This window comes from Hordeum vulgare, chromosome 2H (assembly GCF_904849725.1).
Source record: "Hordeum vulgare subsp. vulgare chromosome 2H, MorexV3_pseudomolecules_assembly, whole genome shotgun sequence".
NCBI lineage: Eukaryota > Viridiplantae > Streptophyta > Magnoliopsida > Poales > Poaceae > Hordeum > Hordeum vulgare.
Window position 1 is genome coordinate 455,397 of NC_058519.1, and position 69,510 is coordinate 524,906.

General features: G+C 44.8%; 5 protein-coding genes across 5 annotated transcripts; all 5 read left to right on the forward strand.

Annotated features, from left to right (window-relative positions):
- Positions 1-8,191: 8,191 nt before the first annotated feature.
- LOC123431444 lies at positions 8,192-18,342 on the forward strand. Its single transcript, XM_045115222.1, has 2 exons — positions 8,192-9,170; positions 18,036-18,342. Exon 1 carries the CDS (start codon positions 8,205-8,207, stop codon positions 9,150-9,152), a length of 948 nt encoding a protein of 315 aa, XP_044971157.1. The 5' UTR covers positions 8,192-8,204; the 3' UTR covers positions 9,153-9,170; positions 18,036-18,342.
- A 1,523-nt stretch (positions 18,343-19,865) lies between these two features.
- Positions 19,866-21,129, forward strand: LOC123428995. The gene has a single exon (XM_045113064.1). The coding sequence runs from the start codon at positions 19,866-19,868 to the stop codon at positions 20,592-20,594; it is 729 nt and encodes a 242-aa protein (XP_044968999.1). The 3' UTR covers positions 20,595-21,129.
- A 4,073-nt stretch (positions 21,130-25,202) lies between these two features.
- Positions 25,203-29,497, forward strand: LOC123429800. Its single transcript, XM_045113789.1, has 3 exons — positions 25,203-25,332; positions 25,840-28,949; positions 29,195-29,497. Exons 1-2 carry the CDS (start codon positions 25,203-25,205, stop codon positions 28,929-28,931), a joined length of 3,222 nt encoding a protein of 1,073 aa, XP_044969724.1. The 3' UTR covers positions 28,932-28,949; positions 29,195-29,497.
- Positions 29,498-37,292: 7,795 nt separating this feature from the next.
- On the forward strand, positions 37,293-55,208 carry LOC123429819. The gene is made up of 4 exons (XM_045113805.1): positions 37,293-37,402; positions 37,669-37,775; positions 53,591-55,022; positions 55,126-55,208. Exons 2-4 carry the CDS (start codon positions 37,764-37,766, stop codon positions 55,206-55,208), a joined length of 1,527 nt encoding a protein of 508 aa, XP_044969740.1. The 5' UTR covers positions 37,293-37,402; positions 37,669-37,763.
- Positions 55,209-56,037: 829 nt separating this feature from the next.
- On the forward strand, positions 56,038-56,582 carry LOC123428996. Its single transcript, XM_045113066.1, has one exon. It carries the CDS (start codon positions 56,206-56,208, stop codon positions 56,539-56,541), a length of 336 nt encoding a protein of 111 aa, XP_044969001.1. The 5' UTR covers positions 56,038-56,205; the 3' UTR covers positions 56,542-56,582.
- The last annotated feature ends 12,928 nt before the right edge of the window (positions 56,583-69,510 follow it).

A 69,510-nucleotide genomic window follows, 5' to 3' on the forward strand; every position in this document is an offset into this window, starting at 1 on the left:
TACAAAGTGGATAGAAGCCAAGCCCATCAAGAAACTCGACGCCTCCACAGCCGTGAAGTTTGTCAGAGACATCATCTCCAGATTCGGAGTGCCTCACAGCATAATCACAGACAATGGGACAAACTTCGACTCGGACAGATTCAAAGGTTTCTGCGCGAGTCAAGGTATCCGAGTGGATTTTGCTTCCGTAGCACATCCGCAATCCAATGGACAAGCAGAGCGTGCGAATGGACTTATCCTTCAAGGTTTGAAGCCCCAACTCTTGCGAGAGATAGGACATGCTGCTGGTGCATGGGTAACCGAGTTACCTTCAGTGCTCTGGGGCCTCCGCACCACTCCGAACAGATCAACAGGGCGATCACCGTTTTTCCTCGTCTATGGAGCAGAAGCGATCCTTCCGAGTGACCTGCTTCACAATGCCCCGCGAGTTGAACTCTTCTCCGAAGCCGAAGCAGAACAAGCAAGGCAAGATGGAGTCGATCTTCTAGAGGAGGAGCGCGAGATGGCACTTACTCGCTCAACAATTTATCAGCAAGATCTGCGACGTTTTCATGCATGACATGTCAGGAGCCGCACGTTCCAAGCTGGCGATTTGGTGCTCCGAGTGGATCAGCAAAGACCACACAAGTTGGCTCCGGCCTGGGAAGGTACTTTCATCATTTCAAAGGTGCTGAACAACGGGGCATACAGACTCTACAACATTCAGAAGGAGACCGACGAGCCCCGCGCGTGGAACGGAGACCTCCTCAAGCGTTTTTATACGTGACCGCCGACTGAAGCAATGTAACGAACAAGTTTTGGCGAAATAATATACAGCAGATTCAATTTCTTTTGCAGATTCAGAGTTCTTCCGCGGTTGCAGACTACAGTCACACACAAAAAAAAACTTAGCTGCGATCCCACATCGCCTAAGTACTACCTTCCTCCGAGTGTGCACTTCACGTCGCACTCGGGGACTTAGCTGCGATCCCGCATCGCCTAAGTACTAACTTCCTTCGAGTGTGCACTTCACGTCGCACTCGGGGACTTAGCTGCGATCCCGCATCGCCTAAGTACTAACTTCCTTCGAGTGTGCACTTCACGTCGCACTCGGGGACTTAGCTGCGATCCTGCATCGCCTAAGTATTAACTTCCTCCGAGTGTGTACTATACGTCACACTCGGGGACTTAGCTGCGATCCCGCATCGCCTAAGTATTAACTTCCTCCGAGTGTGTACTTCACGTCACACTCGGGGACTTAGCTGCGATCCTGCATCGCCTAAGTATTAACTTCCTCCGAGTGTGCACTATACGTCACACTCGGGGGCTTAGCTGCGATCACGCATCGCCTAAGTACTAATCTCCTTCGAGTGTGCACTTCACGTCACACTCGGGGACTTAGCTGCGATCCTGCATCGCCTAAGTATTAACTTTCTCCGAGTGTGCGCTATACGTCACACTCGGGGGCTTAGCTGCGATCACGCATCGCCTAAGTACTAATCTCCTTCGAGTGTGCACTTCACGTCACACTCGGGGACTTAGCTGCGATTCCGCATCGCCTAAGTATTAACTTCCTCCGAGTGTGTACTATACGTCACACTCGGGGACTTAGCTGCGATCCTGCATCGCCTAAGTATTAACTTCTTCCGAGTGTGCACTATACGTCGCACTCGGGGACTTAGCTGCGATCCTGCATCGCCTAAGTATTAACTTCCTCCGAGTGTGCACTATACGTCGCACTCGGGGACTTAGTTGTGATCACGAATCCCCTAAGTAATAAATTCCTCCGAGTGTGCACTATACGTTCCACTCGGAGACTTAGTTGTGATCAACAATCATCTAAGTACTAACCTCCTCCGAGTGTGCACTATACGTTACACTCGGGAACTTAGCAGTGATCATGAATCACCTAAGTCTTAATATTCTACGAGTACACATTAAGTGTTCAACTCCAAACAGCATTCAAGCAAAAGATTAAGTGTTTCCATTGCGACTCCAACAGTCTAGAAATAATAATTGACTCGGTGCGGATCAAGCTTACCCGCACCAATTTAAAAGTATGACGGCCAACAGAAGTGGCCAGAGGATATTACAGACAAACACTCGGCATACCGAGGATAACGTTTGATTACGCGTCAGCCGGGCCGGCGTCAGGACTAGAGGACTCCACAAAAGTGTCCAAGTCAATTCCATCAGCGATGCGGGTGGCAATCTCGAGGAACGTCTCCATGAAGTCTTCGAATTGAAGTTTCTTCGTGTTGGCGACCTTCAACGCTTTCAGCTTATCTTCCCGCACCTCCTTGCAATGGACTCGGACCAAAGACAGCGCAACATCAGCACCGCAACGCGCTGCCGATTTCTTCCAAGATTGCACTTGGCTCGGCACCTCCTCCAGTCGGCTCGTTAGGGTCTCCATCTCCTCCCGCGACTCGTCTTCCGGCCAAAGTTCCTTGTTAATTCGGCCGACGACTTCTCTCAGTCGACCGATGAAAGGACCTACTTTGCTTACGCGGATTTTTGCTCGGAGCAGATCCCGATTGGCGTCCTCACCGAGTGGAACTTTGTCCTTAACAGACCGTTCCACAGCCGCCGTTTCAGCTTCAGGGTCTCCGCAAAAGTCTGCCACAAACAAGCAAGCAGGCAATGAAAACTGAGTGTATGGCACACGATACAGCCACTCGACAAAGCATAAGACTTACCAGCCAGACAATTCATCATTTGCGCAGCCCAGTCGGTGACATACTTCTCTTGAGCTATGCACCTTCTGTTCAGGACGCCCATCTGATTATGCAGTTCGGTCCTATGTTTCCTCATCATCTGCGTCTCCGCTGTCAACACCCTGTTTGCCTCCCGAGCTTCTTCCAAGGACTTTTCTCGCGCTTCCAGAGCGTCCTTCATACCAGCCATGGCAAGCATTGCAGCTTCCAGTTCACCAGCATATTGGTTCCTCTCCGCTCTGAGGGCTTCATAAGAAGTTCCCATTTCACAACTTTTCTACACCAAAGAAACAAAGAGCAGTCAGCAAGTTTATCAGTTCACACACTAAGTTTTTCAGACCCCTGCCGACGCAAGCAATCGACAGCGGTCTCGGGGACTACACCCAGTGGGTTCACTAAGAGTGACCCCACTGGCACGCACCTCAAGCAGGTCTGCCCTATTGAGGTGCACGTTTTCACCTACGCCTCCGAGGCTAAAACTACTCGACTTGTGTGTAGTTTACTCTAGGGGACTCTTACCGCAAGAGTGCTCCGACTGCAGTAAATACTCGCACTCGGAAATCTTGTCTACGGACACGACAAACATAAAGACCAAATGTATAAAGACAACTGTCGGTGCAAACACTCGACAGAAGTCTCGGGGACTACACCCACTGGGTTCACTCGGAGTGAACCCATTGCAAACAACAGACAACACCCACTGGGTTACAGAAGAAAAGTAAGTACTTACTAGGTTACTTACTCGGATGTCATCGCGCAGCTCCAAGCTCCGCTGATATAAAGCCGCAGCGGAGTCATAAACCCTCTTGGCCTCTCCGGCCATCAGCTCCGCCTGGACCATGGCCCCCTTGGCCGCTCCCACCTGCTCCTCCGGGACACATCGAATGTTGAGTTCAGCGTTCGACGAACCGGGAATCGTGGGAAGATCCTGGTTCATCCCAAGGTTCGCCCCAGTCGGTTCCTCACCCGTCAGCACCGGTTCAGTCGGCGGAGGCACTTTGTTCGGTGGAGCATCGGCGGCAGGGGCGGCAGCAGGAGGAGCAGCCTCAAGGACAAGCTCTTCGACGGGCTCCACAGTCGGGTCAGCTCTCCCCCCTGACAAGCCGAATAACGCAGTGCTTCAGAAGAAGAAAGAGATGGCGCAGTCTGCACGAATAAAATACCCGACTCTCCCACAACGTACCTGGCTGTGATGAAACGACATTGTCCGTATCCATGGGGTCGTCCCCTTGGCGGGCCGGCGAGGTCGCAGAAGTGGCAACCCTGTCGAGTGAAGACCATTCTACTTGTAAAACAAGAGTTCACTCGGCCAACAGAAAGGGCCGAAAACTAGATTCACTTACGTGGAGGTGACGGGGATGGCCACCCTCATCCGCGGCAGAGCCTTCCGAGGTTTGAATCCACTCGGTTTGGACGCCTTGGTGGACTGGCCTACAGGTTCAGTGGCTGCGTCCCTGGCTCTTTTGGTACCTCGAACACTCGGCGCAGCCGGGGCAGCAGGCGGGGCACTCGACGACACAGGGGGAGCCGAAGGGACGGCAGGCTCTTGCCGATGCTTATTCCGATGCTCTGGCCGTGGAGGTGGCGAGTCTGGCTCTTTATCCTCTTCCTCTTCCTCGCTGTTTTCCTCCTCCGACTCTCCGCTGTCGAAGATGTATTCGTCGCTCTCCACGCTCCCCTCCTGGCTGCCTTCTTCCTCTTCCTCCTCCAGTTTCCCGCTCGAGACAGGGGAGAACCAGTTGGTCCACGCCTGCATGAATTTCAGTCGGAAACGTTAAGCATCACGCGAAGATATAAATGAGCTGCTGAAATCAAGACAGTTCAACGCACTCGGCTGATGCTACTCACCTGATTCGGTGGGGGGTTGTCCGCACCGTAAGGCATCACTCGGCGGGCCCCCTTGGGATTCTCACAGGGACCCGTGATTTGGAGCACCCCTCAGGTCACCTTCTCCTCGAGAATGCCCTCCACGTTGGTCCAAGTGGAGTCCTCGGGTCCTGCGTAGTGCCACATAGCGTGGTGGCGGGCTTGCAGGGGCTGGATTCGCCGACCGATGAAGACTTCCAGCAAGTCAATCCCAGTGAGCCCCCTCCCGACAACATCCGCAAGTGCCTCGACCAAAGGCTGGATGTCTTTCTTCTCCGCTTTCGAGAGAGCGAGTTGCTTGGGCGGAGCAGGACGGTCTAGACTGAATGGAAGCAGCCCAGTCGACGCGTTCGGACAGGCTATGTCCTGGCAGTAGAACCACGTCGACTGCCAGTTCCTAACCGACTCGCTCAACTGCAGAGCAGGGTAACTACTCCGACCCTTCTTCTGAAACCCTAAACCCCCACAGAGCTGGAGGAGATGCGTCTTGTCATCCGACTAACTAAGATGTTTTATGGTTTGAGAACGGACGGAAAAGATGTGTTTGAATAAACCCCAATGGGGAGGACAACCAATAAAGCATTCGCATAAAACGATGAAGGCAGAAAGGTGGGCGATGGCATTCGGAGGAAAGTGATGGAGTTGAGCGCCAAAATGATTCATGATACCTTTGAAGAAAGGATGCGGGGGCAGAGAGAAGCCCTGGTGAACGTGGCTGAGGAGCAAGACGCGCTCCCCCTCTCGTGGCGCCGGCTCATTCTCGTCGTCCGCCGGCAGCCTCCAGGACTTATGCACGAGCTGGCCGTGCTCTACCAGCTCCAGCAGGTCTCCTCCGTCACCGTGGAGGGGAGAAAGTCTCCCTGGATCCATCCCGCTGGCAATGGCCGCTGCCGCCGCCTTGCTCTTCTTCTTCCTTGCCCCATCTTGCTGGTCTGACCACTGGTCATGGCGGCGATGGCGAGCTCTCGAGAGGAAGGGGAAAAGAAGGGCGTATGAGCGCAGGAGATGGCAAGGAAGACGGAGCAAGCAAGAGCAGAGAATTCGGCGAGCGTAACCGAAGGGTCTTGTCGGCCAGAGTTAAATAGAACACCGACTGGGTCGCTGGCGAGCGGGCCCGAAATCTTATCTGCCCAACCAGCGGCGGCAATATCGGCGAGGATCGAGGAGTCAGGCGCTACTCGAGCGCGCTGACGTCGCCCCCGCTAAGCGCACGGAACCCGAAATTTGAGATCCCGGAAAATCCGCTGCTGTCAGTTGACCGGTCGCGTCAAAAGATGCCACGAAAGCACTCGGTTCCCGACAGTCCGTTTCGCAGAACACATTCACTCGGATCATTGGTCAGGAGAGATAGAATGGATAGAGGCAAGCAACGCCCAAACCGAACCTAGTCCAGTCGGATCTGAGCCTCGGGCATTGCTTTGACGTTTCAACCCCAATCCATTCGGGGACTAATGATGGGGTCATAGTCCTAGGGTAGGGTCATAGGCCTGTCCTACAGGTCCTACCCAAGGACTACCCCACGCAAGGGGCAGGACCTTAAGTATGCTCGAGTGTATTAAGGTGCCCCCATCATCCAGTCGGTAACGGGCCCAGAATCATCCAGTCGGAGGCTAAGACTCGGAGTACACCGGGCCTACCGACTGGATACACTCGGTGCGTCGTAACCTCTCTGGAGGAAAACTGCCGTACGTTTCCGGGTGCATTTACTAGCATTTATAACATACGTTACCTGTAACGCATGCATTCAATCGCCACTACTCCACCCTTGAATCAGAACCGTTGTGGAGGGCAGCGCACTCTATATAAGCCGCCCTCCCCCACTGGTAAGAGGGTTAGAAAAACATTGTACACCATATTACACTCGGTAACAAGCTCCGAGAGCACTGAGACGTAGGGCTATTACCTCCACCGCAGAGGGGCCTGAACTCATACAACCTCGCCATAGCTAGGACTCTGCCCATCTCATTCGTACCCTACACATCTACTGTCAGGCTTATACCCACGACACCAACAATAAACTTAACCCTGTTAAAGAACGTTACCTTCACCCTCATTAACCCCTTCCAGAAACGAGAGTCATTAGGGCGAGCTTTGACCTGAGCGAGAGACTTAGAATGTAAATATTTATTTCTCAAATTTTATATCCACATCCCATCGGTCTCAGTAGATAACTTGTATAGCCACTTTCTAAGAAGACATCTATTTTTAACCTCTAAATTCTCAATACCTAAACCCCCTTGGTGTTTTGGTCTACAGATTATATCCCATTTTGCTAGTCTGTATTTCTTCTTAGTCTCATCACATTGCTAGAAGAAACGAGATCGATAAAAATCTAATCTTTTTCGTACTCCCGACGGTACTTCAAAGAAAGATAGAAGAAACATCGGCACGCTTGTCAACTCCGAGTTTATCAGTACCAACCTTCCTCCATATGACATTAGCTTGCCCTTCCACCAGCTTAGTCTCTTCTCGAATCGATATTCAATACATTTCCATTCCTTATTTGTCAATCGTCTATGATGAATTGGAATCCCTAGATAGGTAAATGGTGGCAATTTCCTCATAAAGAAGATACATATCAATGGCAAGGTCATGTACTGGTCCAAATTTTGGATCGAGAGCTGCGGGAAGCGCCTACGTGGAGTGTGCAAAGCTAGCTGCTAATCAATTCTCAAAAAAAACACCAAAGCTAGTTTTTTTTGGAAATGGAGGAACCCAGTCCCCGGCCTTTACATCAATCGATGCATGCAGCCATATTATAAAAAAGGTTCGTAAACAAAATCATAGATCCACAATAGGATCACTGACTGGGAGTTGGATTTATCGACAGAAATAACAGAGCAGATGGCTGCAAACATTAGGGAGGTACATATAAAGAAAGGAAGGATTTGGTGTCGCGGTTTTGCATGGAGACAACTGCAGAACCTTCACAAGCTTCGAGTAATTGAGCCCACATCCCCTTGGCAGACATGTGAAATGAACGAATTTAAAGATATGGTGAAGATGGAGTTCCTCGATCTATTTGGGAATAGTACAATACAACTTTTGCCATGTCTATCAGGGGCAACAAGACTCAGGATCTTGGTTCTAGATGGTTGTATTGGGCTGAAGACTGTTGGCCCAGAAGGACTCCCTGTGTCACTTGAATCATTCAGCTTAGATGTGTGTACAAGAGTGGATCAAAATGAGCAAGCCAAAATATCTCGTATCTCTTTGGCTGGTTGTGGAAGATTGTTGAAGTTCATATTGCGTGGATCACTTAAAAAACTTGAGGAGCTAGATCTATCAGGCACACTGGTAAAAACACTTGACCTCAAAGAAGTGCATGCCCAAAATCTCCAACAAATAATTCTACTGGAATGTTTGCAACTCCATGCCATTATATGGCCAGAAAAGGGTCTACCAACACTTACAGTGCTGCACATTGGTTCCTCGGTCAGCCCTGTTCAAACAACACTACATAAAGTGTATGTTACTATGATTGACATAAGGTTTTTTCGGTCCTTGGTGTTACAAGACAATGCCCGATTCTGTTGGAAGAGCAATAGGTTCCATCTCAATCTTTTTGTCCCTTGTACGACCAATGTTAACGGACAAAGCTATATGAAGGAGAAGATGGGCCCTGGTAATAGTGGGCAAATAATGGCCCCACCTCGACGGATGTCATTAGCCCCCAATACTTACAACACCTACATTGATGCCTCTATTGGCAACATAATTACTGACCATCAATACAGCAATGGAATGCAGTTTCAGCCGTCAGGCTGCCATGTTGAGATTGGTAAGGGAATTAGCAATGCTAAAGTGGAGAGTCAACAAATAATAAGGGCAACCATGTTTGCGATGAATAACGTTGAGTCGTTGCATGTGCATGACAATTCTTCCATCATCATTGTCATCCCTGAATACATGACGTCCATTGATGGTACGGCACTTGGTTGGCGACATCTAAAACAGTGCCATGTGGTGAGATGCCCCAAGTTGCACACAGTCTTCACCCCTAACTATGATAGAATCTACCCCTTTGAAGAAATAGAAACCTTTTGGGCTTCTGATCTCTTGAATGTTCACTGCATTTGGAACAAAGGAAGGACCTTCAGTGGCACCGACAACACTTCATTTGCCAAACTGAAGAGCATACACTTGTACTCTTGCCCGAGGCTCACATTTGTGCTCCCCTTGTTGATGGGTATTCAAGGATCATATTTGTCCAACTTAGGAAGTCTTCACATTGTCAAATGTGGTGATCTAAAGGTGGTGTTTCCTGTTCATCCTGACCTCAAAGAAGATGTACTTGGGTTCCCAAGACTGAAGCACATCCACCTGTATGAGCTCTATAAGCTGCAACATATATGTGGGGTCAAGATGCATGCACCCAAGCTTGAGAGGGTGTGGCTCAGGGGCTGTTGGGGTCTCAGGCGCCTCCCATCAGTTAGCCGAGATAGGGGCCCCATTGTAGACTGCGAGAAGGACTGGTGGGAGAAGCTGGAGTGGGACGGACTGGAGGTCGGCCATCATCCTTCCCTCTTTAAGCCGCGCCATTCATCTCATTACAAGAAGTCTCTTCCTAGAGGCTCAGTTCTATGGTGAATCCACGTAGCCGCTCAGGTATCTATGTAAGCACAAGACTTTCTCCCTTCATTTCTTATTTCATGCATGTATGATATAAAACTAACATTTCCTTTTGTAATAATTGAACATCAAACAATACTGTATATGTATAGTGTAGATGCGTACCAACAAGTTAATAATTCCTTCACTTTCTTTTCTCATTTCTTTCATCCTGTCGTGTGTTGGAAATATGCCCTAGAGGCAATAATAAATTAGTTATTATTATATTTCTTAGTTCATGATAATCGTTTATTATCCATGCTATAATTGTATTGATTGGAAACACAGTACTTGTGTGGATACATAGACAAAACACTGTCCCTAGTAAGCCTCTAGTTGACTAGCTCGTTGATCAAAGATGGTCAAGGTTTCCTGGCCATAGGCAAGTGTTGTCACTTGATAACGGGATCACATCATTAGGAGAATCATGTGATGGACTAGACCCAAACTAATAGACGTAGCATGTTGATCGTGTCATTTTGTTGCTACTGTTTTCTGCGTGTCAAGTATTTGTTCCTATGACCATGAGATCATATAACTCACGGACACCGGAGGAATGCTTTGTGTGTATCAAACGTCGCAACGTAACTGGGTGACCATAAAGATGCTCTACAGGTATCTCCGAAGGTGTTCGTTGAGTTAGTATGGATCGAGACTGGGATTTGTCACTCCGTCTGACGGAGAGGTATCTCGGGGCCCACTCGGTAATACAACATCACACACAAGCCTTGCAAGCAATGTGACTTAGTGTAAGTTGCGGGATCTTGTATTACGGAACGAGTAAAGAGACTTGCCGGTAAACGAGATTGAAATAGGTATGCGGATACTGACGATCGAATCTCGGGCAAGTAACATACCGAAGGACAAAGGGAATGACATACGGGATTATATGAATCCTTGGCACTGAGGTTCAAACGATAAGATCTTCGTAGAATATGTAGGATCCAATATGGGCATCCAGGTCCCGCTATTGGATATTGACCGAGGAGTCTCTCGGGTCATGTCTACATAGTTCTCGAACCCGCAGGGTCTGCACACTTAAGGTTCGACGTTGTTTTATGCGTATTTGAGTTATATGGTTGGTTACCGAATGTTGTTCGGAGTCCCGGATGAGATCACGGACGTCACGAGGGTTTCCGGAATGGTCCGGAAACGAAGATTGATATATAGGATGACCTCATTTGGTTACCGGAAGGTTTTCGTGCATTACCGGAAAAGTTTCGGGCTCATCGGTAGTGTACCGGGAGTGCCGGGAGGGGTGTCGGGGACCATCGGGAGGGGTGTCACGCCCCAAGGGGTCTCATGGGCTATGGGAAGAGATAAACCAGCCCCTAGTGGGCTGGAATAAGTTCCCACTAAGGCCCATAAGGTTTGAGAAGGAAAAAACACAAGGTGGAAAGAGTTTCCAAGTGGGAAGGTGGAATCCTACTCCAAGTAGGATTGGAGTAGGACTCCTCCACCTCCAATTTCGGCCAAACCTTTAGGTTTTGAGGCTGCCTCCTCCCCTCCCTCCCACCTATATATACGGAGGTTTTAGGGCTGATTTGAGACGACTTTTCCACGGCAGCCCGACCACATACCTCCACGGTTTTTCCTCTAGATCGCGTTTCTGCGGAGCTCGGGCGGAGCCCTGCTGAGACAAGATCATCACCAACCTCCGGAGCGCCGTCACGCTGCCGGAGAACTCTTCTACCTCTCCGTCTCTCTTGCTGGATCAAGAAGGCCGAGATCATCGTCGAGCTGTACGTGTGCTGAACGCGGAGGTGCCGTCCGTTCGGTACTAGATCGTGGGACTGATCGCGGGATTGTTCACGGGGCGGATCGAGGGACGTGAGGACGTTCCACTACATCAACCGCGATCTCTAATCGCTTCTGCTGTACGATCTACAAGGGTACGTAGATCGCTCATCCCCTCTCGTAGATGAACATCACCATGATAGGTCTTCGTGCGCGTAGGAAAATTTTTGTTTCCCATGCGACGTTCCCCAACAGTGGCATCATGAGCTAGGTTCATGCGTAGATGTCTTCTCGAGTAGAACACAAAAGGTTTTGTGGGCGGTGATGTGCGTTTTGCTGCCCTCCTTAGTCTTTTCTTGATTCCGCGGTATTGTTGGATTGAAGCGGCTTGGACCGACATTACTCGTACGCTTACGAGAGACTGGTTTCATCGTTACGAGTAACCCCCTTTGCTCAAAGATGACTGGCAAGTGACGGTTTCTCCAACTTTAGTTGAATCGGATTTGACCAAGGAGGTCCTTGGATGAGGTTAAATAGCAACTCATATATCTCCGTTGTGGTGTTTGCGTAAGTAAGATGCGATCCTACTAGATACCCCCGGTCACCACGTAAAACTTGCAACAACAAAATTAGAGGACGTCTAACTTGTTTTTGCAGGGTATGCTTGTGATGTGATATGGCCAACGATGTGATGTGATATATTGGATGTATGAGATGATCATGTTGTAATAGAAATATCGACTTGCACGTCGATGGTACGGCAACCGGCAGGAGCCATAGGGTTGTCTTTATAACTAACGTTTGTGCTTGCAGATGCGTTTACTATTTTGCTAGGACGTAGCTTTAGTAGTAATAGCATGAGTAGCACGACAACCCCGATGGCGACACGTTGATGGAGATCATGATGATGGAAATCATGGTGTGACGCCGGTGACAAGAAGATCGTGCCGGTGTTTTGGTGATGGAGATCAAGAAGCACGTGATGATGGCCATATCATGTCACTTATGAATTGCATGTGATGTTAATCCTTTTATGCACCTTATTTTGCTTAGAACGACGGTAGCATTATGAGGTGATCTCTCACTAAAATTTCAAGACGAAATTGTGTTCTCCCCGACTGTGCACCGTTGCTACAGTTCTTCGTTTCGAGACACCACGTGATGATCGGGTGTGATAGACTCAACGTTCACATACAACGGGTGCAAAACAGTTGCGCACGCGGAACACTCGGGTTAAGCTTGACGAGACTAGCATGTGCAGACATGGCCTCGGAACACATGAGACCGAAAGGTCGAGCATGAATTGTATAGTTGATATGATTAGCATAGAGATGCTTACCACTGAAACTATTCTCGACTCACGTGATGATCGGACTTGAGATAGTGGATTTGGATCATGTACCACTCAAATGACTAGAGAGATGTACTTTTTGAGTGGGAGTTCTTAAGTAATATGATTAATTGAACTAATTGTCATGAACATAGTCTAATGGTATTTGCGAATTACGATGTAGCTTGCGCTATAGCTCTACTGTTTTTATATGTTCCTAGAGAAAATTTAGTTGAAAGTTGATAGTAGCAAACTTTGCAGACTGAGTCTGTAAAACCGAGGATTGTCCTCGTTGCTGCACAAAAGGCTTATGTCCTCAATGCACCACTCGGTGTGCTGCACCTCGAGCGTCGTCTGTGGATGTTGTGAACATCCGACATACACGTTTCTGATTACTACACAATAGTTCAGTGCAAGATACTTAATGGCTTAGAAGCAAGGCGCCGAAAACGTTGTAAAACGTCACGGAACATAAGTGATGTTCTAAAGAGATGAAATTGTGATTTCATGCTTGTGCCCTTGTTAAGAGGTACGAGACCTCCAACAAGATTCTTTGTCCACAAAGTAAAAGAGAAAAGCTCAATCGATGAGCGTGTGCTCAGATTGTTTGAGTACGACAATCACTTGAATCAAGTGGGAGTTAATCTTCCAGATGAGATGGTGATGGTTCTCCAAAAGACACTGCCACCAAGCTGTGAGAGCTTCGTGATGAACTATAACATATTGAGGATAGATACAATGATCCTTGAGCGATTCGTGATGTTTGACACTGCGAAAGTAGAAATCAAGAAGGAGCGTCAATATTTGATGGTTTGTAAAACCACTAAGTTTCAAGAAAGGCAAGGGCTAGAAGGGATACTTCGTGAAACGGCAAAACAGTTGCTGCACTAATGAAGAGACCCAATATTAAACCCAAACCCGAGACTAAGTGCTTCCGTAATGAGGGGAACAATCACTGAGGCGGAGCAACTCAAGATACTTGGTAGATAAGATGGCTGGCAAAAGTCGAAAGAAGTGTATTTGATATACATGATGTTGATGTGTACTTTACTAGTACTCCTAGTAGCACGAGGGTATTGGATACCGGTTCAGTTGCTAAGTGATTAGTGACGCGAAATGAAAGCTACGGCATAAACGGAGACTAGCTAAAGGCGAGGTGACGATACGTGTTGGAAGTGTTTCCAAGATTGATATGATCAAACGTCGCACGCTCCCTCTATCATCGGGATTGGTGTTAAACCTAAATAATTGTTATTTCGTGCTTGCGTTAAACATGAACATGATTGGATCGTGTTTATTGCAATACGATTATTCATTTAAAGAGAATAATGGTTACTCTATTTTCTTGAATAATCACCTTCAATGGTTTATTGAATCTCGATCGTAGTGTTACACATGTTCATGATATTGGTGCCAAAAGATACGAGTTGATGATGATAGTACCACTTACTTGTGGCACTGCCGCTTAAGTCATGTTAGTATAAATTGCATGAAGAGGCTCCATGCTGATGGATCTTTGTACTCACCTGATTTCGAATCACTAGTGACATGCAAATCATACCACATGAGCAAGGCCTTGTTTTCATTGAGATGAAATAAGATAGTAACTTGTTGAAAGTGATACATTTTGATGTATGCAGTCCAATGGGTGCTGAGGCACGTAGTGGATATCATTATGTTCTTACTTCACTGACGATTTGAGTAGATATAGGAGTATTTACTTAATGAATCACAAGTCTGAAATGTTGAAAAGTTCAATTCCGTTTCAGAGTGAAGTTCGTCGTAACAAGAGGATAAACTGTCTACGATATGATCATGGAAATGAATATCTGAGTTATGAGTTTTGGTACGCAGTTAAGACAATGTGGAAATTGTTTCGCAGTTCATGCCACCTGGAACATCATAGTGTGATGATGTGTCTGAACGTCATAGCCACGCACTATTTGGTATGGTGCATACTATGATGTCTCTTATCGAATTACCACTATCGTTTATGGGTTATGCATTAGAGACAACCGCACTCACTTTAAATAGGGCACCGCGTATTTCCGTTGAGATGACACAGTATAGACTGAGGTTTAGAGAAATCTAAACTGTCGTTTCTTGAAAGTTTGGGGCTTCGACACTTATGTGAAAAAGTTTCAGTCTGATAAGCTCGAACCCAAAGCGGATAAATGCATCTTCATAGGATATCCAAAACAGTTGGGTACATCTCCTATCTCAGATCCGAAAGCAAAGTGTTTGTTTCTAGAAACGGATCCTTTCTCGAGGAAAGGTTTCTCTCGAAAGAATTGAGTGGGAGGGTAGTAGAACTTGATGAGGTTATTGAACCATCACTTCAACCAGTGTGTAGCAGGGTGCAGGAAGTTGTTCCTGTGGCGCCTACACCAATTGAAGTGGAAGCAGATGATGGTGATCATCAAGCATCGGATCAAGTTACTACAAGCCTCGTAGGTTGACAAGGTCGCATACTACTACAGAGTGGTACGGTAACCCTGTCTTGGAGGTCATGTTGTTGAGCAACAGTGAACCTACGAATTATGGAGAAAGCGATGGTGGGCCCAGATTCTGACAAATGGCTGGAAGCCATGAAATCCGAGAGAGGATCCATGTATAAAACAAAGTGTAGACTTTGAAAGAACTACTTGATGGTCATAAGACTATTGAGTAAAGATGGATCTTTAAAAGAAGACAGACGATGATGGTGATAAGTCACTATTAAGAAAAGCTCGACTTGTCGCAAAGATGTTTTCGACAAGATCAAACAGTTGACTATGATGAGACTTTCTCACTCGTAGCGATGCTAAAGGTCTGTTGGAATTATGTTAGTTGTTGATGCATTATTTATGAAATATTGCACGTAGGATGTCAAAACATTGTTTCCTCGACGGTTTCCTTGAGTAAACATTGTATGAGATACAACCATGAGGTTTTGTCGATTCTAAGGATACTAACAAGTATGCAAACTCCAGCGATCCTTCAATGGACTGGTGCAAGCATCTCGGAGTTGGAATAAGCACTTTGATGAGATGATCAAAGATTTTGGGTTTGTACAAGGTTTATGAGAAACTTGTATTTCCAAAGAAGTGAGTGGGAGCACTATAGAATTTCTGATAAGTATATGTGGTTGACATATTGTGGATCAGAAGTGATGTAGAATCTCTGTAAAGCATATAAGGTTGTTTGAAAGGAGTTTTCAAAGGAATACCTGGATTGCGCTACTTGAACGTTGAGCATCAAAGATCTATGGAGATAGATCAAAAGCGCTTAATGAAAGTTTCAATAAAATGCATGCCTTGACAAGTTTTTGAAGGAGTTCAAAATAGATCAGCGAAGAAAGAGTTCTTGGTTGCGTTGTGAGGTGTGAATTTGAGTAAGACTCAAAACCCGACCACGGCAGAATAAAGAGAATAGACGAAGGTCGTCTTCTATGCCTTAGCCGTAGAATCTAAAGTATGCCATACTGTGTACCGCACCTGAAGTGTGCCTTGACTCAAAGTATGTTGAGAGGTACAGAGAGTGATCCATGATTGAATCACTAGCAGCGGTCAAAATTTACCCTTAGTAACTAATGGACTAAGGAATTTTTCTCGATTATGGAGGTGGTTAAGGAGTTCGTCGTAAAGGGTTACGTCGATGCAAGCTTTGACACTAATCCGAATAACTATGAGTAGTGAAACGGATTTGTATAGTAGAGTAGATATTTGGAGCATTTCCGAATAGCACGTAGTAGCAGCATCTATAAGATGACATAAAGATTTGTAAAGAACGCACGGATCTGAAAGTTTCAGAACCGTTGACTGAAACCTCTCTCACAAGCAAGACGTGATCAGACCCCATAACTATATGGGTGTTGGATTCGTTGGAATCACATGGTGATGTGAACTAGATTATTGACTCTAGTGCAAGTGGGAGACTGTTGGAAATATGCCCTAGAGGCAATAATAAATTAGTTATTATTATATTTCTTAGTTCATGATAATCGTTTATTATCCATGCTATAATTGTATTGATTGGAAACACAGTACTTGTGTGGATACATAGACAAAACACTGTCCCTAGTAAGCCTCTAGTTGACTAGCTCGTTGATCAAAGATGGTCAAGGTTTCCTGGCCATAGGCAAGTGTTGTCACTTGATAACGGGATCACATCATTAGGAGAATCATGTGATGGACTAGACCCAAACTAATAGACGTAGCATGTTGATCGTGTCATTTTGTTGCTACTGTTTTCTGCGTGTCAAGTATTTGTTCCTATGACCATGAGATCATATAACTCACGGACACCGGAGGAATGCTTTGTGTGTATCAAACGTCGCAACGTAACTGGGTGACCATAAAGATGCTCTACAGGTATCCCCGAAGGTGTTCGTTGAGTTAGTATGGATCGAGACTGGGATTTGTCACTCCGTCTGACGGAGAGGTATCTCGGGGCCCACTCGGTAATACAACATCACACACAAGCCTTGCAAGCAATGTGACTTAGTGTAAGTTGCGGGATCTTGTATTACGGAACGAGTAAAGAGACTTGCCGGTAAACGAGATTGAAATAGGTATGCGGATACTGACGATCGAATCTCGGGCAAGTAACATACCGAAGGACAAAGGGAATGACATACGGGATTATATGAATCCTTGGCACTGAGGTTCAAACGATAAGATCTTCGTAGAATATGTAGGATCCAATATGGGCATCCAGGTCCCGCTATTGGATATTGACCGAGGAGTCTCTCGGGTCATGTCTACATAGTTCTCGAACCCGCAGGGTCTGCACACTTAAGGTTCGACGTTGTTTTATGCGTATTTGAGTTATATGGTTGGTTACCGAATGTTGTTCGGAGTCCCGGATGAGATCACGGACGTCACGAGGGTTTCCGGAATGGTCCGGAAACGAAGATTGATATATAGGATGACCTCATTTGGTTACCGGAAGGTTTTCGTGCATTACCGGAAAAGTTTCGGGCTCATCGGTAGTGTACCGGGAGTGCCGGGAGGGGTGTCGGGGACCATCGGGAGGGGTGTCACGCCCCAAGGGGTCTCATGGGCTATGGGAAGAGATAAACCAGCCCCTAGTGGGCTGGAATAAGTTCCCACTAAGGCCCATAAGGTTTGAGAAGGAAAAAACACAAGGTGGAAAGAGTTTCCAAGTGGGAAGGTGGAATCCTACTCCAAGTAGGATTGGAGTAGGACTCCTCCACCTCCAATTTCGGCCAAACCTTTAGGTTTTGAGGCTGCCTCCTCCCCTCCCTCCCACCTATATATACGGAGGTTTTAGGGCTGATTTGAGACGACTTTTCCACGGCAGCCCGACCACATACCTCCACGGTTTTTCCTCTAGATCGCGTTTCTGCGGAGCTCGGGCGGAGCCCTGCTGAGACAAGATCATCACCAACCTCCGGAGCGCCGTCACGCTGCCGGAGAACTCTTCTACCTCTCCGTCTCTCTTGCTGGATCAAGAAGGCCGAGATCATCGTCGAGTTGTACGTGTGCTGAACGCGGAGGTGCCGTCCGTTCGGTACTAGATCGTGGGACTGATCGCGGGATTGTTCGCGGGGCGGATCGAGGGACGTGAGGACGTTCCACTACATCAACCGCGATCTCTAATCGCTTCTGCTGTACGATCTACAAGGGTACGTAGATCGCTCATCCCCTCTCGTAGATGAACATCACCATGATAGGTCTTCGTGCGCGTAGGAAAATTTTTGTTTCCCATGCGACGTTCCCCAACATCGTGTATATATATGCATTATGTGTTTCATTCATTCTGCTCCCATCATTCCCATTATATATGTGTAGGATTGGTGGTGGCTAACACAACGGCGAAGTCTTGATGCTCTCTCGGCTGCTGTCGTTGCTGCAACGGTGCCCTCAGATGTTTGCCTACAAAGTTTGTGTCTGCTGGTGTGTTTTCTGAAGAATAAATTCGTACAAGCTTGATGTTGTGGGTGTGTGCACGCACCTGCTCAACTTTGGTTTTTGTGGGTCTGTGTGGTTTGCATTGTGGTTATGTGTATGGCTTTAATAAGAAGGGTTTGGTGAGCCTGTAGCACGTAAGGTCGGTCGCACAACCCCATTGGTGTGCCCAAGACTTTTTTTTTTTGAAAAGGAGGAAACCAAGACTAGCAAACAATGTTGTTAATTTGTGTGGTTGATTCAGCAGCATGTGTTGTGTGTCATGCTGCCTGGAAATGTATGAGACTACTTTCCTTGCTTGTATTACAAACTGCATTTTCTATTTTGTTTGGCTACCCATCGCTGCTCTTGTGAATTTTATCAATTGTTATCTTGTTGATATGAGTGTATCTATGCATTTGTGGTAACCAAATCAGAGGTTTACGACCGTGAAACATGGACGGTGCATGTGGAAGGTTTCCGGCCGGGTAGACGGTTTTGGACCATTGCCGGATCGGACTCAGATGCTCGGGATCTCGTCGGCGCGAGTACGGGGATCTCTTCCCCGACGCCGTCCGATATCATTTGTGAGTCCCTGACTGTGGGGTAGTCGGAGGATGGATCAGATTGCGGAGTGCGTCGAGCATGTCGTGTCGGCATTGGTAACCTTACACATGAGGTAGCTAGTGGAGGTGGCTAGCGCAAGGTGCACATTACCGGGGAGGTCGCATGCTCGACTCCTATCTCTGGCGTGCTTTTCTCTTTGCGATTTTCCACCCCTACACCAAGTGGGCGGCCCAGGTGAGCTGGCTTTGTGCGAAACTGCGACTACACGCCGCAAAATGCGGCGTATAGGAGCTCCCGCACTAAGGCATGACCACCGGTGACATACTAGTGTAGAAAAGCCTAGCTATATGGCGTCATAGTAAAAAAATAATGATGGCGTTGGAGCCTATACCAGCATTATATTACATGTTGCTAGCGTCCATGTTGTCCAACGCTAACAATTTATTTTTTGGATAAAAATTAGTACTTAAGAAACTAAGATTTTGAAATTCACAAATGGTACTATCAATTAAACATAGTCATAAACTTAATAAGAGTTTACAACCTAGTACTAACATACTCATAGTGCTTTTCTCTTTGCGATTTTCCACCCCTACACCAAGTGGGCGGCCCAGGTGAGCTGGCTTTGTGCGAAACCGCGACTACACGCCGCGTATAGGAGCTCCCGCACTAAGGCATGACCACCGGTGACATACTAGTGTAGAAAAGCCTAGGTATGACGCGGCAAATTACATGTTGCTGGCGTCCACGTTGTCCAACGCTAACAATTTATTTTTTGGATAAAAATTACTCCCTCCGTTCCTAAATATAAGATTTATTTTTTGGATAAAAATTACTCCCTCCGTTCCTAAATATAAGACCTTTTGGAGATTCCACTATATATTACATACGGATGTATGTAGTCATATTTTAAAGTGTAGATTCACTCATTTTACTCCGTATGTAGTCTATAGTCAAATGTCTAAAAGGTCTTATATTTCGGAACGGAGGGAGTAGTACTTAAGAAACTAAGAGTTTGAAATTCACAAATGGTACTATCAGACATAGAGATATTGAATTCACTCCCCGTCGGCCCCCGCTTCGCTCCCAGGGACGACTCGGGCGGTGAAACCCTAGCCGCCACCCAAGCCCCCTCCTTCCCCTCCCTCCCCTTGCCGCCGCCGGAGGATGCTGGTGTGCGAAGCCCTCGTCGGTGGACGACGGCGGCGCGGCCCTTGTTCGCGTGCTCGCGCGCTGGAGCGGTGGGAACGTGCACGCGCGCTGGAGCGGTGGGAACGTGCTCGCGCGCTGGAGCGGTGGGAGCGTGTGGTGGCGCGCCGGAAAGCTGTCCGCGTGCAGGAGAGGTCGAGATGGCGCGGTGCGTGTGCGCGGAGGCGCTGCTATGGCGGCTGTCGGCCGCTGCAGCGAGCGGCAGAGCTGGGGGCGCCCAGATCTGGGCCGCGCGGGCCCGCCTTGGCCCGAGTCAACCACTCTGCCCCCACCCACCCTTCTCCCTCCTCCCACCCCTCCCAGCCGCCGCCGGTGGTTGCCGCTGGGTTGTGCACGCGCGCGGTGACCCTGACGGTTGCTGCGATGCTGTGCCACGGCGAATCCCGGCGGCGGAGGCTGCGGGCCGGCGCGGTGCAGGTGATCGTTGTCGCCTGCTGGACGCGCTCCCGGTGGTGGCCGGCCTGCTGGCGCTGCGCTGGCCGGTGCCCAAACCTACGACTACCGACGTTCCTAGGCTTCCCGCTCCATGTGCTTCCGTCTTCTCCAACGTTCTTCGACATGTCCGGTCTGCATCTGCATCTGAGGTCCTTGCTCATGGGTCGGGGCAAAATCCCCGCGCAGCGTCGGCCTGCGCTGTCAACGGCGACGCCCGAGGGTGCCGTCACCTCCTTGGAGGCGTTGGCATGACCCTTGACCGGACCTCCTCCTCGAGCACCAGGAGAAATCCTAGGTCCGGCCTCCTGGACCGGGCAGCGGCGGCGTCTCAACGCCGTTACCCTCTTGAGGGCGCTGCTTTGGCTGCAAGCGGAGTACTTGATGCGGCAGATGGTGGCTGGTGATGCACCGTTGGCGTAGACGGCTGAACAGGGAGCAGGTTGTTTGCCAGCGCCGGCCCTCCCCCAACGATTGCTACACCAGTTCCAATAAGGCCCTGCCTTTCACTCGCCGATCCTAGGCACATGGGTGTGAGGTACGTTGGCCTGGGCAGTCCTGGAGCTGCAATTGTTCCTAGAGGTGTCTTGCAATGGCGGCAGGGCGAGGCCTAATATCGTTGTGTGTCTGTAGCTGAGGGCACCTCCTTACCTAGTTGTAGTCGTTTGGTGAGGACGGTCGTGTGTGTGTGTCTGTGTGTGTCCCTCCTTTCTGGAGGTTGTACCTCCGATGTCTTCTTCCTGTTTAATGCAATGAAACGCAAATTCTTTTGCGTTTTCTCGAAAAAAAATGGTACTATCAATTAAACATAGTCATAAACTTAATAAGAGCTTACAACCTAGTACTAACATACTCATATACTTCAGAGTTTAAAACTTCACAAAAGATATTGAAATAATTAGACTACTCTTCATCAAGGATTACCCTTAGCTGACGAATCTTCTTCCGATTGCTCTCTCAATCATTTTTTAAGTGAGCAACTTCTGTCTGTAGCTCAACCCTTTCATTCTTGAGTAGTTTTTTCTTCTTCTTCAGTTTATCCCTATCCTCGAGCAACCTATTCCTCCACTCCCTCAGTTTCTTTGACTTAATGAGGGCATTACCATCCTCTGTGAACAGACTATCCCTTCGATTCTTCACATAGCATTGTTTTCTTTCATTTTTTGATGTACGACTATGACTGCTCTAAGCATCACGTATTCCACTTATCCACGTCGTAGACCGATTGTTGTTGCTTCTAGAATTGTCCATATGATCTGTCTCAAGTTATGTACACAAGCATATTAGAACGTGTAGTAGCAATTATGCAGTGCCGCTGAACGCCTACTTGTGTACACATGTAAGCATTATATACCTCCCAATACCGAGTTACGGGCTCGTTCACGATTCATGGTATGATAGAAACCACCAGTTGTGGTTGGTTTTAGTAGACTAGTTATATTGGGGAGCAACTTCAACTAGTAACATGCATCTGTTACTAGTTTATGCTACTACCTTCATACCGTGGAGTAACATATGTATATTGTCATGCAACATTTTATTTATTAGCTTGTGGATTCATCTTGTTTTGATATGTTTGATGTTACTTATACTATGTGATCTTTTTTTTCAAAAAGGAGGCGTCGTCCCGGCCTCTGAATCGAGTGATGCATGCAGCCTTTTATTTAAGCAAAGACCAAATTGTTCGAATAGAGTACATGAAGATAAAGAAAAGAAACTCAAGATACAAAGCGTCATTCGCGTCACAACCGGCTATAATAATAGAACTAGATGACTAGCCACCTATCCTATTAATATGTCGTCATCCAAACCTGTTGAAGATACCCAGAGCTACCATCTTCCAGCAGGCACACCCAGTAACCAAAGGTTCTCTGGCCTCCGCAGGAGTGAGTAATGACCACGTGCGGATCAAGGCAGTAGCCCGTAATATAACCTGCAAAAAATTGATAGAGCTATATCTGTTAAACACTAAATCGTTTCTGTAATTTCATGTAGCCCAAAGTAATGCACAGGTTCCCACACGAATAAGCTTTACCAATCCAAAGTCAACCCATTTAACCACGTCCCAAATAACACATTTATGCTGTTTAGAGGGCTGATATTGAAAGCAATGTGAATCGAATGTCATAAAAGTTTAGCCGAAGGGCAATCGAGAAAGAGGTGCTTAATATTTTCTCTATTATGACAGAAGCTGTATCTTTGATTTCCTTTCCAATTCTGTTTTGTCAAATTGTCTTTTGTAAGAATAACACCTTTGTGGACAAACCACATAAAGATCTTTATTATGAGCAGCACTTTGACCTTCCAAATACGCACGGATTTTGGAATGGGCACCACATCTATGAGGTGCATATACATAGATTTTGCAGTGAAAACTCCATTAGTAGTCAACTTCCATTGAATACTATCAGGTGAATCAGAAAGGCTGATATCCATTAACCTTCTGACTAAATGCAGACAACTAACCCATCTGTCACCGATCAAGGATTGGAGCGTCTCATGCAATACAGTCGCAACAGTCGCTTGTCGACGTTGGACAATATTGTATAGCTGCGGATACTGAATAGCTAAGGGTGCCTCCCCTAACCATGTATCCTCACAGAATCTAACTAATTCACCATTACCAAGGATAAACTTAGTCCTGTGGAAAAATGCATTTTTAGACCGCATCAAACCCTTCCAGAAAGGGGAGTCAGTTGGCCTAATAGTCACCTGAGCTAAGGTCTTGCTTTGTAAGTACTTGTTCCTAAGAATTTGTACCCACATACCTTTGGTTTCCACACAAAGTCTGAACAACCATTTACTGACAAAGCATCTGTTTTTAGCCTCTAAATTCTCAATTCCTAATCCTCCTTGCTCCCTCGGTCTACAGATAATGTCCCACCTAGTTAGCCTATACTTGGTTTTGACATCATCACTCTGCCAGAAAAAACGAGACCGATAGAAATCCAGTCTTTTTCGCACCCCAACCGGTATTTCGAAAAAGGATAGTAGGAACATGGGCATGCTTGTTAATACAGAATTAACAAGTAACAAACGTCCTCCATAAGATAAAAGCTTACCTTTCCAGCCACTGAGCTTTTTTCAAATCGATCTTCGATACACTTCCACTCCTTATTTGTTAGCATTCGGTGGTGAATAGGAATACCTAAATAGGTAAACGGTAAACTCCCACTTGCACAACCGAACAGTTGATTGTAAGTATCTTGTTCAACTTTGGCCCTTCCAAAGCAGAACAATTCACTTTTGTTAAAATTAATATTCAAACCGAAAAGCTGCTCAAATAAGCACAGAATGAGTTTCATGTTTCTGGCCTTGTCTAAATCATGCTCATTGAAAAGGATCCGCATACTGTAGAATCGAGACACCCCCATCAACTAGATGCGGTATTAGTCCACCTACAAGATCTTTCTCACCAGCTCTCCTAATCATTAAAGCCAACATATCCGCTACAATGTTGAAAATAATAGGAGACATAGGGTCCCCTTGTGTGAGACCCTTCAGTGTCTGGAATAATCCCACGTCATCATTCACTTTGATCCTGACACTCCCCTTTTTTATAAAGCAGACGACATGCTTCCGCCAAAGCTGGTCGAACCCCTTCATACGTAAGGTTTGCTGTAAGAAAGACCATTTAACTTTATCATATGCTTTCTCAAAATTCACCTTGAAGATAACTCCATCCAGTTTCTTCCAGTGAATCTCGTGCAAAGTTTCATGCAAGACCACTACCCCTTCTAAGATGTTACGTCCAGGTATGAAAGCCGTTTGAGTAGATTGAACTACCGAATGAGCAACCTTAGTCAGCCTATTAGTTCCCACCTTTCTGAAAATCTTGAAGCTAACATTCAGCAGGTAAATAGGACGAAATTGTTCAATACGCGCTGCCCCTTCCTTCTTTGGTTACAGCGTAATGGTACCAAAATACAGGTGAAAGAGTTTTAATCGTCCGCAAAACAAGTCATGAAACATTGGCATAAGATCATTCTTAATTATATGCCAACACTTCTTATAGAACTCAGCCGGAAACCCATCCGGACCAGCTTTGTTGTTCTTCATTTGTCCAATGGCATCAAGCACCTCTTTCTCCGTAAAAGGAGCGGATAAAATCTCATTATCTGCGTCTTCGATTTGAGGAATATCCGCTACCCTTTGCTCATTCATAGAGACAAAATTGTGGTCTGGAGCTCCAAACAGCTGTTTATAGTATGTTGAAATGTATAATTTTAGGTTCTCGTGACCTACTATTGTACCCTCATCTTACTCTAGCTGCAAAATTCTCTTTTTCCTATGCTTGCCATTTGCAATCAAGTGGAAAATTTTTGTGTTATTGTCCCATGGACAATGGCCCTGACTTTGGCTCTAAGTGCGCATTTCAATTCCTCCTCTCTAAGGAGTATTCGCACTCTCTGTTCAGCCTCGTTTTTCAATGCCCGTTCATTTGCATCTAATAAAGGTGAGCTCATTAATTAAGCAGCTGGCTGCAGCCATGTCTGCATTACATAGGTCCGGAACCTCGTCCGGACCGGATCGAAGCCACACTGCAGTGCGCTTCTTTACTCGATCAAAGTTTGTTAAAAATGGCTAACAACATTTTGTTCTCGTCTAACAAGCTTAACTAAGAATTCACCATGTTCCCGAAGACGCGAATTAATCTCGCGGATCAACATCATATGCTCCGACCGTTCGCCAACACCTCCCTCGATCAGCTTTACCACTTCCGCGCAGTCTGTTTGAATCACAAATGGCAGCTCAAACCACTGGGTTGGGTTGGAGCAAGTTTAGACTCGAGCGCTGATGCACACTGCCTTAGCTCACGGCAAGAGGAAAAAAATAATAGCTCCATGCTCATCTCGGAGGATCATGGCAGTTCCATCCTTGCCAGAGAAGGACCCGTCGATGTTGAGTCTTGCCCAGCCGGCCGGCCGGTGGTTCCTCCCATCCACGTACTGGTGGCTTCACCAGCTGCTGGCCGTGTGGTTTGCATGCAGAAGTGTGTGCGTGTGTGTTGTGGTTAGTCTCGGTATTTAAGGCCTTCTTTATTATTCCCTCTGTCTCAACTTTGAACTAACTCTAGTAGTAGTACAAAGTTGCACTCCCTCCTTTTCTGATCGTAGGGTTCAAATTTAAAATCTCATCAACCAAGATGAATTGTGAGTGGATGACACTAGTTTAAACTAGCTAATGAAACATTTCTCACATATTCAATTTTCAAGACAATAAATGTAGCATCCTTCTTTACATTGGACTTGCATGGTAGATGTAGAAAACGATGCATGCATGCCACTCGTCTCCTTTCTCTAAACTCTATGAATTAAATATGGCGTGAGATTCAAAGCACTTTAACTCACTTAGACTCAAAATGAGCCTAATATAATGAAAATCTGAAAATTTTAAGATGAACCCTATAAACCGGAAAGGAGGGAGTACTAGAATTTTTGTCTAAAAGGACCATCTCTCGAAACGATTTGCTAAAAAAGACCACATGCGGTATCTAAAGACAAAAAAGACCCCCTCTTCGCGTGGCGGCAGGCGCGGCAGGCGACACGTGGAACCTGCCGCCACCAGCCGAGGCGGCTGGGGCCTGCCGCCACGGCGCGAGGCGGCCGGCCTGCCTTTCCGTTGCAGCTCGCCCGCGACGTAACGGGCACAGAGGCAGTGTACCCTTTTTTGGAGGATACGAGTAGTACTGCACACAAGTCCATCTTTATTGATGGATGGCGAGGGCTTGGTGCTTCGGCGGTGCTTAGAGCCATAGCCAAAGAACCTCCACCATCTCTGCTCAACAAATTCAACAAGATCATTCATGTCGATTGCTCGAGATGGAAAAGCCGAAGAGCACTCCAGAGGACAATCGCACAAGAACTGAAGCTTCCTCAACGGGTCATGGATATTTTTGATAGACAAGATGAAGAAGATGATTTCGGAGGGATAGATGAAGGGTCCAGAGTTGATATAGAATTGGTTGGGAGAGAGATCCTTCAAACCCTTATGGGACAAAGTTGTTTAGTGATCTTTCATAATGGAAGCAATGGCATGGTTAATATAAGTGATTATGGCATTCCTCAAGGAAAACTTTACGATAATAAGGTATTGTGGACATTTCGAGGAAGGTTTCGGCTCAACTCACGAATTAGTGAGAAGGTGGATACTTCTAATTTGTTCATTTACAATGACTGGCCGTATAAACGTTGGAATTATTTGCTCCAAAATGAGACTAGAGAAATTGCTGGGTACACTCATAATGTTGGTGCAGCAGTTGAAGAGTGTTGCTTGTATCTCCTGTCATTAAATTCTCAAGGAGGCAACATCATGGACTACAACTGGGCCACCCATGCTTCTAGCTATTGGGTCTGCGATGGAATTATACATGGAGGTCAGGGTGACGAAGCATGGGAGGTTGCAGCTGCTTTGCATCAACAAATAAATATAGAGGATTATTCATCTAATGTTGTGCCCTCTTTTGGTGATGTACTAGAGACTCCTCCGAAACGGTGGATATTGTCCAAGGACAGCTCTGTTGTACATCCAGAGTCAACGTCATTTTTCCTTGCTGCAGTTGCAAGCGAGTCTGATCATCCATTAAGACCCTTACCTAATGACATGTTCCATCAATCGAACAAGCTTCGTGTGCTCAAGTTATGCCGCCGCACCTTCAGTTTCTCTTCACCTCCTTTCAGCTGTTGCAATAGCTTAAGGTTCCTTGGATTAGACCACTGCAAGGATCAACATGAAGAAGATGAGAAGCAAGGTAGACCAACAATGCAAATTTTTCATAGCCTATGGGTACTAGACATATGCCACACTGACTGGGAGTTGGATTTATCGACAGAAATAACAGAGCAGATGGCTGCAAACATTAGGGAGGTACATATAAAGAAAGGAAGGATTTGGTGTCGCAGTTTTGCATGGAGACAACTGCAGAACCTTCACAAGCTTCGAGTAATTGAGCCCACATCCCCTTGGCAGACATGTGAAATGAACGAATTTAAAGATATGGTGAAGATGGAGTTCCTCGATCTATTTGGGAATAGTACAATACAACTTTTGCCATGTCTATCAGGGGCAACAAGACTCAGGATCTTGGTTCTAGATGGTTGTATTGGGCTGAAGACTGTTGGCCCAGAAGGACTCCCTGTGTCACTTGAATCATTCAGCTTAGATGTGTGTACAAGAGTGGATCAAAATGAGCAAGCCAAAATATCTCGTATCTCTTTGGCTGGTTGTGGAAGATTGTTGAAGTTCATATTGCGTGGATCACTTAAAAAACTTGAGGAGCTAGATCTATCAGGCACACTGGTAAAAACACTTGACCTCAAAGAAGTGCATGCCCAAAATCTCCAACAAATAATTCTACTGGAATGTTTGCAACTCCATGCCATTATATGGCCAGAAAAGGGTCTACCAACACTTACAGTGCTGCACATTGGTTCCTCGGTCAGCCCTGTTCAAACAACACTACATAAAGTGTATGTTACTATGATTGACATAAGGTTTTTTCGGTCCTTGGTGTTACAAGACAATGCCCGATTCTGTTGGAAGAGCAATAGGTTCCATCTCAATCTTTTTGTCCCTTGTACGACCAATGTTAACGGACAAAGCTATATGAAGGAGAAGATGGGCCCTGGTAATAGTGGGCAAATAATGGCCCCACCTCGACGGATGTCATTAGCCCCCAATACTTACAACACCTACATTGATGCCTCTATTGGCAACATAATTACTGACCATCAATACAACAATGGAATGCAGTTTCAGCCGTCAGGCTGTCATGTTGAGATTGGTAAGGGAATTAGCAATGCTAAAGTGGAGAGTGAACAAATAATAAGGGCAACCATGTTTGCGATGAATAACGTTGAGTCGTTGCATGTGCATGACAATTCTTCCATCATCATTGTCATCCCTGAATACATGACGTCCATTGATGGTACGGCACTTGGTTGGCGACATCTAAAACAGTGCCATGTGGTGAGATGCCCCAAGTTGCACACAGTCTTCACCCCTAACTATGATAGAATCTACCCCTTTGAAGAAATAGAAACCTTTTGGGCTTCTGATCTCTTGAATGTTCACTGCATTTGGAACAAAGGAAGGACCTTCAGTGGCACCGACAACACTTCATTTGCCAAACTGAAGAGCATACACTTGTACTCTTGCCCGAGGCTCACATTTGTGCTCCCCTTGTTGATGGGTATTCAAGGATCATATTTGTCCAACTTAGGAAGTCTTCACATTGTCAAATGTGGTGATCTAAAGGTGGTGTTTCCTGTTCATCCTGACCTCAAAGAAGATGTACTTGGGTTCCCAAGACTGAAGCACATCCACCTGTATGAGCTCTATAAGCTGCAACATATATGTGGGGTCAAGATGCATGCACCCAAGCTTGAGAGGGTGTGGCTCAGGGGCTGTTGGGGTCTCAGGCGCCTCCCATCAGTTAGCCTAGATAGGGGCCCCATTGTAGACTGCGAGAAGGACTGGTGGGAGAAGCTGGAGTGGGACGGACTGGAGGTCGGCCATCATCCTTCCCTCTTTAAGCCGCGCCATTCATCCCATTACAAGAAGTCTCTTCCTAGAGGCTCAGTTCTATGGTGAATCCACGTAGCCGCTCAGGTATATATATAAGCACAAGACTTTCTCCCTTCATTTCTTATTTCATGCATGTATGATATAAAACTAACATTTCCTTTTGTAATAATTGAACATCAAACAATACTGTATATGTATAGTGTAGATGTGTACCAACAAGTTAATAATTCCTTCACTTTCTTTTCTCATTTCTTTCATCCTGTCGTGTATATATATGCATTATGTGTTTCATTCATTCTGCTCCCATCATTCCCGTTATATATGTGTAGGATTGGTGGTGGCTAACACAACGGCGAAGTCTTGATGCTCTCTCGGCTGCTGTCGTTGCTGCAACGGTGCCCTCAGATGTTTGCCTACAAAGTTTGTGTCTGCTGGTGTGTTTTCTGAAGAATAAATTCGTACAAGCTTGATGTTGTGGGTGTGTGCACGCACCTGCTCAACTTTGGTTTTTGTGGGTCTGTGTGGTTTGCATTGTGGTTATGTGTATGGCTTTAATAAGAAGGGTTTGGTGAGCCTGTAGCACGTAAGGTCGGTCGCACAACCCCATTGGTGTGCCCAAGACTTTTTTTTTGAAAAGGAGGAAACCAAGACTAGCAAACAAATTTGTTAATTTGTGTGGTTGATTCAGCAGCATGTGGTTGATTCAACCATAATTTGAAAATTGTTCATGTTCCAAACTTTGTTCAAAATTCAAAAAATGTTCACGGTTTAATTTTTTTTGCAGATTCTAAATATGTTCATGGTTTCAAAACTTGTTCTCAGGTTCGAAAAATGCTTGTGTTTTTATAATTTTGTTTAAAAATTTGAAATTTATTCATGTTTTAATATTTTCTCACAATTCAAAAAATGATTATGGTTTCAAATTTGTTCACAATTCGAAAAAGGTTCATAATTTTATAATTTTGTTCATGAATTTGAAATTTGTTCATATTTCAAAATCTGTTCACAATTCGAAAAATGTTCACGGTTACAAAATTTGTTCACAATTCAAAAAATACTTATGGTTTCAAAACTTGTTCACAAATAAAAAAATCACAATTTTATAATTTTGTTCATGAATTTTTAAATTTGTTTATGTTTGAAAATTTGTTCACAATTTGAAGAATGTTCGCGGTTTAACGAAAAATGTTCACAATTTTATATTTTTGTTCATGAATTAGAAATTTGTTTATGTTCCAAAATTTATTACCTCTTCAAAAAATATTTATAGTTTCCAAAAAAATCACAATTTTATAATTTCGGTCACGAATTTGAAAATTGTTCATGTTCCAAACTTTGTTCAAAATTCAAAAAATGTTCACGGTTTAATTTTTTTTGCAGATTCTAAATATGTTCATGGTTTCAAAACTTGTTCTCAGGTTCGAAAAATGCTTGTGTTTTTATAATTTTGTTGAAAAATTTGAAATTTATTCATGTTTAATATTTTCTCACAATTCAAAAAATGATTATGGTTTCAAATTTGTTCACAATTCGAAAAAGGTTCATAATTTTATAATTTTGTTCATGAATTTGAAATTTGTTCATATTTCAAAATCTGTTCACAATTCGAAAAATGTTCACGGTTACAAAATTTGTTCACAATTCAAAAAATACTTATGGTTTCAAAACTTGTTCACAAATAAAAAAAATCACAATTTTATAATTTTGTTCATGAATTTTTAAATTTGTTTATGTTTGAAAATTTGTTCACAATTTGAAGAATGTTCGCGGTTTAACGAAAAATGTTCACAATTTTATATTTTTGTTCATGAATTAGAAATTTGTTTATGTTCCAAAATTTATTACCTCTTCAAAAAATATTTATAGTTTCCGAAAAATCACAATTTTATAATTTCGGTCACGAATTTGAAAATTGTTCATGTTCCAAACTTTGTTCAAAATTCAAAAAATGTTCACGGTTTAATTTTTTTTGCAGATTCTAAATATGTTCATGGTTTCAAAACTTGTTCTCAGGTTCATAATTTGTTCACAATTCGAAAAAGGTTCATAATTTTATAATTTTGTTCATGAATTTGAAATTTGTTCATATTTCAAAATCTGTTCACAATTCGAAAAATGTTCACGGTTACAAAATTTGTTCACAATTCAAAAAATACTTATGGTTTCAAAACTTGTTCACAAACTAAAAAAATCACAATTTTATAATTTTGTTCATGAATTTTTAAATTTGTTTATGTATGAAAATTTGTTCACAATTTGAAGAATGTTCGCGGTTTAACGAAAAATGTTCACAATTTTATATTTTTGTTCATGAATTAGAAATTTGTTTATGTTCCAAAATTTATTACCTCTTCAAAAAATATTTATAGTTTCCAAAAAAATCACAATTTTATAATTTCGGTCACGAATTTGAAAATTGTTCATGTTCCAAACTTTGTTCAAAATTCAAAAAATGTTCACGGTTTAATTTTTTTTGCAGATTCTAAATATGTTCATGGTTTCAAAACTTGTTCTCAGGTTCGAAAAATGCTTGTGTTTTTATAATTTTGTTGAAAAATTTGAAATTTATTCATGTTTTAATATTTTCTCACAATTCAAAAAATGATTATGGTTTCAAATTTGTTCACAATTCGAAAAAGGTTCATAATTTTATAATTTTGTTCATGAATTTGAAATTTGTTCATATTTCAAAATCTGTTCACAATTCGAAAAATGTTCACGGTTAGAAAATTTGTTCACAATTCGAAAAAAGTTCATAATTTTATAATTTTGTTGATGAATTTGAAATTTGTTCATATTTCAAAATCTGTTCACAATTCAAAAAATGTTTACGGTTTTAAAATTTGTTCACAATTCGAAAAAAGTTCATAATTTTATAATTTTGTTGATGAATTTGAAATTTGTTTATATTTCAAAATCTGTTCACAATTCAAAAAATGTTTACGGTTTCAAAACTTGTTCACAATACGAAAAAAGTTCATAATTTAATAATTTTGTTCATGAATTTGAAATTTTTTCATATTTGAAAATCTGTTCACAATTCGAAAAATGTTCACGGTTACAAAATTTGTTCACAATTCAAAAAATACTTCTGGTTTCAAAACTTGTTCACAAATAAAAAAAATCACAATTTTATAATTTTGTTCATGAATTTTTAAATTTGTTTATGTTTGAAAATTTGTTCACAATTTGAAGAATGTTCGCGGTTTAACGAAAAATGTTCACAATTTTATATTTTTGTTCATGAATTAGAAATTTGTTTATGTTCCAAAATTTATTACCTCTTCAAAAAATATTTATAGTTTCCAAAAAAATCACAATTTTATAATTTCGGTCACGAATTTGAAAATTGTTCATGTTCCAAACTTTGTTCAAAATTCAAAAAATGTTCACGGTTTAATTTTTTTTGCAGATTCTAAATATGTTCATGGTTTCAAAACTTGTTCTCAGGTTCGAAAAATGCTTGTGTTTTTATAATTTTGTTGAAAAATTTGAAATTTATTCATGTTTTAATATTTTCTCACAATTCAAAAAATGATTATGGTTTCAAATTTGTGCACAATTCGAAAAAGGTTCATAATTTTATATTTTTGTTCATGAATTTGAAATTTGTTCATATTTCAAAATCTGTTCACAATTCGAAAAATGTTCACGGTTACAAAATTTGTTCACAATTCAAAAAATACTTATGTTTTCAAAACTTGTTCACAAATAAAAAAAATCACAATTTTATAATTTTGTTCATGAATTTTTAAATTTGTTTATGTTTGAAAATTTGTTCACAATTTGAAGAATGTTCGCGGTTTAACGAAAAATGTTCACAATTTTATATTTTTGTTCATGAATTAGAAATTTGTTTATGTTCCAAAATTTATTACCTCTTCAAAAAATGTTTATAGTTTCCAAAAAAATCACAATTTTATAATTTCGGTCACGAATTTGAAAATTGTTCATGTTCCAAACTTTGTTCAAAATTCAAAAAATGTTCACGGTTTAATTTTTTTTGCAGATTCTAAATATGTTCATGGTTTCAAAACTTGTTCTCAGGTTCGAAAAATGCTTGTGTTTTTATAATTTTGTTGAAAAATTTGAAATTTATTCTTGTTTTAATATTTTCTCACAATTCAAAAAATGATTATGGTTTCAAATTTGTGCACAATTCGAAAAAGGTTCATAATTTTATAATTTTGTTCATGAATTTGAAATTTGTTCATATTTCAAAATCTGTTCACAATTCGAAAAATGTTCACGGTTACAAAATTTGTTCACAATTCAAAAAATACTTATGGTTTCAAAACTTGTTCACAAATAAAAAAAATCACAATTTTATAATTTTGTTCATGAATTTTTAAATTTGTTTATGTTTGAAAATTTGTTCACAATTTGAAGAATGTTCGCGGTTTAACGAAAAATGTTCACAATTTTATATTTTTGTTCATGAATTAGAAATTTGTTTATGTTCCAAAATTTATTACCTCTTCAAAAAATATTTATAGTTTCCAAAAAAATCACAATTTTATAATTTCGGTCACGAATTTGAAAATTGTTCATGTTCCAAACTTTGTTCAAAATTCAAAAAATGTTCACGGTTTAATTTTTTTTGCAGATTCTAAATATGTTCATGGTTTCAAAACTTGTTCTCAGGTTCGAAAAATGCTTGTTTTTTTATAATTTTGTTGAAAAATTTGAAATTTATTCTTGTTTTAATATTTTCTCACAATTCAAAAAATGATTATGGTTTCAAATTTGTGCACAATTCGAAAAAGGTTCATAATTTTATAATTTTGTTCATGAATTTGAAATTTGTTCATATTTCAAAATCTGTTCACAATTCGAAAAATGTTCACGGTTACAAAATTTGTTCACAATTCAAAAAATACTTATGGTTTCAAAACTTGTTCACAAATAAAAAAAATCACAATTTTATAATTTTGTTCATGAATTTTTAAATTTGTTTATGTTTGAAAATTTGTTCACAATTTGAAGAATGTTCGCGGTTTAACGAAAAATGTTCACAATTTTATATTTTTGTTCATGAATTAGAAATTTGTTTATGTTCCAAAATTTATTACCTCTTCAAAAAATATTTATAGTTTCCAAAAAAATCACAATTTTATAATTTCGGTCACGAATTTGAAAATTGTTCATGTTCCAAACTTTGTTCAAAATTCAAAAAATGTTCACGGTTTAATTTTTTTTGCAGATTCTAAATATGTTCATGGTTTCAAAACTTGTTCTCAGGTTCGAAAAATGCTTGTGTTTTTATAATTTTGTTGAAAAATTTGAAATTTATTCATGTTTTAATATTTTCTCACAATTCAAAAAATGATTATGGTTTCAAATTTGTTCACAATTCGAAAAAGGTTCATAATTTTATAATTTTGTTCATGAATTTGAAATTTGTTCATATTTCAAAATCCGTTCACAATTCGAAAAATGTTCACGGTTTTAAAATTTGTTCACAATTCGAAAAAAGTTCATAATTTTATAATTTTGTTGATGAATTTGAAATTTGTTCATATTTCAAAATCTGTTCACAATTCAAAAAATGTTTACGGTTTTAAAATTTGTTCACAATTCGAAAAAAGTTCATAATTTTATAATTTTGTTGATGAATTTGAAATTTGTTTATATTTCAAAATCTGTTCACAATTCAAAAAATGTTTACGGTTTCAAAACTTGTTCACAATACGAAAAAAGTTCATAATTTTATAATTTTGTTCATGAATTTGAAATTTTTTCATATTTCAAAATCTGTTCACTATTAAAAAAATGTTTTTGGTTTCAAAAAATGTTCGTGGTTTCAAATTTTATTCGCAATTTGAAAAAAATTCGCAGTTTCATTAATTTGTTCAAAACAAAAAAGAAACGGCAAAGAAATTTGTTTGCATTTTCACAAAACTGTTCGTAATTTCAAAAAATGTTCTCCAATTCCACTTTTTCCTTTTTTTCATAAAAATAATATTTTCCCAAATAATATTCACGTTTCAAAAATTCACGTTTGAAATTTTAGAAAAATATCAAATCTGCTGCGGCTTACGGTTCCTGTTTTTAAGTTTTACAATTGTTGTTGTGTTCTTTAATTTTCGCATTGGTAACCTTACACATGAGGTAGCTAGTCGAGGTGGCTAGCGCAAGGTGCACATTACCGGGAGGTCGCATGCTCGACTCCTATCTCTGGCGTGCTTTTCTCTTTGCGATTTTCCACCCCTACACCAAGTGGGCGGCCCAGGTGAGCTGGCTTTGTGCGAAACCGCGACTACACGCCGTAAAATGCGGCGTATAGGAGCTCCCGCAGCAAAAATAACCTTGCAGGCGTGGACACCCAATGCCTCCGATATGGCGTCATAGTAAAAAAATAATGATGGCGTTGGAGCCTATACCAGCATTATATTACATGTTGCTGCCTTGCTGGCGTCCACGTTGTCCAACGCTAACAATTTATTTTTTGGATAAAAAATAGTACTTAAGAAACTAAGAGTTTAAAATTCACAAATGGTACTATCAATTAAACATAGTCGTAAACTTAATAAGAGTTTACAACCTAGTACTAACATACTCATATACTTCAGAGTTTAAAACTTCACAAAAGATATTGAAATAATTAGATTACTCTTCGTCAAGGATTATCCTCAGCTGACGAATCTTCTTTCGATTGCTCTCTCAATCATTTTTTAAGTGAGCAACTTCTGTCTGTAGCTCAACCCTTTCATTCTTGAGTAGTTTTTTCTTCTTCTTCAGTTTATCCCTATCCTCGAGCAACATATTCCTCCGCTCCCTCAGTTTCTTTGACTTAATGAGGGCATTACCATCCTCTATGAACAGACTATCCCTTCTATTCTTCACATAGCATTGGTGGTGATGATAGATTTGATGTACCTGTGCTTGAGTGTTGGGTGGTGGCTGATCTTGGTGGTTCTTCGTTTCCTCCTCCGACGAAGACGGGCCGCGTCGGGTGGCTACGGGCTGCATAGGGCAGGGCGGCGGTGGGGATGGAGAGGAGGACGGGAGGAGTTGGGGATCAAGAAAGTAAGGACGAAAGGATATATTTTTTTACTGCATCGGAGCTAATGTGTAATGTCGGGCGTAACGTGCAACGCCGGGCCTAAGAAAATAACTATGACGTATCAATTTAGCTAGCATCATCACTATTTCAAAATATTAGTGCTGACGTTGATGATAAATGAAGAAAATTGGGTATTTGCCACTTACAACATGGGGCTTCTTAAAATTGTCAATGTGAACATGGGCTTCCTAAAATTGTCGACTCTTCCTATTAATATAAAAAAAACACCTGGCCCTATTAGAAACAAAACCATGAATTTATATATGTATTGGTGTTTCATTTTACAAATCAACTAAATGAGTTAGCTTGGGAATCAATAAAAGTGGAGGATAAGGAAATGTCGTGGGAAGAAGAGAATGGGTCGCTCTAAAGAAAAGAAGGAATATGGTGTTCTATGTGCCTAATTAAGTGGAGTGCAATTAAATGGCTTGCTACATGAGATGGGCGGGACAGCCAGAAGTAAGTGGACGCTTGAGACCGGTAACAATGTCTCCCGTCGGGCTTTTGTGCTAGTATATGTTAAATATAATGTAAATTAATTAAACGGGACGAAACCAAAAATATCATCTCTTTTTATTAATAAGTGTAGGTATAGATTGGATGGACACGTTGTGTTGTGTTGAGTGTGCCGAAATACTGACTGAGTGTACATCCCCCCACCCACTACATCCAGTTGCTATCGTTTGTGAATTAACCAGCAGGTATAACCGTACAAGTATATAGTAGTAAGAGTATGTTGATGTTAGTCTTTTGAAACTAATTAATGCTGCAGTTGTTCTTTGTAGACTCAGAATGTCTATTTATTTGTGTGCAATGTTTGGTGCTTTGGCATCTCCATAAGAATATTTTTGTTTTTGGTTTACGGGTTCATTCACTTGTTTAATGCTCTGTCGTCAACTAATCGACTGCCAAAGGAAAACCGTACAATACCCAGGAAAGGAATCAGCATTAGAATAGCCCAATCAATGTACTGTATTCCCTCCGTAAACGAATATAAGAGCGTTTACAGAAGGAGTACAATTTAGTTCCAACCAAACGGCTTGCATTCTTCATACTTTTGCAGGCTTTTGCAGTGATTCATTAGCAGTCTGATGTGTAGTTTTCACTTATTCCAAATCGATCGATTGATGGGCTCCTCCCTCTAAGTCTCAACCCGATACAAATGGCATTGTAGGAATCTGATCCAAGGTCTAGGCCCTGCCCATGCTTTATTCAAAGAAAAAGGAAAAGGAGAAAGAAGCAAAGAAGCAGACAATTCCATCTTTCTTCTTTACTTTGCTGCAGTCCCAAGCAAAGAACTAACCAGCTACGTATATATATATATATGTGGTGCTTTGGCAAAAGCGAACTAAGCCAAACACGAGAACCCCATTCTTCCTTCCTTCATTGCTCCTCCTCCATATCACCGGGCATCGACATCTTTCATTTCTTCTGCCCCAACCAAGCAGATAGCGTCTGCCCGCAAATTCAGGTACTATACTACTCATACTATGAGTATATGATTAATTCAGGTACTAGACTAGTTTCTTCAACAATAAATTTTATGGTAAAGAGGGAGTATATATCATATGTCTGAATATATATAGATACCAACATGTATATTAATTCTTCTACTAATTGCTTGCACCTTAATTTAATTAATTCCTAGAAGAACAAGCTGGCATATTATGCATCGATTGGTAATGTTTGTTCATGCACGAACATAACTAATGCATACGCTCTTCTGATAACTGTTAGGTGCTACCAAAAGAATCGGAGATCCATCTGGAGGTTCATATCGATGGGTTAGATTGACATCTGGTTACCAGGCCTTGATTGAAATACTAGTCATCATGCCTGGAGAGGTATTTTTCTGCCTACACATTGACCAGCACTGTTCTTGTGTGGTAGTGCAGGTATTTTTTTTTAAAAAGAAGGGTTATCTCCGGCCTCTGCATCAGAAAGATGCATGTGGCCCCTTTATTAACGAAAGCAAAAAAAGTAGTCTGCGGTATCAAAACAAGCTCAAATAAAGCTGCTGCAAAATAATTTGAACTCAGAAAAAAGATGCCACAACCGACGAAAACATAACTATATGCCTAACCAACTATCCTATAACTGGACCGCCATCCAAATCACCATCTTTCATTTGGTAGACCCAGTAACCAAAGGCTCCTTGTTTTTAATAGGAGTGGGTAAAGACCATGTGCGGATAAACGTAGTTGCCGTGTAAATTACCTGCAAAAAAATTATATGTGCATGTGTGTTAAAAATCATGTCATTCCTGCAATCCCATATAATCCAAAGTAACGCACATAATCCTATATGAATATGCCTCGCAGTATCTATCTTAACTCCGTTTAGCCACGTCCCAAACAACATATCAATGCTATCTAGAGGAATGATATTAAAGGATATATGAATGGATCTTCATAGAATTTTTGTTAGCGGGCATTGGAGAAAGAGATGTTTGATAGTCTCATCATGATCACAAAAGCTACATCTTTTATTACCCTTTAAATTACACTTTGCCAAATTATCCTTAGTGAGAATCATCTTCTTATAAACAAACCACATGAAGACTTCGGTTCGTAAGGGAACTTTGGCCTTCCAAATATGAATCTATTTGGGGATTGGGCCAGAAACAATAAGGTTCAAATACATCGATTTCACTGAAAAGTTGCCAGTTATGGTCAGCTTCCAATGGTTTCTTTGTGTGAATTTCATGCAAGCTTTCATGTAGGACAACCACATCCTCAAATATGTTTTTGCCTGGCATGAAAGTCCTCTGACTTGGTTGCACTACAACATGTGCAATCTGAGTCAATCTATTTGTCCTAACCTTCATAAAAAAATTGAAACTCACATTAACCAAGCAAATAGGACTGAATTGTTCAATGCGCACCGCCCCCTCCTTCTTTGGCAACAACATAACTGTCCCAAATTTTAGATGGAAAAGCTTCAGGTGGCCATTAAAAAAATCTTGAAACAACGGAAGTAAATCGTCTTTAACAATTTGCTAGCATCTTTTATAGAACTCAGCCGGAAACTCGTCCGGGCCTGGCGCCTTAGTATTCTTCATTTGTGATATGGCCTCAAACACCTCTTTCTCCCTGAATGGTGCGCACATGATCTCATTATCGTATGTACCAAGCTGAGGAATATCTTCGACCTTCTGCTCAACTATAGACACAGAATTGTCCTCGGGACCCTCAAACAATTGTTTATAATATTCAGATATTGAGAACTTTAAGTAATCGTGCCCTACAAATATACCCTCATATTTCTCAAGCTAAAACATATTTTTCTTTCTGTCTTTTCCATTAGCAATAAAATGGAAAAACTGCGTGTTGTCATCCCCCTGCGGTATCTGTCAGAAGATATTTAAGATTTTTCCGTTTAAAATGCCCTCTTATTATCATCTAACAAGGAGGATTCAACTTTTATGTCTAGCTCGTTTATAAGGTTGAGAATTCTTTCTTTCTCTACCTTATAAATTCCGCTCTCATTTTTAGCCCAGCCTTTCAGGAAGTGCCTCAAGTGTCTAATCTTATTTTGCCATGTATCAATATTTGATCTACCCTATGTGACCCTAGACCATTCTCTAGCTATGAGGTTCATGAAGCCTTCTCTCTCAAACCATGCTATTTCGAAAGAGAAAACGTTCTTGTTACCCGCGTGTGTTGCTTCCCCTGAGTAAACACGCAATAGGGTATGATCGGAAATCGCTCACGGCATCGCTCGAGCTGACACGAGAGGGAATTTCTGCTCCCATTCCACACTAGTGAGAATCCAATCCAACATCTCAAAAGTTGGATTGGATAGAGCGTTCACACAAGTAAACATTATGCCCGAGAGTTCTATCTCTCGCAAATCTAGGCTTTCGATGATTTTATTAAACACGAATGATCATCTGCGATCAAAGTTATCATTATTATTTCTCATCTGCCCGTCTAATGATATTAAAATCGCCCCCAACTAAAATAGTTAGCAGCTCATCCCCACAAATCCTGACGAGGTATGCCACAAAGTCCATTGTGAGGTCAGGTTGGGAGGCACTGTACACTCCCACAAGCGCCCTTTGAAACCCATCCTCCTTAGAGTGCATCCTAAATTTGACAGCAAAGCATCCAAACACTATGTTCGGGACTTCTAGCGCCTCGCACTTGACCCCAAGTAAAATCCCATGGGACCTTCCTCTTCGCGGTAGACTGTGCCAATCAAAATCTATACCATCGGAGAGAGTACAAAGAAATTTTGACGTAAAATTAGCTCTACTGGTCTCCATTAGGGCAATAAAATCAAGTTTGTGTACTAGAGATGCTTCCGCTAGAAACCCTCTATTATTCAAAAATATTATTTTCATCTTTCATCATAATAAAAATTGTAGTCTTAAATCTTGCGCTTCTGCAAACTGCAGATACATGATAACTCTTGTTCTTCCATGGGTGTTTAGGCTTATCCTGTCCAGCAACCCGGTCCATATCGATCTCAGGTTGTGAGTTTGCATTGGGTTGCGAAGGAGCCATAGCAATAGGTTGTGAAGGAGCCATAGCAATAGGTTGTGAAGGAGCCAGATACTCCTCCGAACAAGTCTCATTCTCCTCATCACGCATCAGATACGGTGGCACTAGATCTTCACAATTGCACCCAAGCGCTCCCATCCCAAGTGCATTAATTTCGGAATCAATCATAGGCATCACTTCTGCAAAATTTCTAACCATCTTCATATCCCTCTCAGCCTCTAGGTCTAAAAGGTCATTCACATATTTTAAATTTTCCTTCCCATTTTTACCCAACGACACCCCGAGTTTGTTTGCATTTAAAATTATATCATCATCCAAAAATGCAAAATAGAGCAATTAGGGCGTGTTTGGTAGCCTGCACGGAGGGTGCATGAGCCCAAAAGTTCCCTTTCCGACCCACTTTTGTTGTTTGATAGAGTGTATGAGCTGAGGAGAGCATAGGTCAACTGACGCAAAAAAGGGCCTCAGCATAGCTGAGCCCAGCACCCTCGCAAAGGCGAGCTGAGGAGAGCTATGCTGAGCCCAGCACCCTCACCCCACCTTGTCTTTACCCTGGCCGCCTCGACCTCGCCCCAGCGCTCCCCGGCCGCCTCGCCCTCGCCCTCCCGCGCCCCTCCCAAGCCCCGGCGGCCTCGCCCAAGCCCCGCCGCTCCGCGCTTCTCCCATGCCCTGGCGGCCTCACCCTCGCCCCGCCACGCCGCACCTCTCCAAAGCCCCGGCGGCCTTACCCCCACCGTGTCGCGCCTCTCCCAAGCACCGGCGACCTCTCCCTCACCCCGCCCCGCCGTGCCTCTCCAAGCCCCGGCGGCCTCGCCCTCGCCCTCGCCCCTCCCAAGCTCCACCGCTCCCCGGTCGCCTCGCCCTCGCCCCGCCACACAACTAAAGATGTATGTGTTCATTATGTCTATACTTAGCATGCATCAGCAGGGAACATACATGCTCGGGTGAAACTACTGCCAAACATACCCTTAGGGCGTGTTTGATAGCCTGCATGGAGAGTGTATGAGCCCAAAAGTTCCCTCCCCGACCCACTTTTCGCTGTTTGGTAGGGTGTATGGGCCGAGGAGAGCATGCATCAACTGATGCAAAAAAGGGCCTCAGTATAGCTGAGCCCAGCACCCCCGCAGAGGCGAGCTGAGGCGAGCTATGCTGAGCCCATGCACCCTGTCGCCCCGTCGCCCCGTCGCTCCCCCCCTGCGCCTCGTCCCGTCGCCCCGTCGCTCCCCCCTGCGCCTCGCCCCGTCGCCCCGTCGCTCCCCCCCTGCGCCGAGCCCGAGCTCCGGCGGCCCCCCTCCCCCCCTGCGCCGAGCCCGAGCTCCGGCGGCCCCCCTCCCCCCGTTCCTTCACCTCCCTCCTCTTCCTCCCTCGCAGTGCACCTCTTCCTCCTCCCTCTTCCTACCAAACACAGTCTCATCCAAACATGTCACAACACATGCATGACCACCAAACAACTGAAGATGAATGTATTCATCATGTCTATACCTAGCATGCATCAACAGGGGACAACTATGCTAGGGTGAGAACAGCTGCCAAACACACCCTTAGTATTGACCGTCATAACTTTATTCGCCTCCATGTCATGAAACTTAGCCGCCCGCATGGCATGGACCAACTGCAGGTCGTCGACATCCAGTTTCGTGTGGAGGCTAAGACTCATCCGCCTGTCTCCATTCGTCGGGTCAGGAATCCCTCCAAATGTGATAACATCGTCAGGAGTGGGTCCAGCCTGAGCCTGGCCATCTGCCAGGTGCCCAACTGGAACAACCACTGCCGTGTCGGCCAGTTCGCGGTCACCCATCTCACGCCCATCAGTATGGACGTGGCCGCCTGCCACAGTCCCTGTTGTAGCTTGCCAACCATGCTTCCTGTTGTAGCTACGCTCAACATAGGGTTGTGGTCACCTACCAGGTACCTAGGAGAGTACATCACCGCTGAAGCAGTTGGGGTATGGCCACCTGCCATCATGCCAACCCCATTCCTCGCCCCTGAACCAACATGGAGTGAAGTAGTAGCTCGTAGGGTCGGCACCCGCTCACTGGGGGCGATGGAACAGAACCACCGCGCCCGACTTGAGATGGCGAGGCAGACTATCGTGGTTGACTCCGGTCTCTAGGCCATGAGGGCGACCCCGCGTGTGCCCTCATTGAGGCACCCTCCAACAGAGGTTGTGCGAAAAATGACGGTGTCCTAGACACCACTGGTGAGACCGAAGGAGAAAGAGGTGGAAGTTCCTCCTCTAGCAGATCGTCCATTTCCGCCCTGACGCCCCAAAGACGGCTAGGTGCCGATGAAGATCCAAATGAGCCAAACCTCAAACGATTCATCAGTGTAGTAACATGAGGCAACTCCTTAGTAGAACTAGCCTCAGATGGCTTGGCCAGCGGTGTTGTACCTCTAGTATTACCATCACTCTGATCTGAACCCTTATCCTATTTGTCCATATCAGTATGTTGAGGCAGCTCCTAAAAGTGAGCATTCTCCTCTATCTCAATCTCCATGTGGTACCCCTGCAATCATAGGTTCATCTCACAAAATCCAGGATATGCTCTATGCTAATCACACTAACCAGTAGCCCACCCACTCCTTGCGCACGCTTAAAAGGCATATCCACCTTCTCTCTCTTACCAATCAGTGATCCAAGGCTCTAGGTCACCAAAAAACATACAGTGGCGCACGGGGAGCCTCGAGGAATCTGACCCAAAGCTACAGCAGAGAAGTTCCACCAGGTTCCTTTTGAGTCCATGCATTGATTTCAAGGACACAAGTGATGTTGGAACCATACTCATGTCGTACTTCAGAAGTCGAGCAAGATCCTACTTAGTGGGGAAGTCGGCCCTATAAACTTGCTCATCGAGCCTAACTGGATCCCACTAGAAGCTAGCAGAGACCAACTCGCGTAGCTACTGAACAACCTGGTCCATGGTCATTGTTCCATGATTCACCCTAACAACACCAGTTCGGGAACTCTTCGGGCTCGATGCAGTCAAAGTAGAGCGAGGACACTCAAAGAACATCAGTTATGGGCAGCATTCCCCATATATCGTCACCATCGGCTTCGGCCCCAAGAGCAAGGGACACACTCCCGACTCATGTTTCAGCTCGCGGCAGATACCCTGTTGTACTATTGGACCGCCATCCAAACCAGTTGTAGATACCCTGCTGTATCACGGCTCAACTCAGAGCATCTCCAGCCGCACCGCAAGAGGCCCCCCCAAGGTCATTTTTTATCGTCGGCGGGAAAAACGGCACAGTCGCGCCCTAAGAGCCCGTTTTTCGCCAGATAGGTACGAAATTGGCCTCGGCGGTCCTAGGACAAACCCAGCACGCTCGGGTGCTAGGGGCGCCGACGGAAGGAAAAACGGTGCATCAGCCCCCTGTCAGACGAAAAAAGGTTGTCTCTTCTCCAGATTCGCCTCCTCGCACACTAGACCTTTCACCGTCGTGCCGATCCTGGTGCCGCCCACCTACCTACCGCCGCTACAAAGGTCATCTCCCCATCGACGAAGGGAGGGTTCGCCGCGGCTTCTCCCCCTAATTCTTGGCGATTTTTTTCGGTGCTCCGGGCATGCATGCGGCTGCTCGTCCGCCACGCCTTCCAGGTGTTCGGCGATTTGCCCGGGCGATGGACTCCGACGACGAGGAGGCGTTCGCGGCATTAATGGAGGAGGAAGCCGATGCCAACACCCAGGATGAAGAGCACCTCATGGTCCTCGCCGCTCTGGCCGGCCTATTCGTGAGCAATGCAAAGCCGAGGCGTGGTGGCTCGGCGCTTGGCTGATTGAAGGCAAAGCAGAAGCATTGACTGGAAGGCTATTGCTTTCTCTACACCGACTACTTTGTCGTCGCTCCTCTACACGGCGACAAAGTATTTATGCGGTGTTATTGGATGAGCCGGAAGCTCTTCCTCGGGATTGTGAATTCCATCAGGGAGTTCGACAACTACTTCAAGTGCAAAAAACGATTGCATCGGCATACTTGGATTCAACTCACTCTAGAAGTGCACGACAACTATGAGGATGCTTGCATACGGAGCTCCCAGTGATATTCTTGAAGACTATGGATGCATGGCCGAGTCCACCACCATTGAGTGTTTGTACAAGTTCTGCAGAGCAGTGGTGGTAGTTTTTGAACCTCAATACTTCCTATGACCCAATGTTGAAGACACAGCTCGGATCCTAGCACATAATGCGGCAAGAGGATTTCTTGGGATGATTGGATGTATTGATTGCATGCATTGAAATGGAAAAAACGGTCCATTTGCTTGGCAGAGGATGTACAAAGTTGCCAAAGGAGGTTGCAGTGTGGTACTTGAGGCAGTGGCCACACATGACCTCTGGATTCGGCACTCCTTCTTCGGTATGCCAGGAACTCATAATGACATCAACGTACTGCAGTGCTCGAATGTATTTGTCAAGCTTGTTGAAAGTCATGCTCCTCCGATTAACTACGAGGTCAATGGTCACCACTACAACAAGGGATACTACCTAGCAGATGCATGTATCCGAGATGGTCCACATTTGTGAAGACTATCTCAAACCCTGCATCAGGAGGCAAGAACTCCTACTTTGCCAAGCTTCAAGAAGCTTGCATGAAGGATATCGAGCGGGCTTTTGGTGTGTTTCAATCTCGTTTTGCTGTCGCCCGGTACCCCACTCAGACCTGGTCGAAAGATGAAATGTGGGAAGTCGTAACTTGATGTGACATATGGCAAAACATGATCATTGAGAACGAGCAGGAAGAGCGAGTGTTTGACATTGAACCATATTACAGACAGGGTCTTCTTGACCAAGTTGATCACTAGCTACCGGCAACCTGGACTACCTTCTTCAACATGTGTCACGAGATTCGAGACCCACACGTGCATCAGCAAAAGTGCACGACGATTTAGTGGAGCACCTATGGAGGCTTAAGGGCAACGCCTAGCTCGACATGTGATGAATTATGAGTTTTGATTTCTTGAAATATTTTTATTTGTATTGATTTGTTGAACTATTTTAAATTTGTATTAATTTCTGTGATGAACTATGTGATAAAAATAAAGGATATGTTTAATTTATGCCGAATCATGCAGAATATGGGCCAAAAGTGGGGAATTTACGTAGAAAATGGGCCAATTTGCGTCAAAAATGGACCGAAATCGACGGCTCGGGGTGACCTTGGGGTAGCGGCTGGGAACCCTCCCCCTCCCCATATCATCTTTTCCGCCGGCGTGCCCCTAGACGGCGCTATTTCACACCCCTAGGGCCGAACGGCTCGAGATGCTCTCAGCCACCAGTGTGTCACTTCTCACACGTTTTATTGTATATACTAGCTAGATATATGGATACTCCTACAAGGGATGTACACCATGCATCCTAGCTAATTAATCAACTCACGTATGTGCTACCTAATTGCATGCCTCTACCTAATACCCAATGTGGCAACTCTTTGAGACCCGACCACATGCTATAAGTTGAGAAAAAGGGTTTCTCGCGCTTTATATTACAAAGCAACCAACCAGAACATCCGACGATAGGTGCTGGGGCAGAAAGGACATAGTCACGCCTAAAAGAAATGAAAATTAAAATACAAAAGAAACAAATGCCGACACAGTCGGATCGACAAAAAAGGCAAAAGACTCGCGACCGCTGCGCCCACCAAGAGTCTCCCACCAAGCTCCAGGACTCCAAAGCCCTGGTACCCATCAACACCTCCAAGAAGGAATGCGACGATGACGATGTTGCTGCCAAGGGTTTACCCCGGTAGGCGACGAGGCGCGAGGAAGGGTAGCCCCGACGCCCTCCAGGAAAGTTCGGCGACACCCAAAGGCATCACCGCGTCAGCGTCGGCCGGGCCGATAGGGGTTCCCCCGATCCCAACCTGCACCTCGGGCGCTCCGGAGCCTGCCATCAAACTGGCCCACACCCTGCACCAACACGGTCTTGAGCCCCTTGCGCCGTCTCACCACGACATCGTAAGGAGAGACTTGCACAGCAACGAAGAGGAGCCGGGACTTGGAGCAGCAGCACCGTCGTCACGAGGGAGGGCTCAACCTCCACCGTCAATCACGGTAGTCGACCGGACGCAATAGCAGGAGCTTACCACGCCCATGGGTCCATAGGCCCGGTCAGGACACTCCCTCCCCGTAAATCTCCCACCATCGCACTACAACAAGAACGCCGTCGGGGACGCCGCCCCCCGTCCAAGCTGCACCTCCTCATCACCACGCAGAAAACAACTCAGCCACGCCGGGTACCAGCCCGTTAGGACCCAAATGGGACCCAGATCTGGACCTGGGGCACGCCGCCGGCCACCCCGCACCACCACGCCACCCTACCGCCAAGGTGTTTTAGAACGTCGCATGGGAAACAAATTTTTTTCCTACGCACACGCAATACTTATCCATGGTGATGATCATCTACGAGAGGGGAGAGTGCATCTACATACCCTTGTAGATCGTTAAGCGGAACCGTATATAACTCGGTTGATGTAGTGGAACATCTTCCCGATCCAAATCGCAGCCCGCCCCGCGATCTCATCACGATCCGTCCCGCGATCCCATCACGATCCATCCCGATCTAGTGCCAAACGGCCGACACCTCCACGTTCAGCACACGTACAACTCGATGACGATCTCCACCTTCTTGATCCAACAAGAGGGGCGAAGAGGTAGATGAGTTTTCCAGCACGGCAGCATGATGGTGGTGGTGGTGGTGGAGCTATTCCAGTAGGGCTTCGCCTAAACACCGCTGAAAACTAGACTAGAGGAGAAACATATCTAGAGAGAGAGGGTAGCACGTGGCTGAAATTGTGTGTCCCAAAAACCCTCATACCTCTAGTGTATATAGGAGGGAGGGAGGGGAGGAGGTAGCCTCAAACCCTCAAGGTTTGGCCAAAATTGGAGGTGGAGGAGTCCTACTCGAATCCTACTCGGAGTAGGATTCCTCCTTTCCACTTGAAAACCCTTTCCACCTTTTTCACCTTTGGGTTTTTGCCTCTCAAACCGCATGGGCCATAGTGGGAGCATATGTCAGCCCACTAGGGGCTGGTTTGTATCCTCCAACAGCCCATAAGGCCCCTCGGGGCGTGACACCCCTCCCGATGGTCCCCGGTACCCTCCCGGCACTCCCGGTACACTACCGATGAGCCCGAAACTTTTCCGGTGACCGTAGCAGGACTTCCAGGATCTCATCCGGGACTCCGAACAACCTTCGGTCACCAACACCTATAACTCAACTATACTGAAACGTCACTGAACCATAAGTGTGCAGACCTGCGGATTCGAGAACTATGCAGACATGACCAAGACACCTCTACGGTCAATAACCAATAGTGGGACCTGGATGCCCATATTAGCTCCTACATATTCTACGAAGATCTTTATCGGTTGAACCTCTATGTCAAGGATTCAGTTAATCCCGTATGTTATTCCCTTTGTCCTTCGGTATGTTACTTGCCCGAGATTCGATCGTCGGTATCTCTATACCTAGTTCAATCTCGTTACCGGCAAGTCTCTTTACTCGTTCCGTAATACAAGATCCCATGACTAACTTCTTAGTCACATTGCTTGCAAGGCTTATTGTGATGTTGTATTACCGAGTGGGCCCCGAGATACCTCTCCGTCACACGGAGTGATAAATCCCAGTCTTGATCCATGCCAACCCAACAGACACCTTTGGAGATACCTGTAGAGCACCTTTATAGTCACCCAGTTACGCCGCGACGTTTGATAAGCCACAAGGTATTCCTCCGGTGTCCGAGAGTTGCTTGATCTCATGGTCATAGGAACAGATACATTTGAGATGTAGAAAACAGTAGCAATAAACTGACATGATCATATGCTACGTTCATAGTTTGGGTCTTGTCCATCACATCATTCTCCTAATGATTGACACTGACACAAGGAGCAGCGCCGCTACCTCACCCGCCGCCGGGTCGCCAGACCGCAACCAGGCCGAGCTACACCGCCGCCGTCCCCTGCCCTGGGAAGGGGTAATGCGCGCGCGGGGAAAGGAAGGCCCGCCGCCGCCGGCAACACCCGGGCCAGCGCGGGGGCGACCGCTGGCGGCGGCGGGTGGGGACGGGGGAGGAGTACGCCCGCGGGGACGAACTCAAGCGCCGCCCCGGCCACCCGGGGAGGCGACACGAGGGCGGATCCGGGAGGGGGTGATGGGGGCAGGGGAGCCGGACCGGCCGCAGCGGGGGGGGGGGGGGACCCTAGTCGCCCTTGTTGCGGGAGCGAGGTGGGAAAAGTGAGCTCCAACTAGTCGAAGGGTATCGAGAGCACAAGAAGATCGAAGCAAGACACCCCAGATGCAATAAGTAAGCTTGATAGCATATAGATGAGATGCAACGCATACTTGTCAACTAAACAGCATATAACCATATAATATCACTAATAAATCGCGAATATTACCATATAATATCACTAATACAAATCTAGTTGACATCTCATGGCGTAGGCGGTCTGCAACCCAAAGATAAGTAACCATCATCAGATCATAGCTCGGGTGATGTCCTTGAAGAATCTGCTTCTTGGAGAACCTGGCATCCAACGCAGCCATGTAGCGACGGACGTGCTCGTCCTCCTCCCTAACACGACGGCGTACCACCTCCGTGGGGCCGGCTCCCTTGGCACCGATTGTGGTCCGTGCGACCGCCAACAAAGAAGATCCGGGTCAACAACGAGACACGGACTTCTCACCAAGTTACGCTCCCCGGAAGATAGCACCTCCGAATACCAATCCAGTGAAGCCCAGTCCTGGACATGGCGCCTATGAAGTAGGCTCTCACCGACCACTCAAAAATGAGGATGCGGGCCGAGCATCATCGACGTCGAGGAAGCGGGCCGAGCATCATCCACGTCGAGACAATTTCCTATGAGAATTTTTTTATTGTTTAATATTTTACTTTCTAGTTATCATTTGTACAACAATCATCTCATTTGAATTTAGCTAACTCCCATTACCTATTTTTCTCGACACGTAAGTATGACATCTCATCAAGCAAATATACAAGGGAAAATATATATTGCACACGACGCACAACGGGGTTCCGTGCGGTGGCTGGTGCCTGCTGCTCGCTACAAGTATAGTGGCGTACTATTCACTGCATCTTGCATGCCGGTGTTGTTTGCTACAGAATAACATCACTAGTAACTATAGTTACTATTAACTATAGGGAGCCATGTTTTTTGCCGAAGATGCCCTTTGCTTCACACAAGTACATTTTGTTCTATCTTCAAAATATAATATTAAATTAAATCCAGTCTACATGCTACTTAATTAGTCGAAGGGTATCGAAAGCACAAGAAGATTGAAGCAAGACATGTAGAAACAAAACTACCGCAGATGCAATAAGTTAGCTTGATGGCATACAGGTGAGATGCAACGCATACTTGTCAACTAAACATCATATAACCATATAATATCACTAATAAATCGCGAATATTACCATATAATATCACTAATACAAATCTAGTTGACGTCTCACGACGTAGGCATAGCTCGGGTGATGTCATTGAAGAACCTGCTAGGTATTGGAGAACCTGGCATCCAACGCAGCCATGTGACGACGGACGTGCTCGTCCTCCTCCCTAACACGGCACCTCCGTGGGGTCGGCTCCCTCAGCATCGATAGTGGCCCACGCGACCGCCAACAAAGAAGCTCCGGGTCGACGACGAGACACAGATTCCTCATCAAGTTGCGCTTCCCGAAAGATAGCACCTCCGAGTGCCAGACCAGTGAAGCCCAGTCCCGAACATGGCGCCTATGAAGTAGGCTCTCGCCGACCACTCAACGACGAGGATGCGGGACGAGCATCATCGACGTCGAGACAAATTCCTATGAGATTTTTTTTATTGTTTAATGTTTTACTTTGTAGTTATCATTTGTACAACAATCATCTCATTTGAATTTAGCTAGCACCCACTACCTATTTTTCTCAACATGCAAGTACGACACCTCATCAAGTAAATATACAAGGAAAAATCTATATTGCACACGACCCACAACGGCGTTCCGTGCGGTGGCTGGTGCTCGCTACAAGTATATATAGTGGCGCACTATTCACTGCATCTCACATGCCGGTGTTGTTTGCTACGCAATAACATCACTAATAACTATAGTTACTATTAACTACAGGGTGCCATGTTTTTTTGCCGAAGATGCCCTTCGCTTCCCACAAGTACATGTTATTCTATCATTAAAATATAATATTAACTTAAATCCAGTCTACATGCTACTTAATTAACATGTACTCCACTAGCTATTAAAAAATTGCTTGAATGCCAAGCACAATAAACCAACCCTGAGAATTCGTAATACAAACAATTAAACACGTTATAAATCTGGCAACTAAGTTTTTTTTTAAATAGAGAACCAAGCACTAGTAATTTTAGCAACTACACATGTTTAATTCTAACAACTAACTAATTATAATATCAATGTGATAACTAAGTATGCAAATAAGTTATTTTAAAATACACAGTTAAGCACTTGTAGTTTTGGTAACTAAACATATTTAATTCTGACAACCAAGTAATTATAATATGACAACTAAACATGTTTAAAATCTGGAAACTAAGTATGCAAAAGCTATTTTAAAATTGACAATTAAGCACTTCTAATTTTTGACAACTATACATGTTTAATCCTGACAACTAAGTAACTGTAATATGATAACTAAACAAGTTTAAAATCTGGCAACCAAGAACACAACTAAGCATTTTAATTTGATAGCCAAAATCTTTGTAATCTGCTTATCCTAGCAAGAACCCTAGGCGTGGGGATGTCTCACCAGAGGCCGGGGTCGGTGTCGGGGTCGAGGCAGGGGCCAAGATCGCCGGGGTCGAGGTCGGGCCGAGTCGGGCCAGGGGTGAGGTTGGGGTTGAGGTCGAGGTTGGGGTCAGGGTCGAGGTCGAGGCTAGGGTCGGGGCTGGGGGCGAGGTCGTCGGGGTCGAGGTCGCCGGGGAGGACCTGCAGCGGTGACGGCGAGTGAGGAGAGGGAGATGGGGGGAGTGAGGGGTGGCGGGGGCGGTGCAGAGTGTGGAAGGGAGAGAGTGAGAGAGAGGGGTGTGCGGGGGCGACGAAGACCATAAGTGCACGCCCCACTTAGCAGTAGCGCGGGTTCGAAACACGCGCTATTACTATTTTGTTAGCAGTAGCGCGGGTATCAGGGATGTGCTACTACTAAATCTAGCCTGTCGGCAACGGTTTGGGCAATATTAGTAGTGGCGTGTTTCTTAAAACAGCGCTACTGCTAAGTATTTAGCAGTAGCGCCTGTACTGGAAGCTCTATATTGATATGTAGCAGTAGCGCCGTCTTCTATCCAACGCTACTGGTATTGTTCTATGTATAAAGTTTTTTTTAGTAGTACGTGTTGATATGTAGCAGTAGCACCGCCTTCTATCCAGCGGTACTGCTATTGTTCTATGTATAAAGTTTTTTTTAGTAGTGGCCGAACAGCCGGAGATGCTCCCAGCCACCAGTGTGTTAATTCTCACACATTTTATTGTATATACTAGCTAGATGCTAGATATATGGATACTCCTACAAGGGATGTGCACCATGCACCCTAGGTAATTAATCAACTCACGCTGTGTGCTACCTAATTGCATGCCTCTAGCTAATACCCAATGTGGAGACCCGGCCACATGCAATAAGTTGACGAAAAGGGGTTTCCCGCTTTGTATTACAAAGTAACCAGCCAGAACATCCGATGATAGGTGCTGGAGCGGAAACAACACAATCATGCTTAAAAAATGAAAAATAAAATACAAAAGAAATAAATGCCAACACCGACGCATCGATAAAAAACACAAAAGACTCGCGACCGTTGTGCCCACCAAGAGTCTCCCACCAAGCTTCAACACTTCAAAGCCCCGGTACCCATCAATACCTCCAAGAAGGAATGCGACGATGACGACGCTGCTGCCAAGGGTTTCCTCCGATACGTGACGAGGCGCAAGGAAAGATAGCCTCGACGCCCTCCAGAAAGGATCGGCGACACCCAAAGGCGTCACCGCGTAAGTGTCGGCTGGGCCAACAGGGGTTTCCCCGATCCCAACCTACACCTCGGGCCCTCCGGAGCCTGCCACCAAACCGACCCACACCCTGCACCAACACGGTCTTGAGGCCCCTGCGCCGTCTCACCACGACACTGTAAGGAGAGACCGGCACGTCGACGAAGAGGAGCGGGGACTAGGAGCAGCAGCACCATCAGCACGCGGGAGGTCTCAACCTCCACCGTCTACGATGATAGCCGACCGGACGCAATAGCAGGAGCATACCAAGCCCGTGGGCCCACAGGCCCGGTCGGGACCCCCCGTAAAGCTCCCGCCATCGCGCTGCAACACGAACGTCGTCGGGGACGCCGCCCCCATCCAAGGTGCACCTCCTCACCGCCACACAAAAGACAACTCAGCCACGCCGGGTACCAGCCCGCTAGGACCCAGATGAGGCCCAGATCTGGGCCTGGGGCACGACGTCGGCCACCCGGCACCACCACGCCGCCCTGCCGCCAAGGAGCAGCGCCACCACCTCAGCCGCCGCCGGCCACCAATACCGTTGCACCGCTGCCGTCCCTTGCCCCGGGAAGGGGGAACGCCCGCCGTCGCAGGCACCACCCGGGCCAACGTAGAAAGAAAACTACCCACATGCAATAAGTTATGCCTAGATGAGATACAACGCATACTTGTCAACAGTGAGCCTGTACGAGTGGGTGCATGCATGCAGTCGTTTATGTGCACCTTGTACATATGGTTAATAATATGTTACTCCCTCCGGTCCTTTTTACTCCGTGTTTTAGATTTCGGTCAAGTCAAACTTTACAAAGTTTGACCAAATTTATATAAAAAAATATCAATATCTACAATACCAAATATATGCATTATGAAACTACATTTAGTAAAGAATCTAACAATATAGATTTGGCATGGTGAATGTTGATAATTTTTCTATAAATTTGGTCAAAGTAGAGATACTTTGACTTCCGACAAAACTTATATGCAGACTAAAAAGGATCGGAGGGAGTACTTTCTTTATAAAGAAATACTATAAAAGCGTTTAGATCACTACTTTAGTGATCTATATAAACACCATTATATTTTTTTATGGAAAGAGTACTAGATGAAAACTGCTAATATATGTGAGCGTCGTCAACTAATTCATGCAGTATATTCGTCCGGACACCATCGAAGAAGCGGTGCAAACAGTAATCCCTTATCTAGAGGACACAAGCAGTGCTGCACACACGGCCATCTATTTTGATGGATGGTGTGGGCTGGCTGCTTCGGCGGTGCTTAGAGCCATAGCCCAAGATCCTCCGCCGCCTCTCCTGAAGAAATTCCACAAGATCATCCATGTCGATTGCTCGAGGTGGAAGAGCCGAAGGGCATTCCAGAGGACAATCGCACAAGCACTAAAGCTTCCTCAACGGGTAATGGATGCTTTTGATAGAGAAGATGAAGAAGATGATTTCAAAGGGGTAGATGAAAGTTCAAGAGCTAAGATACATCATGTTGGGGCAGAGATTTATCGTGCAGTACAAGACCATAGAAAAATGTTCGTCTTCCATAATGGGAGCGACAACACAATTGACCTGAATGATTTTGACATTCCTCTGTCTGTGTGGGGTACTCGAGTATTGTGGACATTTCGAGGGAGGCTCCGGCTCAGCCCAGGAATTATGGATAAGGTGGATAATTCACATCTTTTTCTTTATCGTGAGTTTAGTCCATTATGGAATTTTTTGTTGCAAAAAGAGGCTAGAGAAATTGCTGGGTACACAGATAAGCTTGGTGAAGTGGCCGAAGAGTGTTGCTTGTATCTGTTGTCACTAAATTCTCAAGGAGGCAATATCATGGACTACGACTGGGCTACCCATGCTTCGAGCTATTGGGTTTGTGATGGGATTATACAGGGAGGTCAGGGTGACGAAGCATGGGAGGTTGCGTCTGCTTTGCATCAACAAATATGTATACAGGATTATTCATCTAATACAGTGCCCTCTTTTGGTGATGAACTGGAGACTCCTCTCAAACGGTGGGTATTGTCCAAGGACAGCTCTGTTGTGCATCCAGAGACAACGTCTTTTTTCCTTACTAGAGTTGCAAGCGAGTCTGATCCTCCATTAAGACCTTTACCTAATGACATGTTTCATCAATCGAACAAGCTTCGTGTGCTCAAGTTATGCCGCTGCACCTTCAGTTTTTCTTCACCTCCTTTCGGCTGTTGCCATAGCTTAAAGTTCCTCGGATTAGATCACTGCAAGGATCAACCAATAGAACAAGATGAGAAGAAAGGTAGACCAATAATGGAATTTTTTCAGAGCCTGTGGGTGCTAGACATATGTCACACGGATTGGAATTTGGATTTATCAACAGAAATAACAGAGCAGATGGCTGCAAAAATTAGGGAGGTACATATAAAGAAAGGAAGGATTTGGTGCCGCAATTTTCCATGGCGGCAACTGAAGAACCTTCACAAGCTCCGAGTGATTGAGCCTACAGCCTCATGGCAGACAGGCGAAAGGGATGAATTTTCAGATATTGTGAAGATGGAGTTCCTCGACTTGTCTGGGGATAGTACAATTCAAGTGTTGCCAAGTATGTCAGGGGCAACTATCCTCAAGATTCTGGTTCTCGATGGTTGTGTTGGATTACAACATGTTGGCCCAAATGGTCTGCCACCCTCACTTGAATCCTTCAGCTTTGATGCACGTGCAAGAGGGGATCAAAATAAGGAACCTAAAATCTGTAATATCTCTTTGGCTGGATGTGCAAGATTGGTGAAGTTCAGGTTGTGTGGATTATTTCCAAATCTTGAGGAGCTGGATCTATCAGGCACAATGGTCAAAACACTTGACCTCAAAGATCAAGTGGTCCAGGCTCCAAGCCTCCAACAAATTATTCTATCAGGATGTCTGCAACTCCGTGCTATTCTATGGCCACAATATGGTATGCCAAAACACACCGTATTATGCATTGATTCTCTAGTCTGTCGTGTTGAAGCAAAACTTCATCAAGCATATGCTACTATAATGGACATAAGGTTTCTTGAGAGCTTGATATTAGATAGCAATGTTGAGTTCTGTTGGAAGAGTACTAGGTTCCATTTAAATCTATGTGTCCCTTGTACCAACAAAGTTGAGGAGGAAAGCTACAAGGAGAAGACTGCCGTCGGTAATAGTGGGCAAATAATGGTTCCATCTCGACCGAGGTCATTGATCCCCAATACTTACAACACCTACATGGATGTGATTGTTGACAACATGACTATCGATCACGACCACAACAGTGCATCACAATTTCAGCCTCTGGGCTCCCACGTGGAGATTGGTGATGGAATTAGTTTCACTAGCATGGAGAGCACACGTGGAATGAAGGCTATCATCTTTGTGATGGACAAGGCTGAGTCGTTGCATGCACACGACAATCCTCACATCACCACTGCCATCCCTCAACATATGATGTCCATAGAAAATGAGGTACTCGCATGGCGACATCTGAAATGTTGTCATGTGGTCAGATGCCCCAAGATGCATACAGTCTTCAATGTTGTCTCGGGATACTACAAATTTGTAGAGCTAGTGAACTTTTGGGCAACCGATCTCCCGATGCTAAAGACACTTCTTCTTTTGCGGAACTAAAGAGCATACACCTGTTCTCCTGCCCGAGGCTCTCATTTGTCCTCCAGTGGTCCAGGTTATACATCTTGAGAAGCTTGGAGACCCTCCACATCACCTTCTGTGGTGATCTAAGGCAGGTGTTCCCGGTGGAGCCAGAGATTATGACAAGTATAGCTACATACCATCAAGGTGTACTGGAATTCCCAAACCTGAAGCATATCTACTTCCATCAGCTCTTCAAGCTAGAACAGATATGCGAGGCCAAGATGTTTGCTCCCAAGCTTGAGACCATATGGGTCAGGGGATGCTGGGGTCTTAGGCGCCTCCCGGCCGTCAGCCGAGGCAGCCGCCCGGCCCCCGTCGTGGACTGTGAGAAGGACTGGTGGGAGAAGCTGGAGTGGGATGGACTGGAGGCCGGCCACGACCCTTCCCTCTTCCAGCCGCGCCACTCAGCGCATTACAAGAAGCCCCTGCCTAGAGGATCGGTTCTCTGGTGAGCCCAACAGACAGACAGTTCCATCAGGTACACATCCGCAAGTCTCCCCCATCGTTTTATGCTACCATCTTTTATCTCATATATATGTGGTAGCAGCTATATATATATATATAGACACATCTTGTGCATATATATATGTCGTGTACTCCCTTATGCAATCAGTGATGGATTCCTTCATTTAATTTGTTTCGGCATTCCCTATGTACGTTGTGTAGGTTTGAGTTTGATGGATGGATGGATGGATGGCCGCCGTCTTGCTGCTTTCCCACTCCAAGTCTTCGAGTCGGCTGTGTTTGCTTCCCAGGCCAGGATGGTGGTTGTGTTTGTTTGTTTGCTTAATCATTTGTGTTTGTTTCAAGTGAGAGTGAGACGACTTATCTATCATGCATTGTTGGTGTGGTTTGTGCCCTGAATTGATCATTTGGGCAGAGCAGTTTGTTTGTGTGTCACACAATCCCATGGTCATGTCATGTGTGAGTGCTTCCCTTCTGTATGCATGCATGGTGTGTGGTAAAGACTATTGCAGATGCCGGTCACATCAAGTTTGCATCTCTCTTCTCATTCAGTGCAGCGCCATGTGCTTGCTGACTGAAAATGTCTTGGTGTGATTCTAAATTTCTAATACCTACATTTGGATTATATATCAACTTGGTATTTATTTATTTGGTTTTATTACCTTGTCATCGTGTGTGCCTGGTTATTATTTTGTTTGCCATTGTGTCTGTCTCAAATCTAAAATACTCATTTCGTTTCCTTATACTATTGTCACCTATTCATTGATGGTCTACATTCTGCAACCCGGCTTTATGTATGGGCTCGATGAAAACCTTTGACCATCACGGTCTCTCCAGCCAATCAGAAAGCACCTACCTACAAATCATCACATGTTACCAATCTCATCCATCCACTCCACACCCTCTCTATCCAATGTGTGCAGCTGAAAATTTCCCCGCGCGGGGTTTTGCCTCACGCGTCAAACGATTTAAAATTTGTAAGGACGTGCTGTCCCGCAGACCACCTCTCATCCCTCCTAGTTTCAGTCTCAGCACGCGCCTCCTCCTACCTCTCAGCCCACCACCCATGGCATCGTACACTAATAGAAAACAGGGCATCAATCTCGATTCTAGAGGGCCTTTAGTCCCGGTTATGCAACCGAGAGTAAACAGTCAGGACTAAAGGCCCAAACTTTTAGTCCCGGTTGTGTTACGAACCGGGACTAAAGGTGCTCCACCTGGTCGCTGTGGGGCGCGAGGGCTGGAGGACCTTTAGTCCCAGTAGGTCACACCGACCGAGACTAAAAGGCGGCCACGCGTCAGCAGCAGCCAGGCGCTGGGGTTTAAAAAAAAGAGGGGTTTATGGGTTTCATATTGCGTTTTTCCTTTTTCTTTTTGTGTCCATCATCTTTGGTTCCTTTTTCTTTTTGTGTCCATCATCTTTGGTTCCTTATGCTTATTGGTGTTCTTGGCCGGTGCCATTATTAAGCGACATTAATTCAATTAGACGCTACCTAGCTAGTACATGTATCAATGAAGGAACCGCTACACGACTTCGTCGTGAATTTTGAAAGAAGTGACCTCTCTTTCTCCGTGTTTGATCGAACAACAGGTTTTCGGATATCTATTCGACGCTACTACATATAGTACACGTTCATGCATATATACAATATATAACATCTCTTGCGATCCCTAACTAGCTAATATCTATCTACCAACATCGATAAGAAAATCTCAATGGTATTCTCCGTCTCTAGGTATGACATGATCAACAAAGAATCCCGACAATTCCTCTTGAATTGCTAGTATGCGATCAGTTGGTAGGAGTTCGTCCCGCTTCTGGACGATCTAATTTAAAGAAGGGGGGCAATATATATATATATATATATATATATATATATATATATATATATATATATATATATATAAATGAAATTCAACACAATTGATGGTAATAAAATAAAAATGTGAATATTATTTACGTATTTCAAGTTGTTGAAAAGATCTGCCCCTCTCAGAGACATTACTGGAAATCAGTATTTTGCCATCTGCCTAGTCTTTGCCGTCTGCTAGCTGATGGCAAAGATTGTCTTTGCCATCAGCTTCAGCAAAACAGACGGCACAGTACTGGCTGATGGCATACAGTCTTTTTGCCATATGTCACCTCTTTGCCGTCTCCTAGCGGACGGCAAATAGTCCAGAGGCAGACGGCAAAGATGTAGATAGGCCCACCTAACCGCGGGGTGGCTAGATCAAACAGGAGTCGGACCTTTGCCGTCTGCTAGCGGACGGTAAAGAGTCCGGAGGCAGACGGCAAAGCGCTAACTCCGTTAACGGCTCCTTCCCCCAACCCCCCCCCCCCCACCCCGCCCCTCTCTCTCTCTGTAACGGCTCATCCCCGCGCGCCCCTCGCTCTCTCTCCCCACCCCGCGCGCTCCTCTCTCTGTACACCGTCGCGCCGCCGTCCCCGTCGCGTCGCCGCCCCTGTCGCGCCCCACTGCCGCCCATGTCGGCCCTGTCGCCCCCGCCGCTGCCCCTCTCTCTCTCCCAACCTCGCCCCCGTTGCCGCTGCCGCTGCCCCACCACCGTCGCGCCGCCGCACCTGGCGCCCCCGGCGCCGCCCCGCCACCCCCGCCACCCCGGCCCCTCCACAGCCGTCCCTCTCGGTGAGCCCCCACACCCCCACCCCCACCCCCCCACCCGCATTATTTTTTTACTACTTTTATTATTTTTAGTAGTTGTTATTGTTAGTAGTTTTAGTGGTAGATTTAGTTAGGTTAGTAGTTTTAGTTAGGTTAGTAGATTTAGTTAGGTTAGTAGTTTTAGTTAGGTTAGTAGATTTAGTTAGGAGGAGAAGAGGAGAAGAGGAGGAGGAGGAGGACAAGAAGAGGAGAAGAAGAAGAGGAGTAGGAGGAGGAGGAGGAGGAGAAGAAAAAGAAGAAGAAGAGGAGAAGAAAAAAAGAAGAAGGAGAAGAAGAAGAAGAAGAAAAAAGAAGAAGAAGAGAAGAAAAAAAATAAGAAGGAGAAGAAGTAAAGAAGAAGAGAAGAAGAAGAGAAGAAGAGAATAAGAAAAAAATAAGAAGGAGAAGAAGAGAAAAAAGAAGAAGAAGTTGATTTTTTATTGTTTGGTATTTAGTGGTAGCTAGATTCTTTTTTAGTTACTTAGTGGTAGATTCTGTTTTTGTTATTTTTTTGTTGTTTAGTGCTATCTAGGTTTAGCGATAGGTTTAGTTAGCTTGGTTAGTTAGGTTAGTTAGTTAGTTAGCTTACTAGAAAGAATAGGAAGAAGGAGAAGAGGAGGAGGAGGAGAAGAGGAGAAGAGGAGGAGGAGGAGGAGGAGGAGGAGGAGAAGAAGAAGAAGAAGAAGAAGAAGAAGAAGAAGAAGAAGAAGAGAAGAAGGAGAAGGAGAAGGAGGAGCTGCGAACTTAAATAATATTGCCATCCTCAAATGTAGAAAATATCGAAAAGTTTTATATAAACTGAAAAGTAGTATAGGTAACCTGGAAAGTCCTCTGGACCAAAATGGCAACTTCTGGACCTGCGAACTTTGCGTGGTAGGTGCATGTCCATGCAGCAGGGTAATTTCCCCAACAATGACATAATTAGTCCATTTAGCTCTAAAATACCATAATAAGCTCAAAATGGCATAAGAACCTTGGTTAGCTCATTAATATTATATACTTAGCTTGTTTTCCTTTAAAATGGGATAATTAGCCCATTTAGCTCAAAAAAGACATAATTAGGTAATTTAGCTCCAACAAGAGGAGAAGAGGAGAAGAAATAGGCAAAATGAAAAGAAAGAAGAAGAAGAAGAAGAAGAAGAAGAGAAGAAGGAGAAGGAGGAGGAGGAGGAGGAGAAGGCCAAGGACCTTCTATCCTTCTCCTCCTCCTCCTCCTTCTTCTTGATTTCTTCTTCTTCTCCTCCTCCTCCTCTTTCTTCTCCTCTTTCATATTATCCTTGCTTTAATTAACCCAACAATGACATAATTAGCCCATTTAGCTCCAAAATACCAAAATAAGCTCAAAATGGCACAAGAACCTTGGTTAGCTCATGAATATTATACACTTAGCTTGTTTTCCTCTAAAATGACATAATTGGAATATTTGTGTTGATCGGGTGGATATACATGTGATAGTTGTCTCGTCGCTGTGAGGTCTGCTGTGCGAAGACTTGCCCGTGCGTTGTACGAGCTCCGCCCCTGCATTTGTGGTTCAATACAAATTTCATCTCCTCCCCGCCCCTTCATTTACTGTGGCTCGGTTTCCGGATGAAACTTTCTAGATTTAGGTAATTCAATTAATTTATCAGTATGCATGACCAGTATGCGTCTCCCATTCGAAAGGGCGACATCTATAAATATGCATGTCTTTGCATATTTATAACCGCCATCCTTTCGAATTGTCCAACATTATCCATGGACAGCCCGAGTATGTGTAGATTGGGTTCGTTTTCCCGTATGCTGTGCTCTGGATCCGATGCGGAATTTCGTCAGTGCCTCCCTGTTGTTCTCCGGATGCACATCCTCTCTGTTTATTGCGGAGACGTGTATCAGGAGAACAGCGGGGAGGTGCTGCCGAAATTTTGCGTTGGATTCGGAGCAGAGCATGGGAAAACGAACCCAATCTACACATACTCGTGTGGGATTAGGACCTATCTTTACCTATTAGCGTGTAGGTTGCCTGGACGTAATAAAAATGGCGAACCTGATTAACCGATGAATATAAATGCTAAATTATATATAAATATATTTTTTCTGTCTTTAGTAGCTACGCAAGATGAGTGATCATGCGTGGATGTATACCGGTCAACCTAGTCAGAAAGAGATGACGAAAGAATGGTTTTTAAAAACAAAGGAATTTGTGAAAGCCGCATTCGCAAATGGCCAGGAAAGAAACTATTGCCCCTGTCCTGGATGCGACAACTATAGAAAGACGATAGAGGCTGTAATGATTAAACACCTGCAGAGGAGGGGTTTTAAGCCTAATTATACGGTGTGGATATTTCATGGTGAGCCTATGCAACGCACAAGAGCTGAGGTGGTCCGTCGTCGCACGGACGAGCATGGTACTGGGATCGAAGACATGGTGCAAGACTTTGATGATGCTCGGGATTCGGAGGATGAGATGGAGGAATCTGCAAAGGCCTTTTATGAAATGTTGGAGTCTTCAAAACGTCCTCTCCATGAGCACACTGAGCTCTGTCAGCTGGATGCAATTGCACAAGTAATGGCTCTGAAGGCTCAGTTCAACTTGGGAAGAGAATGCTACGACGCGATGATGACACTATTTGGACGTTTCCTACCCAAAGGCCATGTCATGCCTGCAAACCTGTACCAGTCGGACAAAATACTTCGTGTACTTAAGATGCCCTATGAGAAGATAGATGCATGTGAGAAAGGATGTGTCTTATTTAGGAAGGAGTATGCACACTTGGACTATTGTCCCAATTGTGAGTCTTGCAGGTATCTTCTGGTAGACAACGGTATGGGTGAGAAGAGGCAGACCAAAATCGCAGTTAGTGTTCTTCGTTATATGCCAATCGTACCAAGACTTCAACGTCTTTTCATGGTCGAAGAGACAGCCAGACAGATGACATGGCACAAATTGGGCAAAAGAACCGAACTAGATGCAGATGGGAATAAGATGATGGTACACACATCGGATGGGGAAGCGTGGAAACATTTCGATGGATTGCATCAGGATAAAGCGGCAGATCCAAGGAATCCTCGAGTCTGCGCCGCCACGGATGGTTTTAATCCCTTCGGCATGACGGCAACCCAATACAGTTGTTGGCCTGTATTTGTCATTCCACTCAATCTCCCCCCCCCCCGGGTAGATTATGCAAAGAAAGGACATATTTCTGACGTTGATAATTCCAGGGCCCAATTATCCGGGGAAGAATATGAATGTGTACCTACAACCGCTTAAGGATGAATTGGAAGAAGCTTGGGAAAATGGGGTCAAGACATACGATGCCGCTAGAAAAGAAAACTTCAAAATGCATGTGTGGTACATGTACTCTATGCATGACTTGCCAGCGTATGCGCTATTCTCTGGATGGTGTGTGCATGGAAGGTTCCCGTGCCCCCAATGCAAGGCAGCTCTTCAGTTTCATTGGTTGCAGGAGGGTCGGAAGTATTCTTGCTTTGACTTGCATAGACAGTTCCTGGATCCTGACCATCAGTTCAGAAAAGACAAGAAGAACTTTACCAAAGGTAAAGTTGTCAAAAACTTGGCACCACCTGCATTCACAGGCCAACAGATCTTGGATCAGTTAAACGCCCTCGAGCCTGATCCAGAGCGTACAGGGTATTTCAAGGGGTATAATTCAAAACATGCCTGGACTCACAAGCCATGCTTCTGGGATCTGGCTTACTTCAAAGACCTCCTTCTTCCACACAATATCGACATGATGCACACTGAAAAGAATATCGGAGAGGCTATTTTTGGTACATTGTTCAACATAGATGGGAAGACAAAGGATAATATTAAGGCTAGAGTCGATCAAGAGACACTATGTCATAGACCGTTACAAAACATGCGAGAAGGCAAAGGAAAGCAGAAGTGGTCGAAGCCAAAGGCCTGGTTCAATCTTGGAAGGCCAGCTATGAGGGAAATTATCTTGTGGGTCAAAATGCACTTGATGTTCCCCGATGGGTATGCAGCGAATCTAAAGAGGGGAGCGAGTCTTGAAAAAATAAAAATCTTTGGTCTAAAGAGTCATGATTGGCACACATGGCTAGAGCGGGTAATGCTGGTGATGTTACGTGGCTTTATTCCTGAGGATGAATGGCTAGTACTCGCGGAGCTGAGCTATTTCTTCCGTGTTCTTTGTGCGAAAGAATTGTTGCCTGGCGTGGTAGAAGACATGGAGGAGTTTGCACCGGAGTTGTTGTGCAAGTTAGAGAAGATCTTTCCACCGGGCTTCTTTAATCCAATGCAGCATTTGATTTTACATCTACCGACCGAGGCAAGATTGGGTGGGCCCGTGCAAGATCGTTGGTGCTATGCAACTGAGAGGATGCAGAAGGCCCTTCGAGCTAAATGTAAAAATAAGCGTAGAATTGAAGCATCGATGGCTGAGGCATTCATTACTGAGGAGGTGGCAAACTTTGTGACAGCACACTACGAAGCCAAAAATCCTCATTTGCATAATCCGAAGCCTCGGCACAATGATGAAGACCCTAAAAAAGGTGGGTCCAACCTCAGCCTATTCAAAAGGAAGCTCGCACCAGCCGGTGCTTCGAAACCAATAACGTTGGATATCGAAGAATGGCGGAACATTTCGTTGTATATCTTCAACAACCTAACAGAAGTGCGGCCGTACATCGAGTGAGTTCTCGGCACATTTTCCCATACCTTCTAATTCATTTGAACTGCTCTTATTCCCGGATATTTCAAACAGCCGTTACGTCGTCAAACTCTCGGATGGAGCGGTGATCGAAAATGATTCCGTCGAAGAGTATGAGCTTCTGTCAAACACAGGAGGCGGCTATCCCGGTTTCATCTCTTGGTTCAAACAAACGGTAATTATCAATAATGGACCATTTCATTGTTGGTCTAACTTGCGGCTAATGCAACAACCGTTTCGTATTAAACTTGTAGGCTAATTCAGAGTCTATGGACGCCGAATTGAGACAAGTCGCTAATGGTTTTGACTATAAGGTCCGTTCATTTGAGAAATACAACATCAACGGGTATCTCTTTCGTACCTTTGGCAAAGAGCTATCTATGCCCAACCGGAAATCTACAAATTGTGGTGTCTCTGCTATCGGCGAAGGTGTTATCGAGTATTATGGAAGAGTTGAAGCAATTTATGAACTTCAATTCTATGGTGAAAACCCACCGAACGTCGTAGTCTTCAAATGTTATTGGTTCCAGCCGAAAAAGATTAGAAGGACTCATGAACATATAGGACTAGTCGAAATCAATCCAAACACCCATTTAGATGTTCCCGATGTCTATATTACGGCTCAACAGGCGACCCAAGTTTTCTATCTACCGTGGGCATGCCAAACGGATAAGAATCTGGAAGGTTGGTATGTTGTTTATGAAGTGCCTCCACATGTCAGACCACCTCTCCCAAATGAACAGAATTATGAACCTCACATTAACCCAGACACATATGATGGAGAATTCTTCCAAGAAGCACGTCTTTCCAAGAAACGTTTCAAGAACCGCCATGCTTCATCCAAGAACATGGAAGTAGACAGCGACAATGAATCCGACTCCAGCCCTGAGCCGGAACCAGAAGACCTGGAACTCGTAGAGGTTACTGATGCGGATGACCTATCAATGCTTCAACGATTAAAGGAAGGCCTTTCACAACTTCACGCCGTTGAACCCGATGAGCACGTCATTCATGAAGACATGCGTGATAGTGATGATGATGATGCATTTATTGATGATGATTATTAGTTTGTAAGATTCACAACTTAAATTATATATTTTTTAATCTTTATTATTCATGTACATATTATTATTCATGTCAGTCATTCAATTTTTTTATGTTGTACTAATTTCTTTTAATCTTTATCATGGCAGGTGTTGAAAGATGGTGGGCGCGGGTCCAGAGCTCGACGGGTTCTTCCCAGGCGCCCCCACACGAGGGGTGGTACTTCCCTTCCACCCCTATCTCTCCGTAGAGCCTTGGCAGACAGTCTTTCGACACCAGCCGGGGGTTCTTCTTCGTCGGCGGCATTGCCCACTGGGAGAGGTGTTGGTCGGGTAGGGAGGAAGGGGAAGGGTATAGGGAGAGGTGGTGGCCGCGGAAGATCCAGGAGGACTGTTGAGCCGTCCTCGCCACCACCACCAGCTCATTCACCCGAGCATAGGACTAGTATGATCGACCCGTTTGCGGAGGAGGCTACGGGGACTCCGGTCCAGGAGCCTGGTGTTCACGGGCATTCGTCCCATGAGACTCCGGTCCAGGAGCAGCCTCGGGTCGAGGTGCATTCGGCCCAGGAGCAGCCGGAGGAGACTATGGTTCCGGAGGCTTCACCCGACGTGGAGAGGCCCGGATGGGAGACTTGGCCGGATCGTATCGAGTTGCCGGATTGGACCTAGGGTCCGGGTGGCTCAGGGGGCGGGGATGGCGGGGATGAGCTTACGGATAGTGAGGGCGATGTGCAGGTGGACGGGGCCACCATGTACAAGCGTGGTAGTACACGTCTCCCGGTCGCCCCGGCTACCCGCGAGCAGAGGCCGGTGATTAAACCTGAAGGAGATAGGTAAGTACATTTACCCTTTTTTAGCTTTTGCCTTCAAGTTTGTTCAAATATCTAATATGCTGACCTTATCATACTACAGGGGATGGGTACACCCTCTTGGAGTCCGCAGGCCGAACTCCGTCCTTGGTGTGCTTTGCCGGACAAATTTCCCAGGGTTTGTCACGTTGCCTGGTGAGGGTCAGGTTCCTACACTAGGATTTACCTGGGAGCACTACCAGGCTGCACAGGCCCCGCCGGAGGAGATTATAGATGGTGTCTTGTGCCACACGAGGGCCGAGATGGTGATCAGGAGCTTTTGGGTAAATTATCCTTTTACAGAATCTAAAATTAACAATATACCTAATTATTGTACTAATCGGTGTTTTCACGTTTGATTGCAGACCTTCTATAGGTGTGAGGATGGATATGAGGAGGAGGCGGCCAGGGTTCTCGAGGTCGAGTGTAGGCGGTTACTATAGAACTTGCGCCACGAGGCTCGGCCGCAGGCTATTCGAGATTACTACGCCACGCGTGGTATTAAGAAGGAGAAGAAGGATTGCCGCGGAAAGTTTCTGAAGAAGGAGCAACACATGAAGGTAATTACCTATTCTTAAGTCCTTCTACGTAGTTTTCTTGATTTCATTCATAGGCGTAGCGCTGAAAATTCTTTCTAATAACTTACAGGTGCCCCCGAGATGGTGTGCGGATAAGATGGATTGTTGGGAGGCGTTGGTTGATGAGTGGTGCACAGGCAGCTGGCGAGCCGTCCACGAGAATGCGAAGGATCGGCGTAGCCAAATGGTTGGTGTGCCACACAATCAAGGCAGCGCCAACTTACTTCAGTTTGGACGAAACTGGGTATGTGATTTGCTTCATGATTCATGCAATTCATTCTTGATGCTAATATTTTGTTCCTCTCTTTTAGGCGCATCACAATAAGACTGAGATGCCACACTTGACGACCTTTATGGCATGGACCATACTGCCTCGTACAAGAAGGCGAAGGCATTCTCTGAGTCTGACCTGGATGATCCCAGTAACTTCACCAACATATCATCCCACCAGAAGCTCGTGGCATACAGGGACGCGGGGAAGGCTACGAAAGGGGATGACTTTAACCCTAGCCAGGAACCTTTGGATCCAGAGCTGGTGATGATATCTGGTGGCGGGAGGCCCCATGGCTCGATAGCCATTGGAGATGGGATAATACGTTGTCCACTCACTCTTCCGGAGATCAAGGCACGCCAGTCGAGCAGATGTCCTGAGATAACGCCTCGTCCACGGCCAGTCGAACTTGCCATCGAGGTTAGTTATACGGACTAAGAACACTTTCATCCATTTCATTATGTGTGTCACCATAGATCATTACTGTGGTAACGAGGAATGGTTTTTCAGGCTGCTCTTCAGAAAGAGAGAGCGGCAAACCAGGCTGCTCTTGAGAAAGAGAGATTGGCAAGCCAGGCTGCTCTTCAGGCTGCTCTTGATGAGAGGGACCAGACCACGGCACGATTGCTTGAGGAGGAGAGGGCCCGGAATGAGGCGGGTCAACGGGCCCTGTACGAGCTTTTTTTGGTATGTTTTTTTTCACATTAGCCAAATCATGTGTGTAATGTCTGTTTCAATACTAACTAATACGACCCACTCTTCAGGGTCTGTGCGAGAAGAGCGGTCAAGTCCCTCCGCCGTTGCCCGTCTTCTCTTCGATTGGCACGGTGAGTTTCATTATAAACTAGTATTAATAATTGAGTGTCATCATGCTAACCGAGACATTGCAAAATATCTTTTCTGCAGAATAACTCCCGAGCGGCATCGCACGACCCTTCTCCAGGGCAACCGTCTCCAAACGAAGCCGGCGCGAGCAACCGTGGTGTTTCTCCTCCTTGATGACCACTACGGTAAGTTTCTCCTCCAAACTTAGCTTGTTTTCCTCTAAAATGAGATAATTAGCCCATTTAGCTCCAAGAAGACATAATTAGGTAATTTAGCTCCAACAAGAGGAGAAGAAATAGGAAAAATGAAAAGAAAGAAGAAGAAGAAGAAGAAGAGAAGAAGGAGAAGGAGGAGAAGGAGGAGGAGGAGGAGGAGGAGGAGGAGAAGGAGGAGAAGGCCAAGGACCTTCTAGTCCTTCTCCTCCTCCTCCTTCTCCTCCTTCTCCTCCTTGATTTCTTCTTCTTCTCCTCCTCCTCCTCTTTCTTCTCCTCTTTCATATTATCCTTGCTTTAATTTCCCCAACAATGACATAATTAGTCCATTTAGCTCCAAAATACCATAATAAGCTCAAAATGGCATAAGAACCTTCGTTAGCTCATTAATATTATATACTTAGCTTGGTTTTCTCTAAAATGGGATAATTAGCCCATTTAGCTCAAAAAAGACATAATTAGGTAATTTAGCTCCAACAAGAGGAGAAGAGGAGAATAAATAGGCAAAATGAAAAGAAAGAAGAAGAAGAAGAAGAAGAAGAAGAGAAGAAGGAGAAGGAGGAGGAGGAGGAGGAGGAGGACGAGGAGAAGGCCAAGGACCTTCTATCCTTCTCCTCCTCCTCCTTCTCCTCCTCCTCCTCCTTCTTGATTTCTTCTTCTTCTCCTCCTCCTCCTCTTTCTTCTCCTCTTTCATATTATCCTTGCTTTAATTAACCCAACAATGACATAATTAGCCAATTTAGCTAAAAAATACCATAATAAGCTTAAAATGGCACAAGAACCTTGGTTAGCTCATGAATATTATATACTTAGCTTGTTTTCCTCTAAAATGACATAATTGGAACATTTAGCTCAAAAAAGACATAATTAGGTAATTTAGCTCCAACAAGAGAAGAAGAGGAGAAGAAATAGGCAAAATGAAAAGATAGAAGAAGAAGAAGAAGAGAAGAAGAAGAAGAAGAGAAGAAGGAGAAGGAGGAGGAGGAGGAGGAGGAGGAGGAGGAGGAGGAGAAGGAGGAGAAGGCCAAGGACCTTTTAGTCCTTCTCCTCCTCCTCCTTCTCCTCATTCTCCTCCTTGATTTCTTCTTCTTCTCCTCCTCCTCCTCTTTCTTCTCCTCTTTCATATTATCCTTGCTTTAATTTCCCCAACAATGACATAATCAGTTCATTTAGCTCCAAAATACCATAATAAGCTCAAAATGGCATAAGAACCTTGGTTAGCTCATTAATATTATATACTTAGCTTGTTTTCCTCTAAAATGGGATAATTAGCCCATTTAGCTCAAAAAAGAGATAATTAGGTAATTTAGCTCCAACAAGAGGAGAAGAGGAGAAGAAATAGGCAAAATGAAAAGAAAGAAGAGAAGAAGGAGAAGGAGGAGGAGGAGGAGGAGAAGGCCAAGGACCTTCTATCCTTCTCCTCCTCCTCCTCCTTCTTGATTTCTTCTTCTTCTCCTCCTCCTCCTCTTTCTTCTCCTCTTTCATATTATCCTTGCTTTAATGAACCCAACAATGACATAATTAGCCCATTTAGCTCCAAAATACCATAATAAGCTCAAAATGGCACAAGAACCTTGGTTAGCTCATGAATATTATATACTTAGCTTGTTTTCCTCTAAAATGACGTAATTGGAACATTTAGCTCAAAAAAGACATAATTAGGTAATTTAGCTCCAACAAGAGGAGAAGAGGAGAAGAAATAGGCAAAATGAAAAGATAGAAGAAGAAGAAGAAGAGAAGAAGAAGAAGAGAAGAAGGAGAAGGAGGAGGAGGAGGAGGAGGAGGAGAAGGAGGAGAAGGCCAAGGACCTTCTAGTCCTTCTCCTCCTCCTCCTTCTCCTCCTTCT

What these genes read in the sequence shown, in the direction of transcription:
- LOC123431444 (XM_045115222.1), top strand. Translation starts at nt 8,205, where the DNA reads ATGGCCCCACCTCGACGGATGTCATTAGCCCCCAATACTTACAACACC.
- LOC123428995 (XM_045113064.1), top strand. Translation starts at nt 19,866, where the DNA reads ATGCTGGTGTGCGAAGCCCTCGTCGGTGGACGACGGCGGCGCGGCCCT.
- LOC123429800 (XM_045113789.1), top strand. Translation starts at nt 25,203, where the DNA reads ATGGCAGTTCCATCCTTGCCAGAGAAGGACCCGTCGATGTTGAGTCTT. An exon ending in CGTGTGGTTTGCATGCAGAA is followed by an intron (nt 25,333 to 25,839) that starts GTGTGTGCGTGT and finishes CGGTATCTAAAG; the next exon opens with ACAAAAAAGACCCCCTCTTC.
- LOC123429819 (XM_045113805.1), top strand. An exon ending in TACAATTCAAGTGTTGCCAA is followed by an intron (nt 55,023 to 55,125) that starts GTATGTCAGGGG and finishes TGAATCCTTCAG; the next exon opens with CTTTGATGCACGTGCAAGAG.
- LOC123428996 (XM_045113066.1), top strand. Translation starts at nt 56,206, where the DNA reads ATGACAAGTATAGCTACATACCATCAAGGTGTACTGGAATTCCCAAAC.